This window comes from Canis lupus, chromosome 34, assembly GCF_003254725.2.
Source record: "Canis lupus dingo isolate Sandy chromosome 34, ASM325472v2, whole genome shotgun sequence".
Taxonomy (NCBI): domain Eukaryota; kingdom Metazoa; phylum Chordata; class Mammalia; order Carnivora; family Canidae; genus Canis; species Canis lupus.
This window is the reverse complement of record NC_064276.1, coordinates 34,634,937-34,701,480: the sequence shown is the minus strand read 5'-3', so window position 1 is coordinate 34,701,480 and position 66,544 is coordinate 34,634,937. Positions and strand designations below refer to the sequence as shown.

At 39.8% G+C, this 66,544-nt stretch overlaps 1 protein-coding gene and 1 pseudogene across 1 annotated transcript; both read right to left on the bottom strand.

The window, feature by feature from the left end:
- Positions 1-11,813: 11,813 nt before the first annotated feature.
- LOC112645874 (60S ribosomal protein L6-like) lies at positions 11,814-12,995 on the bottom strand (annotated as a pseudogene).
- A 10,030-nt stretch (positions 12,996-23,025) lies between these two features.
- On the bottom strand, positions 23,026-49,031 carry SEC62 (SEC62 homolog, preprotein translocation factor). Its single transcript, XM_025425547.3, has 8 exons — positions 48,875-49,031; positions 41,488-41,596; positions 40,192-40,297; positions 35,159-35,363; positions 34,788-34,880; positions 32,327-32,387; positions 30,174-30,293; positions 23,026-25,961 (listed from the first exon to the last, which is right to left on the bottom strand). Exons 1-8 carry the CDS (start codon positions 48,908-48,910, stop codon positions 25,492-25,494), a joined length of 1,200 nt encoding a protein of 399 aa, XP_025281332.1. The 5' UTR covers positions 48,911-49,031; the 3' UTR covers positions 23,026-25,491.
- Between the last annotated feature and the right edge of the window lie 17,513 nt (positions 49,032-66,544).

Sequence of the window (66,544 nt, the reverse complement as noted above, 5' to 3'; positions counted from 1 at the left end):
ATCACCACACTTGTTGTAAATGAAGAACCTCTCAGGAACCACTGACCTGCTTTCTACACTTGCAATAGCCTTTCTCAACATCCAAAGAGCCACATTTCTTCATAGCCTGGGTTGTGGAGGTTGTAGTTATTTCCTTGCTTTTAGATGGACTTGTCTACATTTTTTTTTATTGTTGTATTTTTCTCTTGTTATCTCAGTAGATTTCCTGGAGAAGCCGAGCAGTGACATAATATACTTCAACTCTCACCAGAAACCTTTAGGAGCATTATTTTCAGGTAAGTGACAAAGTCGCTGTTGAGTCCATTGCCCTGGGATCGTTAGGGCTAGTCTGCCCAATAGAGTAGCCACTAGTACATATGGCTGTTGAGCCCTTAAAACATCAGTGGCTCAATCTGAGATATGCTGTAACTTCAAAGTATACACTGCATAATGAAAAGCAGGTGAAATATTTTAATAATGATTTTTGTATATTGATACCATATCAGAATGATATTTTATATACATTAGGTTAGATGAAATAGGAAATTATAATTAATTTCACATGTTTCTTCTCCTTACTTTTTACAATGTGGCCACGAGAATATGTAAAGTGTTACCTGTGGCTCATGTTACGATAGTGCTGCTCTAGGGGATACCTTTCATGAAGCAATGGTTTAGGGAAGACAGGGAGGCAAGATGGACCCATAAACAAATGACTTAATTACATTGGTGGTGAACATGCCGGAGGGGAAGAACCAGAGGCAGAGGTTATGTGTTCAAGACCCTTGACAGACCCACCATATTCCCTTGTCCACAATCAAAACTTTGCCCACATGGTGCATTATTGTCTGCTTGTGCAAATGCCCCCAACCATCCATGCCAGTCCTCCCGTCTTTCCTGTGCTCAAAACCACACAGCTTATTCCTCTTTCTTGTTCCTGTTTCCCCAAGCATCTTGCTGACCAAGTCATGTTTATATACGTTGCTTCCAAACATTCTACATTTTACCAATAGAATGTAGCACTCAAAATATTCCCAAACGTGTTTGCTGCAAGACAAAACAAGAGAGGTAGAAGTCCATGGCAATATAAGTGAAACAGATTGGCTGTGAGTTGATGATCATCGTTGAAGTAGGGTGATGGGTACAAGGGGGTTTATTATACTATTTGGACTACTTTTGTATATGATGGAGATTTTTCCTTAATAAAAAAATTGAAAACAGATTCCCAAATATTCATAATTAATAGAAAACCGTTTTTCATGGTTCAGAGTGCACACATGTAATTTACCCTAACAATTTCTCCCTTTTAAAACATAATAAATTTCCTTTTGATCAGAACCCATCTGTAGGAACTAAGCAGACAAGATCCACTGCACAATGAAGGAAACAAGCAGAGCTTTCAATTTGGCTGAGGAGACAGGCTAAGTTCACAGCAGGCAGTTTTCTTTACAATTTGATAATTTCTAATTTATATTTCTTTATAGGAAAGATTTGGTTCAAAGTCCACATTCAGTGATTAGAGCGTTGGACCCACAGAAACCCTACCTTATCAGTAACAGGTTTTTCAACAGCTGCTGTTTTCCTATGAAAGTGTGTACACATAGCTCAGAAACTGGGACACCAAGTAGCAAGCACTGATGAAAGTGTCCTTTATTTTATTTTTTTCTTGTAGCAGTACTCCAAGATTACTTGTCAGCCCTAGCACCCCAGCAAAGAGTGTCAGGGTCAGTTGGACGCCCCGGTTTCAAATCCTGGGAGACTTAAAGTTATCTAAGCTTTTAATGTCTCTTTAGTAAAAAAAAAAAAAAAAAAAAAAAAAGAAAAAGGCAAAATGAGATTAAAGAATATCTCAAAGGGTGTTATAAGGATTAAATGACATCATGTGTGAAATACGCTTTTTGCCATACCTGGACCAAACGAAGGACCCAGTAAATGTCAGCTATTATTTGTATAACAATTTATGTTTATTCTTGGTTGTTTGACACTTTTTACAGATGTTCTAGCTAATTAAATATGCTGATTCATATACATAAAACATGAGAAATTACCAATTTTCAAATAGTTAAATGACTGTCTTTTCTACTAGACTCACTCCTTGAGGGCAGGATCCGTGTATCATTCATCTTTGAATCCTTAGTGTTTAGCATAACACAGCTCATAATCTTTTTTAAAAGTCATATTGGATGTAACATATAACACACATACACTGGAAATTAAAAGCCTAAGCATTGCTCTTGTGGTTATTCAAGGTTTAGGACCTTGGTCTCTAAGCAATTTATAACATGAAATGCATTGGCTTTTGTGTTTACCCATCTCGGGCACCTCATTCAACAAATGCTTATTAAGTGCCCCTTATAATGAAGGTATTGAATTGCATGCTGGGTCCCTCATTGGGGAATAGGACAGACACAGTTGTTAGACCCACGGAGTTGACTTCTAAGAAGAGAGACAACTTTGCATGACTGCTTACAAAATTCTGTATGTACAATTGGAGGAGAAAGCAGCACAGGGTAGTGATAGCACAGACATGGGGCGCCGAGCCCCAGCATCGGGGCCTCTGAGAGTGATGTGCAGGGTGAGAGCAGAAGCAGCAACAGCTGAAGCTATGCCACCAGGGCAAGAGAAGGGAAAGGACAGGCTTTCTGGGTTCTTGAAACTAGCTCAACCCCAAAGCCTCCGGATCACGAGGAGACAAGAGAAAATGTTGGAGGAACGGAGAGAGGGCTGGTTTGGCTGGGTCTGGGAAGGGCGAATAGCAATTGTGATCCGTAGTTGGAGGAGTCAACAGGGATCATCAGATCATGAAGGAATTGGAATTTTATTCTGAATGCCTTTTTTGGATCCCTCCAAAAAGCTATGATGTCTGGATTTGCTTTAAATAAGTGGGGGGTGGGGAGCATTGAACACACCAGTGGGTGGTGTGTACGTGAAACAAAATTGGCCATTCATTGGTCATTGTTAAAGCTGCTTGCCAGGTCCGTGATACTCTTTGTTTTGGGGAATATTTGAATTTTTCCATGATTAAAAAGAGAAAAAAGAAATCCCTCCAGCTACAATGAACAGAAAGGATTGTAGAGGAGTAAGAACAGACATGAGGAGAATTGACTTTGCTATAGACCAGGTGAAGAAGGTAGATAACTGAGGGGATAGTGGTAGGAGTTGAAGGAAGTGGAATCTTTATTCTAGGGGTAATTGAGAACTTGAACAGATAGAATTTAGGGATTATTAGATCTGAGGAAGAGGAAGAGGGAGACATCACCAGTGAGTCCTCGTTGTCTGGCTTGAACTGGCAGGTGGAGAAGCTCTCTTGAGGATGAGTGACCTGCAAAGGGGCGACTCTGGCAGAGTCTTACTACTTCCTCCCGGTAGCTCTATCTACCACGTCCAGGTTTATTGTAATTCAGCAAACATTTGTTGCATTCTTATCATGTGCTAGGTAACTATTTTGGGAGATACGGATCCACAGTTTTATGATCCAAAGGGATTCTAATGCTAATCTGCTGTCTGGAAATTAATGTATGAAAATTCTGAGACCGGTCAAGCCAGTTCCTCACTTCCATCATAAAGAGCCACATTTATCCCTTAATTGAGTTAAACTGTCTTTTCCCAAATGATATCTTTAGCTCTTTGAATCAAATTATTGGAATAATGTTCTAGAGTTTTATGTGTTTCTTCTCTGGAGGACAGAACCATTATTGTTCCAAGATGAGCATCAGTCAAGATATACAGCACTTTCTCTTCTCTGCTGTGACCCCAGTGATTATAGAAAATGACTATTTTGTCAAATATTTGTATGCTTGCATTTATTTATATTTGAAATCTAGACAATTATTTAGACAGTAAAATTTACCCAAATGTTAAATTCCTTTCAGTGACATAAAATGAAATGTGAGGGCTTTTTTCCCTTTAACTTTTTTTTTTTAATTTTGGACCATTTTAAACATGTAAAAAATAGGATGGTGTAACGAACCCCCATGTTCCCACCACCCAACTTCAGCAATTCTTAGCTCAGGCTTGTTTCATCTCTACCCACCCACTTCCACCCACGTTTTGTTCGGAAGCAAATCCCAGACTTTGTATCATTTCATCCGTAAATATCCATAAGTATGTATTTCTAAAGAGATAAGGGCTTTGGGGGGGCTGAATATTTTGTCAAGTGTTTCCTGAGACTGGTTGGTGGAACATTTGCCAATAGCTCGCATGCGTCTGGAAAGCTGGCCCTGGCAGTGTGTTCACCTCTCCCTTCCAGTCCAACCAACCAGGTGCCTGGCCTCACATTCCTGTAAAGAGAGGGAAAAACCTCATGAAACAGAGTCTGTTGGTGACAGTTGACAGAACCAGAGAGTGGAAGGCTCCAAGGGCAGGGCTGGGCCTGCTGGAGCCCCGCAGAAGGGTGGCTGGGATGAGACAACAGGACAGGGGGGTGATGACGGGGCAGCCACTATGGCAGAAGGGTTTTGGCAGCATAGTAAGAAGGGATGGATATAGAGCATGGGTGGCCCCTGAGCATCGGGAGTGGGGTACAGAGCACCTAGGGTCACAAAAGGACCATTGTGACCACTGGGGAGCATCTATGAGCTACCTGGGGACTCCTTGAACAAGAAGGAGGGACTCGGGGGGTTGGGCTCCAGGTAATTTTGGTGACTGGGCTGCAGCAGATTGCTTTGTTCGTCCCTATTGGCACCATTGTTAGGATTCTAGTCCTAGACTGAGGAAGAGGGCGAGGGGGCTTCAAAAGCCAAGCATGAAGCGTTTTGTAGTGTGGCTAAATTGTCATGTCAGAAGTCTGTGTGGCTCTGAGCTTTTGGTTACTGAGGTGGTTGGTGTAGTTTTGAATGCTAGTTGTTGTTTTCTAAATCAGAGGCCTGTCTGTGCTCTCCCATCACATGGGGGAGAAGGTGACTTCAAAACACCAAATCCTTCAACATGGGGCATGTCATAGGCCACCTTGTTTTCCACCCAGATTCTTGAAGGTGATTATTCTGTGTTTTTCCTCCTAAAAGATGGGAAAGTTACTATTTCAGAGCAAGAGACCTGGCTCTTTCAATCCCCGGGCTCTGCAAAGTGGCAATACACAGTGTGGCTTGAGGCAGCACGATTGCAATCCCAGCCACCTCTGGGATGTTTGCATTTGCTGGCAGCAGCCCCCCCCCCCCCCCCTCTGACTTGCAAGAAACCACTTTCCTTGCAATCTGAGCTGCTCTCCAAACAGCAGCACTAAAGGAGCAAACGCAGGCCAACTACGTCAGGAATCCTGCAGCCAGGAGGCGATTGGAGTGTGGATCCTGTCCTGGAGAAGGTCTCAGAGTAATGCTCTCAGGCCTCCACCTGAGTTGGGCAGCACGCCCTGGGCATCTTCAATCATTTCTTTGTGAATCGGGCGCTTGCTCTGTGCTCAGGACTGTGTTAGATGCTTTGGGTAGACGTTTAATGCAAAAGTATTGGCATAGGAGTTGGGATACCTGGGTTCCTTCCCTCTGGCTCCCCCTCACCTCCCATGGGCTAGCAGCAGGACCTTTGTAAAGCCATTTAACCTGCTTGTGCAAATGTCCCCTCATCTGTAAAACGAGAGGAGCAGACTCTGTACCTTTGAATTTCTCTAGTTCTAAAATCCAGATTCTAAGGAATGGAGAAATCGTAACTAGATATGTTACTTGGATATCTACTAACTGCAAGATACAGTGAAAATATTAAGATTTCCTCAATTCTTTGTTCAAAACGTTAGGGGATATTGTTTTTGAGGTTGTAACATAAAAGGAACTTCCAGATTATGTGACTTGATTAACAAAATGTTCTCCCAGAAGAGACTTGACTAGGAGTTAGGTGCTGTGTCATTCTAGTACCGCCGCTATGGTGAAGTCTAGGGCTGCAGGTCTCCGCAGCCATCCTGCCCATGTCTTGGAAGTTGTATCTCATGGATGATTCAGTCTTGGATCTCTGATTCATTTTTAAAAGGCAATAACCAACTCAAATTGAGTTAAGCAAGAAGGTGAAATACTTTGGCACATGACATGGAAATGTCAAGAGATTGGCAGGGTTTGGCATTGTTTGATCCAGGAATTCAATGATGTCCTGGTTCTTGGCTTCGCTCCATTTCCCTTGTCTGCTCGTCTCTGTGTTGGCTTCATTCTCAGGCTCCATATGGTGGCAAGACAGATGCCAGGAGTTCCAGGCCATCAGCCTATCTGGACTGATAGCTGCCACACAGGTCCTGGAATTCACTCTGATTAGACTGACTTGGGGATGACTTAAAATAAGGAGTGACATTTGAGTTGGAACTTAGTGTCAGAACTTGTGAATTGTTGGTGGGATGGAGAAAATAGCCTAGGCAAAGGCAGAAAGATATATGAGAGCTTGGTGTGTTTGGGGAAAGCTAAAATTCCAGTTTCTCAGGAGCATGTGTGGTGGTCACTGAGAGAAGTGAGCAGTGGCATACCTAGTCTTTTATCTAAAGTTTTAGACAGCTCTTTACTCAATCTTCATGGTTTTGGCAAAAATCTTTCCTTCTAATCTACCTACTTCATTTGAATTCTTTTTATAAGTTGAAAATGTCACCAAATAAACCACAAAAGCTTGATTGACATAGGTTCCCACCCCAAGAGTTACCAAGTTATATTAAGTTCTTAAGAAAAGACTTTATCAAGATGAAAAGCTTCTGCACAGCAAAAGAAACAGTCAACAAAACTAAGAGACAACCTACAGAATGGGAGAAGATATTGGCAAATGACCTATCAGATAAAGGGCTAGTATCCAAGATCTATAAAGAACTTATTAAACTCAACAGCAAAGAAACAAATAATCCAATCCTGAAATGGGCAAAAGACAGGAACAGAAATCTCACAGAGGAAGACATAGACATGGCCAGCAAGCACATGAGAAAATGCTCCACATCACTGGCCATCAGGGAAATACAAATCAAAACCACAATGAGATACCACCTCACACCAGTGAGAATGGGGAAAATTGGCAAGACAGGAAACCACAAATGTTGGAGAGGATGTGGAGAAAGGGGAACCCTCCTGCACTGTTGGTGGGAATGTGAACTGGTGCAGCCGCTCTGGAAAACTGTGTGGAGGCTCCTCAAAGAGTTAAAAGTAGACCTGCCCTACGACCCAGCAATTGCCCTGCTGGGGATTTACCCCAAAGATACAGATGCAGCAAAACAGCAGGACACCTGCACCCTGATGTTTCTAGCAGCAATGTCCACAATAGCCCGACTGTGGGAGGAGCCTCGGTGTCCATCGAAAGATGATGGATAAAGAAGATGTGGTCTATGTATACAATGGAATATCACTCAGCCATCAGAAACGACGAATACCCACCATTTGCTTCAACGTGGATGGAATTGGAAGGTATGATGCTGAGTAAAGTAAGTCAATTGGAGATGGACAATCATCATATGGTTTCACTCATACGGGGAATATAAAAAATAGTGAAAAGGATCATAGGGGAAAGGAGAGAAAATGAGTGGGAAATAACAGTGAGGGTGACAGAACATGAGAGACTCCTAACTTTGGGAAACAAACAAGGGGTAGTGGAAGGGGAGGTGGGCAGGGGCTGGGGGTGACTGGGTGATGGTCACTGAGGGGGGCACTTGACGGGATGAGCACTGGGTGTTATGCTATACATTGGCAAATCGAACTCCAAGAAAAAAAATACAAAGAAAGAAAGAAAAGTAGCCAATGAGATCATTGGTTTCCAGGCCAAAGCCTTGGTTCTTTCAGAAAGGATGAATGTCACTGGAAGTTTTGAGCTGGTTGGAAGAGGGTGAACATAGGACCTGGGAGTGATGTTTGCGTTTTATTTTACTTATTATTTATTTATTTATTTTTTAAATTTTTATTTATTCATGAAAGAGAGAGAGAGAGAGAGAGAGAGAGAGAGGCAGAGACCCAGGCAGAGGGAGAAGCAGGCTCCATGCAGGGAGCCCAATGTGGGACTTGATCCCAAGTCTCCAGGACCACGCCCTGAGCCTAAGGCAGTGCTAAACCACTGAGCCACCTGGGCTGCCCGATGTTTTTGCATTTTAAACCTAGCAAGGGACTGATTGTTTGTCTTGACTGGCCCTCCTGGAAGCAGGCTCTGAGACTAGGATTTGAGTGCATGTAGTTTATTGGGCAGTGATAGCAAACATCAGCTGGGGAGTAGGAAAGTACAGGTGGGAAGGAGTAGGAAAGGAGGAGTTATGCATTGAATTGAATTTCTAACTCCCAGTACCTCAAAATGTGACCTTATTTAGGAACAGGATATTACACATAAGATTATGTAACATTAAGCTAGGATGAGGTCATCTGAAGTAGGATGGCCCCTAATCTGTCATGATTGATGTTTTTGTTAAAAGGGGAAATTTGAACACAAACACACGCGGTGGTAGAAACCCACATGAACATGAAGGCAGAGATCAGAGGGATGCTTCTGTAAGCCAAGGAATGTCAAAGATTGCAAACAAATCGCCAGAAGGCAGCTTACAGGAATGGAATAGATTTTTTTTTCTCTGTTTCGATGAAACCAAGATGGCCCACATCTTGACCTGCACTTTTAGCCTCCGGAGCTGTGAGACAATAAAGTTCTGTTGTTGACAACCCTCGGGTCTATGCGACTTTGTTCTGACAATCCCAGCAAACTAATATGGAACAGAAGGTACTGGTAAAGGATATGCTCTCAAGCAAGTTACCAACATGCCCTAATGGGTCTTAATCTCAAATAGACAACTCTGCAGACAATGTGGAATGTGCACCCCAAAACTGTCCTGCCAGACTCAACAATGAAAAGGCAACTCAATTTAAAAATGGGCAAGGATAGAAATTTTCCAAAGCATATATGTAAATGGCCAAGAAGTACAAGAAAAGATGTTTAGCATCCATCTTAGTTTGTTTGAGCTGCCACAACAGCATACCATAGACTGGGGGGCTGAAGAAACAAACATTTATTTTTCTCAGTTCTAGAGGTTGGTGGTCCAACATCAGGATGCTGGCATGGTCAGGTTCTTGCAGAAGGCCCCCTTCCTGGCTTCAGATGCCTGTCTTCTCATTATATCCTCATACAGAGGAGAGAGACAGGGCTGGCTCTCTTCTCTTCTAAGGAGGACACTAATCCCATCATGAAGCTCCACCCCATGAGCTAATTACCTCCCAACATCCCTACCTCCAAATACCATCATATTAGGGCTTTGACATCTGAATTTTGGGGAACACAAACATTCAGTCTATAGCAACATCATGAGTAGTCAGAGAATAGTGGCTAGTAATAAAAAAGATGGACAATCACAGAGGTTAATGAGGATGTAGAGAAGCAGGAACCCTCAATCATTGCTGGTGAGATTGTGGTGCAGCCATTTTGGAACACAGTTTTCCAATTTAAAAAAATCACTAAACATAGAGTTATCATATAACCCAGCAATTCCACTCCAAGGTATATACTCAAGAGAACTGAATATATATATATCCCACACAAAAACTTGTACATGGATGCTCATAGCAGCAAAATGAAACAGAAACAATGCAAATACCCAACAGTTGATGAATGCAGAGAGAAAATGTGACCTAACCACAAAATGGAAAATTATTCAGCAATAAAAAAAGAATGAAGTCCTGATACATGCTACAACATGAGTGGATCTTGAACACATGTTAGGTGAAAGGAGACAGCCATGGAAGGGCCCATATTATATGATTCCATTTATTTGAAATTCCTAGAAAGACAAATCCATAGAGAGAAAAAGTGGATTAGTGACTGTGAGGGGCTGGAGGGAGGGTGGATGCAGAGTGGCTTCTAATAGGTAGAAGGTAGGGTTTCTTTTCGGTGGGATGAGAGTGTTCTGGAATTAGATGGTAGCGATGGTTGCACAGCTGCGTGAACATATAGAAACCACTAAGCTGCACACTTGTAAGTGTGAGTTTTATGGCATATGAATTTTTTCTTGATTAAAAAGAGAGAGTGCGGGGGGGTGTGGCGTCTGGGTGGCTCAGTGGTTGGGCGTCTGCCTTGGGCTCAGGTCATGATTCCAGGGTCCTGGGATCGAGTCCCGCATCGGGCTTCCTGCATGGAGCCTGCTTCTCCTTCTGCCTATGTCTCTTCCTCTCTCTGTGTGTCTGTCCTGAGCAAATAAATACAATCTTTAAAGAGAGAGAGAAAGTGAATCTTTAACAAAACTATCCTGCCTGAAGGATGAGGGAACTGGAATAGTTATTCATCAGCCCCCAACAGTCATTGGTTGAAAGCTGCTCCTGAGTTGTAGGAATTCTCTAGAACTTGTGACCAGCTTAATACGTGGAGTCCAGGACTCAGAGAGAGCCTTTGCAAATGCTGGGACTTGGAAGTTAGGGATAGATATTTTCAGGAACCCTCCATTTCCAAAGTGTGAAAAATTCAGCATGGCCCCATGGGCAAAGGCTGCTTGCCTTCCAGGGTTATACAGTATCGACTTCTTACCGCTCTGGGCTCCTACGAGTCAGAGGACTCCCTCAACTTGCAAGATGAAGTTTTCCATGAAGTGCTTATGACTTGCTTTGTTTGGGGACCATCCACAGTCCTTTTAGCTGCAGACAACGGAAATGAACCTGGCTAGGCTGGCTGTCATGAGAAAGATGGACAGTGGCACGTGTGAGGGCAGATGTGGCAAAGCCCAGGCCTCACTTCCTGCCAAGTGAAGAAAAGGAACTTGGAGGCAAAGTCCGTGTGGCCCTACGACTCACTGGAAAAGCTGGAGCTCAAACAGCTGGCTGGTTGCCAGGCAAGCACCTTCGGCAGTGCGAGCTTGAAGTGGGGGAGGTCTCACACAGTGATTTCTAGGCGAAGGAAGGCCGGGTTAGGGGGACCCTTGAGCCCGGGGATACCTGAATCCAAAGTCTCGCACCCTCCCCTCTGCAAGTGTGCAATTTCCTGAAAGTATAATGGGCACAGGATGGTGGAAAGGTAACTGTGAATGCCAATGCCACCCTACATGCCAGGTGCAACTTATTTATTAACTTATTTTTTTTCAGTTATTATTATTATTTTTTTTTAAGTAGGCTCCGTGCCCAACCTGGGGCTTGAACTTAGAACCCTGAGCTCGAGAGTCACATGCTCCACCGACTGAGCCAGGCCTGGTGCCCCTGGATACAATTATTTATTTATTTATTTAGTTAGTTAGTTAGTTATTTGAGAGAGGCAGAGATTGGCAGAGGGAGAGGCAGGCTCCCTGAAGGGAGCCCGATGCAGGACTCGATCCTGGGACCCCAGGATCACGACCTGTGCCAAAGGCAGACGCTCAACCACTGAGCCACCGGGTGCCCCCCTGGATGCAATTTAAATCATAGTATTAGTAAATGCTGCCACAATCTGCAATCATATCTGTGTCTCAAACAACTAATTGCTGAAGTTGCCAGGCAATTATATTTGCCAGATGCAAATTGCCCACGGTGAGTGGATAAATGATTTACCCCCCAGGGACAATCTCCTCAAAGCTTTCACCTTTCCTTGGTTTTGTGCAAACCTCCAGCTTGGGTTTTCTGGGTCTTATTCCATCTGCCTTGTTTCTAAAGCCTTTCCTTCATCCTTTTTCTCACCACACGGCTTCTATGTGTCACCAAACCCTCATTTTCATCATCTTTGTCAAGGGCCTTTAAATGCTAAACTGCTCTGGAACAGCAGCTCTCACGTTTTTTTTTTTTTTTGGTCTCAGGATTCCTTAAATAACCTTAAAACTGATTGAAGTTGCTAAAAAAGCTTCTGTTTCTGTGGATCATTCACCGCAGTGAAAATTTTAAAAGCGGAAACTTAAAAAGTATTTATTCATTAATTTTAAAACAGCCATGAAAGAGATTACAGGTTAATTTAAATCACATAAATTTTTTTTAAAATATTGGTACTATTTTAAACAGATCTCTTGAATGTCTGTCTGGCTTAAGAGAAGAAAGGTGGATTCTCGTATCCACCTGTGCATTTATTCTCCGCCGTGTCACACTGGAAAAGCCCACTGTGCACTTTGAGAAAGTGGGCGAGGAGAGGCAGGAACGTATTAGCATTAGGATGAAAATAATAAGAAAAAAAAAGAAAATAATTAGAACCTGCAGACCCCCTGGAAGGGGACAGCCATCGGTCCCCAGACTGAGGGTTGAGGACTGCTGCCAGTTTTGGTGTTCTTCATTCTTTGCCTGGATCCATTTTTCCATCTGGCACCATTTCCCTCCAACGTGAATGACTTCCTTTGGCTTTTCGTGCAATGTGGGTCTGTAAGGAATTCTTTCAGCTTCTGTGTGTTTGAAGGAGAATGTTGTTTTGACTCTTGAAAGCTCTGTAATTTCATATTTCTCTTCCTCCGTGTGGAAGATCTCCCCTTCCTGGTGTCTGGGTTTATGCGGCTTCTCCTTCTGGGAGTAAGCATCAGTGAGATGTTTTGGGATTTTCACACTGCTGACATCAATTTTGGTGGAAGTGGCAATGACAAAATCTGGTGTGTTCTATGCAGAGGAACTTGACTGAGGGTCAGAGCTCTGGTCACAGGTAACAAGCCATTGCTCCCTTGCTTCAGGAAAACCACCCTCTTGCCTCTGTGGTCCCCAGTGAAGATGATCAAAATGGTCCCAGGGGTGAGGCTAGCTCGTAGTTTTCTCACGTACTGACTGACTGAAAGGGGTTTTTGTTGTTGTTTTGCCATTTCTTGACAGCTTTTGAGGCACATCTTCACTAGGATGATGCCCTAGGCATTTTGTGAAGTTTAACCACTTGGGTACCACCATTCTCATCACCGCCAAGTGGTATTGTACCAGTAGCAAGAGCCTTCTCCTTCTTTTTCTTTTCAACCCTGGATTTAGCGGCTGAATACTTCCTCTTGTCAATGGCCTTTCTGGAATGCACAGCCAACTGGGAATAGCTGCCAATTCCTCCCACTGGGACAGGGGTCGGCTGCAGTGGGGCTTCCCCTTCCTTGGCATTTTAGGCTTGAGGTTACACTTCTTGACCTTGCCAGCAGCAGCAGTCTTGGCTTCAGATTTCTTCTCCCTGGTGTCTGGCTTCTCAGCTTTTTCACCTGCCATCTTGCAAAATGGGAAAAGAGTGAAACCTTTTTCTTTTTCTAATGTAAACATTTAGTGCTATAAACTTCTTTATAAGCACTGCTTTGGCTATACACCCCCAAATTATTCTGGTATGTCTTATCTATATCAATCTATTATCTTTATTTTCTTTTGGTTTGTTTGTTTATTTATTTATTTATTGGCTCCACACCCAGCATGGAGCTAAAGGTAGGGCTTGAACTCATGATCCTGAGATCAAGATCTGAACCGAGATCAAGAGCGGATGCTTAACCAGCTGAGCTACCCATGACCCAAGCTCAACTAGAAAGATGCCCCCACCCAGGACCTTGACTCTTGAAAGAATGATGCAAACAAGGCAGTCAGATCACTCAAGCGGAGGTGTGGTGGGAGGAGTCCATGGCACTGAAGACCTGAGCAGCCCGTTCAGGTGGCTGGGTTCTAGGCTGCCAGATATTTCTTGGTTCCTTCTTCTTTTCGGAGCATATTTTTCCAGTCTTCCCTTCAATCTTGGGAGCCATTTGCATCCTCCCCCATAAATCCTATTTCTGTGTCTTCTAGCCAAAGTTGGCTTTAATTCTTTGCCACCAGGAACTCTGAGAGATACAGAGATCTCAGCAGCAGTAATTTCATAAGAATGTTGGGTATAGAAACCAGCTTTGCAGTGGGTTAAACTGGAGTGAAGAATAAGAACTGTTAAAAAGGACAAGGAGTGAAAGGAGGGATAAAGATACTCGAGAGAAAAGTAAATTGTACAGAAGGTAGTTGTTGGAAAAGGGAGGGTCTGAGCACATTTGGAGGCTAAAGGGCAGAAACTGGTGGGAGAAGCCACTGGAATAAATGCTTCCTCTACCTTGACATTTAAGGTTTCCTGGCTGGCTCAGTTGGTAGAGCATGTGACTCCTGATCTCAGGGTTGTAAGTTCAAGCGCCATGTTGGGTATAGAGTCGGCTTAAAAATAAAGTCTTGTTTGCTTAAAAATAAAATCTTAAAGAGTTTTTTGCTTTTAAATAGTTTACTTAAAAATAAAGTCTTTTATTATTATTATTTTTAATTAATTAATTAATTTTAAAAAAAATAAAGTCTTAAAAACAAGTTTCCTACAATATGATTCCCACTTGGTTTTCTGGACTTAATCCCCAATATTCCCTATGATTGAGACAATCAGAACAGTTAATATTTTCCATAAAATACCCATTGTCTGTCCTCGTTTTATACTTACTTGGTTTGTTTGTTTTTACTCAGGATATAGCCTGGGCCTGGAATACTTCACAGATCATCCTACTGATCCCACTAATCCTCCAAGGCTCAGACGCCTTCCCCAAACCTTTTTCCGATCCCTTGAATAAGTGCAACTTCCTCTAATATTAAAATTCTCAAAGCATCTTGTATGTGTCTTATCATTTCTAATCTGATTATGCCCCTGAATGACAGTCATTGCATCATGGTCTTATTGCTCCTTCTTTTTAAAAGCGTGAGCTTCATGGCCGGGACTGTTTTCCCTGCGCCACTCACACAGCACAGGATTTGTCCGTAGGAGGCACTCAGCAAATGCTAGTTGAATTCACAGTGACAGGAACAGAAAGGTTTTTTGTTTTTTTAAATATTTATTTGAGAGAGAGAGAAAGAGCACGAGCGAGGGGAAGGGCAGAGGGAGAGGGAGAGAATCCTCAAGCAGACTCCTTGCTGAGCGTGGAGCCTGACAGGCTCGATCCCACCACCCTGCGATCCCCACCTGAGCCGAAACCAAGAGTAGGCCGCTTAACCAACTGAGCCACCCAGGTGCTTCCAGAAAACTTCTTTTTTTTTTTTTTTTATATTTTTTAATTTTTATTTATTTATGATAGTCACAGAGAGAGAAGGAGAGGCAGAGACACAGGCAGAGGGAGAAGCAGGCTCCATGCACCGGGAGCCCGATGTGGGAATCGATCCTGGGTCTCCAGGATCGCGCCCTAGGCCAAAGGCAGGCGCCAAACCGCTGCGCCACCCAGGGATCCCCAGAAAACTTCTTTTTTTTTTTTTTCCCAGAAAACTTCTTAATAGGGATTGAGCTACAACAGTTAGCAAGTTCTCAGGAAATTATTATTCTAGCCAGGAATCCACCCTCAGTGGATAATGGCCGCTACGCTTTTCCAAAGTTAGGCTGGGCGATGAGGAAATGAAGTTGCACTTGGAGTCCCAGTCTGAGGAAAAGCTCACACCATCCGTGTCATTCTCTCTCCCATCCAGGATGTGGTTTTTTATGGGTGTGGACAAAATGAAGGTATTGCCCCTACACACAATATAGATCTCTACTCTTAAGTACTCCGTTGAAAGGTCCAACGCAGAAGACTACATATGATGAAGCCATTTGCATGAAGTTAAAAAGAGGCAAAACTAATTCATGGCATCAAAAGGGAGCACAGTGGGGAGAGGCAGGTGCTTGGGATGCTCACAGGGGGCTTCTAGGTGCCTGGTGTTCTACTTCTTGGTCTGACTGATGTCACGTGGGCACATTCCCTTTGTGATAACTGACTGAGCCATGCATTTACAAGTTGAACATTTTTCTCTGGGTGTATTATTCTGTATTCTAAAATTTTATTTTAAAATGTGTGTATACATTTCTGGATTACTTTTCCATTTGAACTGCTCTAGCAGGACGTTAAAAGGCAACAGGAAGTTGGTCACATACAACATTAAAGCAAACCACCTTCTCTAAATGTACAGTTCCTGGCTGCCTTCATCTGCAGGGGATCTTAAGTTGCTATAAGAGGGATTAAGTTTTAGAAAAAAAAATCTCATAATTGCATGTCTTATTAAGAAAAAAAAAAAAGCATCTCACAGGAAGGAAATGGAATTGTTCTCAGCAGCCTAGAACAATGTCTTGGGTTGCTTCCTCTTTGTAATGTGGCGGGTGGGGGCAGGGTAAACAAAATGAGCATCCTGGTGGATTTTATTTTAGGCACTTTAGCTCTGATAAGTGCAAGATACTTGAGAGAGAAATGGAATGATTATTTGATATTGTCCCAGATGCTATGGCTCAGTGCTGGAAGCCTCTATTACAGAGGCCCAAAGATTTATCCTTTTGTTCCTTTTTTTCTTTTTCTTTTTTTTTTTTAAGATTTTATTTATTTATTCATGAGAGACACAGAGAGAGAGGCAGAGACATAGGCCCAGGGAGAAGCAGGCTCCCTGCAGGGAGCTGGATGTGGGACTCGATCCCAAGACCCTGGGATCACGTGCTGAGCCAAGGGCAGATGGTCAACCACTGAGCCCCCCAGGTGTCCCTGTTCCTTTCCTTTCTATCCCAACATTTAATGGTTATTTTTCACTTGGATTTGTAAACTCTTGGAGGGCAATATTCTCAGTTTTGGAAAGCATCTGTTGATGGTAAAAAAGAAACAGGGAATGAGTGATGGCCCTATAAAATCCTTGCTGGTTGGATAAACGCTATCTCTTTGGCCTCTCCAACCTCACTTTCCGGTTCTCTCTCCCAAAGTCCCGCAGCATCAGTGCTTTGTCTTTATGGCACATAGGGTTTGGCTTTGTAGTACCCCACTCCAGGCCAGAACTTTCCAGTGGCAGAGACTGGTAGCTCTTTGGGGACAATGGGATCTCCTGCACCTTCTCTGTTCCTGCGTGGCGGAGGCTGGCTGCTTGCCTCTTCCCTGGACTCTGAGCTGCCTGTGGGGGCAGAGACTGCCTGTTCCTGATGTTGTAGTTCCATTGTTTGGGTCTCAGGAGGGCGTCAGGAGTGTTGGCTGAATGAAGAGAAGAAGGGATGGTGGATCAGGTCTTCCAGTTCCAAGGCTCTTCAGATGACCTCCCTCCCGAGTGCTGCAGGAAACGGGAATGGCCCCCTGAAAAGGGAGTCTACGTGGCAGTCCTCCTGACCCCACTGACCGCCACACTCCTCTCAATCTGGATTAGGGCAGAATGAAGAACAGGAGGGGGCAATGGGGCTGAAAATCGGAGTTTATTTCCCAGGGGTTAGTTCGGCCGCTATAGGGAAACTCTTCATAACTGTGGGTTGGCATTGATGGAAACTTTAAAACAAACATTCCATATTCCCCTCTAGTACTGATATTTAATAAGTCCCTTTGGTTGGAAACTGAGGGGAGTCCTAGACATCTTCAGACTCCCTGCATATGCTGTTTTAAATGTATTTAAATGTGTTTTAAATTCTTGACCAGACCTTTGCAAAGAGACCAAGTGGTGGGCAGGATGGAAGGTAAGGTTGGAGACGGTGAGGAATTTGAGAAGTGGAAAACTCTGGGCGTCCTTTTATTAAAGTTCGGTGAGAAAAAAGAAAAAGTTACTAAGAATAAGACTTCAATTTTGTAAATTGTGCAGACTATATGCAGCTGAAGAGTAGGGACAGAGAGGTGACCTGTCTTACTTTGTGTGGTGCCAAGAGCTCTTTACAGTTGCGAAGGCTGACGGGTATTGAATAGACTCTAAAAATGCAGACCACTGTGTCCACACACATTGCTTTTCCTCAGTTTTAGATTAATTTACTAAATCATAAGCATAAGAGGGAAGGGTATATATTTAAAGATATGGGAAACTTCATAATGAGAATTTTTTTTTTTTTGATATTTTTATGTATTTGAGAGAGAGCAAGAGCGAGCACAAGCAGGGGCAGGGAGAGGGAGAAGCAGGTTCCCCACTGAGCAGGGAGTCAGTCCAACACGGAGCTCCGACCCAGGACCCTGACATCATGACCCGAGCCCAAGGCAGACGCCTAACCCGCTGAGCCGGCCAGGGGCCTCAATAATGGCATCTTCTGATCCCCTTACACTGGTCACCAAACACGCTGCAACGTGGAAATCCTCGTCTGTGGCGTGCATTTGGCATACACTTAGTCTAAGGGTGATGGAAGTTTGCATTTCGATGTTTGAAGTTGCCCAACAGGAATACAATTCAAAATCATAAGCTGATCAGTGGTTTGTTCTTCTGGGAAAGCGTTAAGTCTGTGGTTTCACACATGTTCGTTCTTCTTTTCGATCATTGACTTTTGCGTATCTGAAGTGCACGGTACCTAGGGTACGATCTCATTTGCTTAATGCCTTTTCCGACTTTGGTGAACGTGCAGACACACGTCACACACGTGAGGGTGTAGAAAGATGTCCATGAGTTTTAGCAGTGATTGTGCCTGGAGGGTGGGTGTGGTGTTCTGTTTCCTTATTTCTACTCTTAAGTACTTTCTGAGTTTTCTACAATAAGAAAAAATTTTAAGTTATTTTGAAACAAGAGGGGAGTTGTGGTTAGAACATGCAAATCTGAGGATTATTAGAAATATTAAGAGAAGGTGATGGTCACTCCAAAAGCCACATCATTCTCCTCTCTGCACGCGGCCCTCATCGGCCCATTTCCAGTGGTCAGTGTTGTCCACGATGCAAATTTGATTGTGTCACTTCCCTGCTTTGAGTCAATCCCCCCCAAAGGGAGTCGGTGTCATTGTTCATACTTACTGTCCTATGGAAGTCATCATCTTTCAGTTCCAAGTGACAGAAGCCTCACTCAAAGTAGCTTAAGCCAAAATGAGGAATTTGTTCACATAACTGAAGAGTCTGAGGTTGGCTTTAGACAGGGCTAGATCTAGGAGTTCAAAGGGCATTGACGCCCATCTTTCCTAGTCCTGCTTTTTTTCATGTGTTTTGTTTCTTCTAGACAGGCTCAGTCCATGTGAAAGCCACATAGCCATTGGCAACCCACGGTCCTTCAAACTAAGGATCCTGAGGAATGGAGAGGACCGGGGTTGGCCTGGGTTGGGTCTTCCTTGGCCAGTCACTCCAGAACAGGATGAGGAGTACAACAGAAGAGAATGCGTATTTCCACAAGGAAAGGATTCTAAGCAAACCATGACCTGTGGCCTGTATCTCTTCCTTCTCCAGACTCCTCTCTCTTTTGGGTCTGCAAGGATCTTTACTGGATGGTTCTTTCTAGAGTGGGAGTACACATGCCCACGTGGCTGTGGTCAGGCATCGTTCCCAGGCCTTCTACCTCAGCGGAATGCACTCTGGGCATGCCCCTGACTACCTGTGGTCAGCAGGGCAGTGGGAGGCTCCAGCACGGTCACTCCTCCAGGGGTGAAGACTTGAGCAGCTTCTTCATCAGGTCAGTGTGGGCCAGCAGCACGCAGCCCCCGTGGAAGCACGTCAGGCCCGGTGCATCTAGGAAGCCTCCTAGCTCCTACTGGCCACAAATAGCCTTCTTCTATCCTTTACCTACTGCCAAGGCACACTTCAAGCTTCTCCTGATCCTCTCTGGGCTGGGTATACATTTATGTGATCCCGGAAGGGTGTCACTGATACTCTGGACATCACACTACGCTCTGCTGCAAGTACTTGTTTGCGTAAGTACTTGTCTCTCCCTCACTAAACTATCTCCTTGAGTTCAGTGATTGCACAACGAATGGCCCACAAATGTTTATTGAACAACTGAAATATAACCTCAGTATGGATAAGATTGTACCTTGCTTCCTCCATTTATAAAATTCCTACAAAAAATCTTGAATTTTTTTTAATATTTTACTTTTTTTAAAGTTTTTTTTTTTTTTTTTTTTTTTTTTTTTTAAGTAATCTCTACACCCAATGTAGGCATAGAACCCAGAAGCGCAAAATCAAGAGTCACATACCCTGCCGACTGACCCAGCTGGGCACCCCGATGTATAATCTATTTTAAATAAAACCTCACACAGCACATATAATTTGCTATGTGTGTGTTAATGAAGTAGACATGAGATGTGAAGAATATTAAATACCAAATTATGCTAAATTAAGTATCATTGGCCTTTGAATATGATCTAATAGTTGTAGTCCTATTTGAAATACTGCCGCCAATACTGGTTAGCTAGGTCTGGGGTTCTTAACCTGGAGTCCACAGGCCTCTAAGAGATTTAAGGGTAGAATTCGGAGGATATGGGAACTTGTGTGGGAATAAGAATTCTTTTTTCTAAACTGTAAGTGGAATTTAGTCTTTCTTTTGATTATAAATGCAACAATCCGGAGCTGTATCAGGCTGCAACTTTGACTTTGTCAATAATAGAAATCAGGTATCTTCATAACATAGTTGTTGCAGAGATCTCAGTATCTTGTTTATGCTACTTTGATGTCAGAGCAGTTATTAAACTTTCTGCTGGATGTCGTTAAATGAACACATTTATTACTGTATCACACATTTATATATTTTGATGACTTATGCTTCAATATGTTTGGTTTTCTCTGTAACCCCATACATTTCATTTTCTGCACTTAAAAGCATTATTCTGAAAAAGGGTCCTTGGTGCAAAAAAGTTAAACAGACCTTGGCATTCACTTAAAATGAAATGAGACCAAAGGGTAGTGATCTGGTTCCAGAGAAACTTAGCCCTCATGGCCTCTCTATTGCCAGGCTGAGAATAGAGATTACAAGCATTTGGACAATCCTAAAACTATAGATCTAAGAAAAGATGTCCTTTCTCAGGTTGAAAGTCTATTTGGATGGAAAAACCATGTGACTTATTTAAGTTTCAAAGGGTCCCTGGGGTAGGCCGGAAAAGTAGACTAAATGCATTTAGACCTACTCATAAACTCACAACTAAATGCTACAGACATTGGTTTAAGAGCTTGGCCAAGACAAATTCATTTCTTTGTGTATTTGCACAGATATTTTTTTTAATAAATTAATTTTTTATTGGTGTTCAATTTACCAACATACAGAATAACACCCAGTGCTCATCCCGTCAAGTTTGCACAGATATTTGTGTAGCTATCTATTAGAATAGGATTTGGGTTATCAAAACTATTAGGACGTACTCTGTAAGGTTGTGAGATCCTTCCTGATAATAGGTAACAAGGACCTGTCAGAGGTAAACTCATTGGAGTATTTTCTAGGAATTCCTCTCTGGTTTAGTGGTCTTGGCTCCAACAGGAGGCAGATGGTCGTTAAATTAAGATACTCTGAGCAGATATTGTACAAAACCATGGGTGCAGGGAGCCACAACAGGAAGCACAGTAGTTTCAGCAGCTCCAGGTTAGTGGCAACAGAGCCGATACTACCCCTTGGCCAGAAGGAAAAGCACAGGGGATGGCAAATCAAAGGAAATTAGTGAAGGGAAGTTTGGAAGAAGTGATGACAGAGCCACCAAAAGAATAGACACCCTAACCATCTATCTCTGACCAGGACACTCTTTGGCCAAACCCACTTAAAAGCCAGGAGACAACGAGCTCCCTGTTGTGGTCCATCCATCAGCTTCATGGGGAAGAAAGTGGAAGAAAGATGAAGAGGGAGAGAGATCTGGCACACCTGACAAGTCTCTACCAGAGCACGTATCACATCATTTGATGGTCCAAGGGGGCAGAACTGTAACTTTTAAATTCAGGGCTATTCCTAATAAAATTCTGAGACACAGCAAGTGCTCAGTTATCACTGAATGATTAAAGAGAACAGAAATGCTGCTGAAACAAAGAGTAAAAGCAAACTGTCTACTACAACTAGGAACTAAGTATTTACTTTAGACAGTGGACATTTAAGATGTTTTGGAGGGGGGCACATGGGTGGCTCAGTCAGTTAGGCTTCGAATTCTTGATTTTGGCTCAGGTCATGATCTCAGGGTTGTGAGATCGAGACTCGAGTCAGGCTCCATGCTCAGCAGGAGACTGCTTGAGATTCTCTCCCTCTGCACCTCCTATTCCCCTCATACCATCTCTAAAATAAATAAATCTTAAAAAAAAAAAAAGGCTTTAGTAATATTTTAAAAAGTCACAGAGGGGCACCCGGCTGGCTCAGTCAGTAGTATGTGACTCTTAATCTTGGGGTTATGGGTTTGAACATGTTGGGTAGAGAGATTACTTAGAATCTTAGAAAAAAAAAGAAAAAAATAAAATAAAATAAAATAAAATGGAAACACAGGAACATGATTCTATCATGTAGACTAGGCAGGTAGATGTCATAGCTTTGTAATATAGTTAAGTACACCAGAGCCTCATTATTCATGGATTCTGTATTTGGACTTTAACACTTGCCTATAGTACTTTAAAACTTTCCTGGTGCTTTCACGGTTGCCTGTGGAGTGAAAATTTTGACTTGCTCAGTATATTCCCACTTGAGGTTGAACAAGTTTCTTCAGCTCTCATATTGTTTTTTTTTTTTTTTTTTTTTTTTTTTTTTATGATAGTCACAGAGAGAGAGAGAGAGAGGCAGAGACACAGGCAGAGGGAGAAGCAGGCTCCATGCACCGGGAGCCTGACGTGGGATTCGATCCCGGGTCTCCAGGATCGCGCCCTGGGCCGAAGGCAGGCGCCAAACCGCTGCGCCACCCAGGGATCCCTTCAGCTCTCATATTGTAAATGAGTATCCTTTGCTCTAGTTAGTGCCAAGTTTTTTTTTTTGCATTTTTGTTCTTTCTTTGGTGATTTCCCTGTTTATTTTTTAAAGATTCTATTTATTTATTCATGAGAAACAGACACACACACACACAGAGGCAGAGACACAGGCAGAGGGAGAAGCAGGGAGCCCGATGTGGGACTCGATCCCAGGTTTCCAGGATCAGGCCCTGGGCTGAAGGCGGCGCTAAACCGCTGAGTCCCCCACACTGCCCGATTTCCGTTTAAAATGGTCCTCAGATGTAGTGCTGACGGGCTAACGTTCCTAATAGGTTCAAGAAGGCTGTGACATGCTTCATGGGGAAAATAACGTGTTAGGGACGCTTTAGTCAGGTGTGAAGTTAAGGGCTGTTGACCACGAGTTCAATGTTAGTAAATCAACAAAACACAAAGACACCTGAAACAAACTTATGCACTGATTAGTTGATAAAAATGTGACCAGAGGCTTGCAGAACAATAGCCCTATATTTCCCCTACAAGCAATGGTTCAGTATTAATTCTGTTGGTGGTGACTCTCATGAAGAACAACGACCAACTGTACTTGCTGTTTTCCAGTTCCTAATACAGATTCAAAAAAGAAAATTCAATTTACAAAAGGCATGATTTTCCTATAGTTGGTAGCTAATTGGTACTCGAACGTAAAACCAAAAAGGGGAGAAGCATTAAAACCCATCACCACTGCATAGTTTTGATGTGTTACATTAAAATTTATTAGTTTCTGAATAGTATTTGACTAAATCCAAATTATTTCAATTAAAGTTGTCTAGAAGGTCATATAGTTGGGAAAGTAAGGAAATTAGTGGGAGGGAAAAGTGAAAAAATTATTTAATACATTGACTTTAATAACAATTACATATGCTTTATTCTTATTATCTGGACTCAGCTGGTTAATCCAATCCTTAGTTAGGCCAATTTACACCTACTCCACAATGAATCCTACATTATCCAAAAGCTTCATGCTTCTACTTACAGTAGCATAGCAAATTTGAAGTTCCTTTTAAAAAAAAACCACCATTCCATTGACTAATGTAAACAATTCCTCCATGCTCTGGCATAAGAATATTTAATGTTAGCCAACAAAGACAGCCAGCTATTCTTCTCAGGCGTATAACAGTGGCAGCCTTTTGATTTTTATAGTTGTTTAAAGTATACAACCTCGAAGAGTAGAAGACACTGAGCTGAAATTTCTAACTCACTTTCTAACCATAGTAAGAATGATATTTTCCCCCAGGGACCACCAAATATTCATAAAAATTGGTACTAACATTCTGTAAGAATCCACAACATCAATGAGAAGCTGACTTTTTTGCCATGCTCCAAATAAATGTCTTTAAGACTAGACGTACTACATATATTATAAAGAGCTTTAGGATAAATATTGAGTGCCTGGGTATTATCATAGTAGTAAAAGTTTAGTCATTTTTTATTTTTGAAAAAACACTTTTGGTACCATTACCATACTCCAAAATAAGGTATTAGTGCTATTGGTGATTAGGAAGCTCGGAAGCTATAATTATGCAGACTCTTACTGTGGAAGGAAGCAGTAGAGCTCTGAAAATGAGAGGGGAAAACACCCAGGCACTTAAATCAACGAACATTTGCTAGGAGGAAACTTTTAAAATGACTGTTTGCAGCCTTAACAGAGTTGCATTAACATCAAATAGCCATATTTCTGTCCACTTACAAGGAATACTATAAAGAAGCAGTCAAGCCACGTTTAATAAAAGGTGTCAGTATACAGAAAATCTTTTTTTTTTTTTCAGTTAGAAAAATTTAACATCTGTAGTCAAACACTAGATGGGAAACAGCCTAAAGAAAATTAAAGACCTACCCACAACACCTTTTTCAACTACAAAGCAAAATGCTCCATGACTGAAGGAAAATAATTTAAAATTCATTACCATTTGATAAGAGTGTAAGTCCAAGGAATGAGATTATGCTCATAGGTAAACACAAGATTTTTCTGAAAGATTTGTAACTAAGGTATGCAAGACATAAAATCAAACTGCAAAACTAGTTTAAAGCAATTAGAGTCCAATGGTTCTCTTATGTTTTCTTTTATGTTCTTTATTTTAAATTGATATTTTAGAACAGTAAATTATCTTTCATAGCAGTGCCTCCTGGTCTGATAATATAGTACCTCCTTTCTGAATGGAGAGATTTAAGATTAATCAGAATGAACATTAAGGCGTACAAACAGCTACTTTAAGTCTGCTCTTATTTAATAAGGATCTTTTAAACTCATATTCAAATACATGGAATGTTGGCACAAAACTGAAGCTGCTGTAGAAAGATCACAGATGTTCTGTGGGTTATTGAAACTTCCATTTCTCTAAAAACATTACCCTTACATGGTCTTAATATTACAAATTTAAGTGTCGAGAAAATGTCTAAATAATAAGTAACAATTAAAATAAAATGTTTATTTGTAAATTATGTACAGAATACATTTTTCACGACAAGGAAATGGGAAGAAGAGCCATCGCCTTCCAACCAATGCTGTTTTGCTTTCTCTGTTGGAGGTGACTATCTTTCTCTGAGTCAGATGTACAAATCAGTTTGGATTTCCTAAGTTGGAAAAGGAGAATTTGTAGCTAAACTAAAAGTGTTGCTGCATTACTAGTTGGCTTGTTTCCATAAAATGCTTTTGAACCCTGCTAACTCAGAATCTTAGAAATTTCCTGGTATACTTTTATAATCAACCAAAGCTGAACTATTGAGAACAAGGAGTTTAAGCATTTCATTTTAAAGAAACTGTGAAATGGCTACATAACTATGCATAATCTGAAATGTTGGTGTTTCTCTCTTATCCCTTTCAGTTATTTTGATTAATCTAACAGTAAAAAGCCATACAACTATCAAAAATGCCATTAATCTAAATATCATTGTGGAAAATGCATCTTTGATAACTATCAAAATGAATAAGACCTACTTATTGTAAAATTATCAAATAGATACAACTTATAAATGGCTTTAGACTGTACCAATAATAGTATTCTATGAAATGAAGGACTGAATATAACTGCTTAGATGTCAAATACATTTCAGCAAATGGATTTAAAGAATGCTACAAATGTCACGTGTACATTAGGATGATCAGCCAACATAGAAAATCCAACCTCTTGCACTCATTTAGTCCCAAATTAGTCAGATTATGATTTTTCATGTGAAGATTTAGTTGTTTCTCCATCATTGTCTTCTTCTTCCTCCTCTTCACAATCCCCATCTGTTTGCTGTTCCAGTTCCTCTTTTGTGATCATTTCAAAATCATTCCCATTTCCACTACTGTGTTGGGATCGGTCATCTTCCCTCCTGTCACTGTCTGTGTCTGAATGCCGTTCTCCACCTGAGCCTTCTGTTCCATGATTCCCTGGTCCTACTTTTCCCTCCTCCTCTTCCTTTTTCTCACTGTCTGACTTTTCCTCACTGTCGGACTTCTGCTGCTTTTTGGTTTCAGATTTCTCGTCTTTCTTTAAGTCTGCTTTTGGTCCTTTATATTCATGTGTGTACAGAGGCCTGAAGGAGTCAATGAAGCCCACGTCGGCAGTCAGATTTGGCAAGAACCAAAAGTGGTGCCTTCCTCCAGTTATGAGCCAAATGATGAGAAACAGAATGCAACGAGCTGTAGGAGAAAAATGTCTCTAGTTGAATAATTCAAGCACTGACTCAGATAGCAGGGAATATTTGTTAATAAAAAACTAAAAAGACATTCAGAGTTTATTATTTCACATTCCATGTACCTTAAATATAAACAATTAAATCCTGGCTAGTTTAGAAGCAACCACAGTATTCCTGGTGCAGAGCAATCTGCTCTGATCCTGATGGCACACTTTGCTATGTATGTTGTAGATCAATAAGCATACCCATCAGTTGGGCGTTTGTTTAACTGTGCACAAGACCATGGTATAAGAAAAAGGAAATAAATGTAGTAAGAGATGAAGGATATCTTAAGAAGCCCTTAAAAGGAAAAAAGCAAAGCTGCATCATGACTTTCCTGGACTCTAGGCTCTTTTGCCTATATGAGGCAATTCCTCCATAAAATATTAAAAATCATACTCTTTATGGCCCTACTGATACTATAAATACCAATATAATCCTGCATAGGTTATTATATACATGTGTGTATATATTACACTTCTGATTTTAAAAGAAATGGAAATGCATTTCTATAGGGCCCTAAATATGTCATGGGTCCAAGGCATGTGCCTTCTCTGCCTGAACAATAAGTCTTCTAAGTAAAATTACATACTTCTGTACATTAAAAGAATATTTTCCTAGCTACAATTTTATTAATTACATAATTTCTGCTTATTTAAAGACTATTCCTCTCCTCCTAATACTAGGGAGTAATTCTGTGCTAATGAAAGACAAATTGCTTAAACAGATAGGGCTTGAGTTACTCTCAAAATTCAAACTCAAAACGGTGGTTAAAGAATTTGAGAATTTTAAAGTTTATAGTAATAAGTTATCACAAGCACAAACCCCAGTATTTCATATAGTTTTCTCTTAATTTAGCAGTTACATAGGGCTGTGTGATTTTCCTTTTTTTTTTTTGAAGGTCATAATGGTTATGTGAATGTTATGGACAAACAATTATGACAGGTTTTGGGTTGTTTTGCTTTCCATTTTCTTTACAATTATATCACCACTTTCATATTAGGTCTGAAAAAAGCTCAGCCATCTGTGCCTCCTCCATTACTCTGCTTTGGATAAATAAAAGGAAATGGTTATAGCTGCCTTGACTTTTATGAAGTAGTAACTGCTATGTTCACAAAGAACATAAATATTCTGAAAGTCTGTACACATTAATATCTTTTGAGGTACAAACAGAAAAGGCAAATATGTTTGAAATTATGATTTAAGAATAAATTCCACTAATAAGAAATAATGAATGTCTTTTAGGGAGGCTGCACATTTTCTTCTCCAAGTAAAATTATGATACTATGATAGACATTGTAGGGTCGTAAGACAGATAGTCCATAACTGGAAAACTTGACTCTAATCCAAGAAAAAGCAATACAGAAATGTCACAAATAAAACTTAAATTCTCCACATATAAAAACTGGGCAGAGCAGAATTCTAACAGATTTTACAGTTTTTCTTGTATGTAGCATTAGATTATCAGGGGCAAACAAGAAGAATTATGGGAAAAACACTGTGTATTTATTGTCATCCTGTTCTTATACTAAAAAGCACACATTTAGAAAACTGCCAAAAGTCTTAATACATATTTGAAGGAGCACCAAATATAATTTTGACCAACATATAATACTTCACAAGATAATATAAAATAAATATCCAGTTTATAAGTGGGCTATGGATGAAAACCATTTGAAAGTATACTTGGAATTGTTTTATCTAACAGAAAATGGGTTTGTTTTCTGGTTTAATTCACAAGATTATCTAATCCACAATGCATACTTAAATTCATAGTATATTTAAAATGGAAAATGATAGAAAACACTACTGGAAAAATGGTAGTGTAAAGAACAAAATGATATAATAATCATAAATTATTGTGAATGCTGGTTTAAATAAAAGTGGGTTAATTCTACTCAGTGGAGTTAAATCTTCATTGAAATTTTTTTTTCATTGAAATTTTTCAAAGAAGAAAAAAAAAAAAAAGGAAATTTTTCAAAGAGCTTTTAAACTTTCAGGGATTTGAGAGCCAGAAGATACCAATTTGATTCTATCTAATGTCAGATCAAAGTTTAGAGCTTCACATTCTTGATGCAGGTCGTATACTACCACTACTTAGCTGTTTCACAATCTTAGATATAATTTCTTGGCCTACACATGTGCTGTGTTACATGCAGAAGCATCAGGGGATTTTCTCAAGATGACTAAGCTAGAGGAAAAATATGAAAGGTGGGTGAAGAGAGTTTTACACAGAAATCACAGAGAAAAAGGGGAGGCCCATAAACATGAGACTGAATGAGAATACTATATGAGCCAATGGGTCCAGGGATGGTGGCACTAACTCAGGACATCTGATGTCCAAGGTAAATGGACACGTAGAGGAAAACTCCTTAAGAACAGCAAAGTAATGCTTTAAAATATAAGAATCTATTAGCACAGAACCTCACAATAACATGTACTCAGATTGGATAATCTTAAAGTACATCCTCTAACAACAGATGTTAGGTCAATAATGTGATGTTGTTTTTTCTTTTTGTACAGGAAGTACTCTTATGTCTTGGTAGAAAGGTGGATTTGTCATTTGGGGAAAGTACTTGGAACTTAGTACTATATATCAATATAAACTCTAGATGGATCAAAGGATTATACACATAAGTTTAAAAATTAATATACAGCTTTAGATAAGCTGAGAAAAATTCCCATTTCTTTCTCAAAGTAAAAGTGACATCAGACCTGCCTACTCTATATGGGAAAATCTTCAAATACTAGGATTTTAAGTAAAATAATATTTGTTGGTTTTTTTCACAGTAAGTAACATACTCATTGTAAAAAATACAAACAAGTAAAAAGAATCACATTAAAATTATTCACAACTATCCTTACTATTTATATTTAGGTGCATTCCTTCCAGTCAAATGCCCCTGGCATTGGGTATTTCCATTTAAAAAAAAAATCTTCCTAGGGCACCTTGGTGGCTCAGTGGTTGAGCATCTGCCTTTGGCTCAGGGTGTGATCCTGGGTCCTGGGATGGAGACCTGCATCAGGCTCCCTGCAGGGAGCCTGCTTCTCCCTCTGCCTATGTCTCTGCCTCTCTCTCTCTCTATGTCTCTTGTGAATAAATAAAATCTTAAAAAAAAAAGTCTTAATTAAATAGGCAAAAAAGATACATTATCTTAATTTTATTATCTTATTAGTGAGAATTTTTCATGTATTTATTAATCATTTGTTTTTAATTTCTTCACCTGGAGTTATTTTTATATTGTTTTGTCATTAAGCTATAAAAATAAAATCATCTAGAAGTGTAAAAAAAAATTACTTATTTTTCTTGTTTAATCTTTGAAAACCATTTTATTTTTATTTTTTTAAAAGATTTATTTATCCATAAGACACACAGGGAGAGAGGCAGAAACATAGGCAGAGGGAGAAGTAGGCTCCATTCAGGAAGGTGGATGTGGGACTTGATCCCAGGACCCCAGGATCCGCCCTGGGCCGAATGCAGGTGCTAAACTGCTGAGCCACCCAGAGATCCCCTGAAAACCATTTTAATATTTTATTTATTTATTCATGAGAGACACACACACACATAGAGAGGCAGAGACACAGGCAGAGGGAGAAACAGGCTCCATGCAGGGAGCCTGATGTGGGACTTGATCCTGGGTCTCCAGGATCACACCCTGGGCTGACGGTGGCGCTAAACCGCTGAACCACCTGGGCTGCCCTGAAAACCATTTAAAACCCCTTAATGCATCTAGAATTTATTTTGGTACATGGGTGCAAAATTTTTCCCAAAATGGCAAATCAATTGTTTAGAATCATTTATTGAGTATACCCATAGATTTAAATATGTAATATGTTTCATTTGCCTTAAGTCAATATATAAAAATGTTTTACTAAAAGTATTACATCTCATAAATGATTAACCACTGTAAAAATATTAACGTCTTTATCTACATGCAGATTAAGACACTTTAAATATTTTTTCTTCACAACAGACCGAATCGAATCAGGTACATATTCTACTTCAAGCCTGAGTCAGTTTTGGGATATGATCCCAAAAGGAAGCCCATATATTTCTTGATGTGCCTACATTTATTAGTTTTGCTATTAAGTTTTACTTAAAGCTCCATCCAGATTATAGTTCAAACTGCTTGGTATCTACCCTACTAAGGTCAAATTTACTAATAACAATACTTACCAACAGCAAGGAGAAGAATGCTGGCTACAAAACAGCCTGCACCCACGCTGAGGTAATAAACACCTACTCTCATTTCTGCTGGCCAAAGAGGGAAGAGAGTGGCTGCTATCACTGCAATCACTAGAATGAAAAATGACAAAGTTACATACTTAACTTTTAGATGAAAATTTTAAGTAGCTTGGTTGCAACACCAGTGAATATTTTCCTAGGCGACAACACTGAAACATAAACACACTGAAACATACAAATTGCCATTTTTATAGGTAAAAAATGATAAATTGTCAGTCATTTCACATAGTTTAACATTTTAACTATTGCTCTTTGGCTAGGATTTCTCTAGTACAAATTACATACAATTAGAAAAAAGTGTCTAAAAATGTAGAATTGTTAGCTCCTTAAATGATCAACTGCTGCTGTTTTCAAGCAATGTCCATCTTATTTTTTAAATATATCTGCCTACTGAATAGGGGAGCCTAAAAAAAAACAATCACCAAATAACAACACTAAGTTACCTTATATTTAATATGTGCTTCTTCCTTTGTTTTGAGGATGAAATGAAATATGCTTGTAAAATATTTAGCCAAGTGACTAGTACATAGTAAATGATCAACAGCTACTAGCAATTTGGGGGAGGATTTAACTGAGTTATTTAACTGCTATTTTTTTCTTCTTGTTAAAATACCCCACCTCCCCACATTCCCACCCTGAACTTACAGGAGTAATACATGTGGTAAGAGAACCAACCCAAAAGTATAAAGAGAAGTCTTCATCCAATTATTGATCTACTCCCCAGAGGTTACTACTATTATGCCTCTTTTTTTTTTTTTTTTAAGATTTATTCATTCTTGAGAGACACAGAATGAGAGAGAGAGAGGCAGAGACACAGGCAGAGAGAGCAGCAGGCTTCTTGCAGGGAGCCTGACGTAGGACTCCATCCTGGGTCTCCAGGATCACACCCTGCGCTGAAGGCGGCGCTAAACCACTGAGCCACCCGGGCTGCCCTACTATGTTTCTAATTTGTACTGCCAAAGGCTGCCTATATATAATTAAAACTAGCTACACAGAATTTGTTTTCTACAAAAATGAGCTTATATTCTTCTTACATTTATAATTCTTTCATTTAATTTATTTTAGATATTTTTCCATCAGTACATCCTAATTCTTAAAAACTGCATGATATTCTCATGTGCTGTGTGCAATTGTGCTGATTTATTTCACTATTCTCCTATCCAGGAACTTGAATTGTTTGTACAATACCAAAGTACTGTACATTTGTGCAACTTGATTAGGGTAGTATAAATAGCTAAGTTCACAGGATAAATTACCTTGATGCATAATCGTTCGTCAAAGGTATAGACATTTAAAATTTAAAAGATACTTGGTAATTACCCTATAGTCTGAGGGGCTTTGATTAGAATAATGGGTCAATGAACATTTTTGAATAGATACTTTATGTAACTGTGTTAAGAACAGTCATGGGATAAATTCCTAGATGTAGAACAGCCACATTAGTGTGTATGCATTTAAAATTTGAAAGAGGGGCAGCCCAGGTGGCTCAGCGGTTTAGCGCCACCTTCAGCCCAGGATGTGATCCTGGAGACCCAGGATTGAGTCCCACGTCGGGCTTCCTGCATGGAGCCTGCTTCTCCCTCTGCCTGTGTCTCTGCCTCTCTCTCTCTCCGTTTCTTTCATGAATAAATAAATAAAATCTTTAAAAAAATTTTTTTGAAAGACATCGCGGAACTGCTCTCCATAAAAACTAAAACAATGGACATACCATCACTTGTTGGAGAGTATTGGTTTTTCCTAAGTGTTGGACCTTTACTAAGACTTGGTACTATCAAACTTTGTAATCCTCTTGATCATGGTTGCTTTAATATATATTTATTATGTATGATTAAGTTTTGTTCACGATTATTGATCACTGTATTTATCTGTGGGCTACCTTCACCATTTTTCTAATGGTAATTAGAAAACCTCTAATTGTTAATCTCTTAATTTTTACCTTAATGTCTTGTAAATATTTTTCTCAGCTTATCATTTATCTTTTGACTTTAAAGTACACCTCTTTTAAAATAACTATTTTACGTTAAATATTTTTTATGGCCTTTGTATTTTTATTTTCCTTTCTAAATTTTAGAGATTGTACTTACCAAGAATTAATCCCATGACAAATGTTTTAAAGTGAACTGGGTCATAGATCCACACAAATACCTAGAAAAATCAAGAAACCTCAGTGCTTAACGTTACATTAGAAAGTTAAGCTTAATTCTAAATCCTCTACAACAGTTGCTTTCAATCTCTTGACATATAAGAATGACTTTCTAAGGTAAACAAATTCCAAAGATTTTTCCTTCAGTAGTAGGGTTTCTTTGGGTATTCCTTTAGCTAGAAAATTATTTTCAAAACTATACATTCTGTAATACATTGAATAAATTCCCCATACTTAAATGAATTTAATAATTTGTTCATGTGTTCAAACCATTACTTATTTTCAAAACCAAAGACCAGCACTGTACAACTTTTTGTCCCTAATGTAATGGTGCCCACTGGTATAAGCAGAAGCAGTCTGTGCTAAAAGCAGAGTTAAGACTGATCTTAGCCAGGTCCTATTACAGATTCAGCAGCAATCAACTCTGCCTTGTTCCTTCCCAGCAATGGAATGCAAAGAAGCATTAATGAAGATCATGCTTAGTGAACATAAAGGTTCTACGACTACCTGCAAGGATTACATGCCTACTCCGTGGTGGAGGATCTGTAGCCCCTAAATCAGGAACCACTACTTTAAAGCTTGAATTCTCTTTACACGAGAGAAGTTTACTTCATTCAGAACAATCAGAACTCTGCTCAATCACTATCTAAAACTCCTATTTTTTGTTTTATCTTAGTTTCTATAAATATCAGTACTCTTCCATTTCCTGATTTTATTTTGACCAAAACTCTTTGTTATTGTCTTTTTGATTTGGTTCTATTTCTAACACTGGGGGTTCCATTCCTTTTTTAACTGCACATTTCCCCTGGAAATCAGATCCACAGACCTCATTTCTGCCAGTTAGCATTCTAAAAACCAAGTTTTTAAAGGCATTTCCCACCTTTAAAAGTTTGAAAGTATGTTGCTTTCTACAGAATAAAATGTAGTCTTTTCAAGAATGCAAGCACCCTTGCATTTTGCTCAGGCTGTTTCTTTCACCTAACAGATCTTTAACTCCTTCCCAGTGCATCTGGTAATCTGCCTGTCATCCTTCAAAGCTCAGCTCAAGTGTTCAAGGTCTCCAGACCCTCCTTATCCTGTCTTGTTTGAATTTACTATTCTTAATTGATGTTCTCATATCATAACACTCACCACATTGTGATACACTGTTTAAAAGCTTGTATCTTTGCTAGACGATAAAGCACTACCAAGAAAAGAATTTATCTTATTTATCATGCCATTCCCAGCACCTATAAAAATGTCTTTGCATATAGCTAATGCTTGATGTTTAACTGAAGATATTTGAGCTTTCACAGTAGGGAAGATCTGTGGTCTTCATTATAATGGTTCTTAAATAGGGGTTCACATCAGAATCACCCTGGGGCATGTTATACCACACACACACACACACACACACACACACACACACACAGATTCAATACTACAGATTCTTATCAAGTATGTCTGGAATGAGTCAAGAGCACATATTTTCTGAAAAGCCTTCCCAGAATTTCAAACTCACAGCTCTAGGAACCACTATTTTATATATGCTACTTCTGTATTAGGTATAGCGAAGAAATAGGTCTTGAAATTCACAAGAATTCAATGGCTAGTATATACCTAATGTTTTTGTATTGGTGAAATGACTAAGCAGTCTTCATGAAAGGCTATCATTACACAAATCTCCCATTACAAAACAAACAAACAAACAAACAAAAAAACCCAAACCATTTCCTTGAGTAAAGCACTAAGTAACACTGAAAATTTTAGGCTCCTAAAGTAGTATGCCTGACTATAAGAGGCAGAAAACTGTAGGTATCTTCCATTAACCATCCTACTCTTTTTTCTTTGATAGTAAAGGAAATACTACATCTCAGCTGGGCAAATGACTACCAGTATAAAAAGCAAATTTCTAAGTCCTTACTGCAGGTAGACACGGTCATGTGACTAGGTTTTGGCCCCTAAAATCCACACAGAAATACAATTGCTAGCTTCCTGGAAGATGTCCCTAAAAAGAAGGCATGTCCTTTATTCTCCTTTCTTCCTTTGGATGCAGATATAAGGCTGGCAGTCATTTTGGATCATAAGATAACCTTTACTAATTGCTTCAAACAGCTTCACCATGGATCTGCCATATCTGTAGCACTTAACTTCAGATTTTATTGAGAGATAAAAAAGGATCGATTTTAAGCCACTGTCATTTCAGATTTCCTATCACTATCACAGATAGCTAAACCTAATTCTAATTTTCTTATACATTTATTGTAACTCTAAATTCAGAGAAATTATTGATTTTTTAAAATAGTAGTATCTATATTGTCAGATTTACCCAAAGTACTTCTTTTCTTAGTAAAGTTATCAAAGATAATTTGAAAAACTCCTATAGAAAACTGGATTTCTATTTATAAGCTACATATTCTCACCTCATTTCCATCCAGAAAAACTTGATCATCATGTGGCTCAAGTTTGAATTTTTTCTTAGTTTCCTTCTTTTTGGGAGTTCCTGGAGTTTCCTCCTATTAAAACACAAGTTAGAAGAAAAAAACACTTAGGAAAAACAAAAAAACAAAAACAAAAACAAACAAACAAAAAAACCCAGTGACATACTCCTAGTCAAAAGAAGTTTTACTATTTGAGACACAGAAATAAAAATCCTCAACCATGGTATTTATAAGAACCCTAATATCATTATCTTAAGTGTTTGTTGCATAGCATTTCAGAAGTGTTCATATGCTAGTGATCATGTGTACATAATATTTATTTTTATTTTTACTTAAATTTAGTTAAAAATCACCTTTTTAGGCTCTTCCTTTTCCCCATCTTTTTTTTTTTCTTTCTCCTTTTTCGTCTTTTCATCCTTTAGATTTTCTTTCCTGCTCTTTTTATCTTCTTCTTTTCCACTTTCGGCCTTTCCTTTCTCTTTTTCTTTTTTTATGTCTTTATCATACTTCATTTTCATTACTTTTAGTGCCCGGTGAAAAAACTGCTTCTTTAAAAGCCTATGTAAAAAATGGTATGACATTACATGCCTTATCAATTATACAGATACAGACTAAAAAGAGAAAAAAAAACACCAAACTCAAATAAAATGAGCGAAAACTACACTGACAACTCACAAAAGAAATTACAACTGGTTAATAGATGGAAAAATAGTCAACTCTACCTCTAACAAAAAAAAAAAACTGTACTGCCAATTTGATTATATAGAAGTTTGTCAACCTAATTTTCATTTTTCAACTACATAACTTAGATATAAGATTATCCTTATGAAACTTTTCTCCAAATTCATGAGTAAATCAAGATACTGCCTTAAAGTCTCAAATTCAAGAGCAAACATAAAAAAGAGGAGATTAATACAATAGTTTAAAAATGTGCCCATAATTTGATCTAAAATCATGTCTTCAACTGTCTTAATGTTCTCTTACTTCCTTCAAGTCTTTCCTCAAATGTTACCTTCACAACTAGACCTATCCTGTTTAAAATTATGAACCCATCCCCCACTCTCCCTATTTCCTGTTATCCTATCCATAGCATTTATCTTCTAACTTAAAATACAATTTATGTCTGCCTGCTTCCTTCACTAGACTATAAACTCACCTATGAGATCTTTGCTTTATTCATTTCTTCATCCTATGAGCTTAGAAGACCCATTTTTTTTTTTGAAACAAAAATTGAATTTATTTCCCGTTAAACAAAGGAGAATTGGGCTTCTACGACAAAGCCTCTGAACAAAGCCAATGGCTGATATACAAGGGGACCTGGGAGGTGTTGAGTTGTTGGGAGGTGGCATTTCAGAGGCAGGTATGCTTGGGAATGGCCAAGCAGAGGCCAACAGCTGCGAAAGGATAGCTACTATTGTGTGCTTCTTACTTTCAGAAGAATGAGAAGACCCAAAATTAAGTAAATTTAGGTGGTAGTTCCTTTCTTACCTCATAATCCTACTCAAGAAACTGGGTTGCCCTTACCGTTGTTACCTAATCTTATGTTACAAATCTTATGTTCCAATTTCAGAGTTCTTGATTTATTCCTTCACTCCTTCCTTGAGAATGTAAAACCATGGAAACACAACATACAAGCTAGGTCTTACTGCCACCATCTGTGCCTACTGACTACTCTACCTTCCTACTTCCACTAATACCTGCTCCAGCACGTCCTACCACTTGTTACCTAGACGCTTCCTTCCTGCCCAATAACCACTTATTTCTGGTCATTATACTGTGCCCTCTGAGGTATCTATGTTTTCAACTGTCTGGCCGGGCTTCATTCTGCTGCCCCAAAAGGTCTATCCTGTGAACCTCTCCACAAAACTAACTTCTAGGTCTTCTCATTTGGCCTTCTACTTGTTCAGAAGATCTATATGGCATAAAATTGCAAAACTGTTTGAAATGCTCTGAGGATTCTACTGTTAACAGCCAGCACCTATGTGCAGTTGACCCTTAAACAGCACAGGCTTGACCACACAGGTCCATTTACACGTGGTTTCTTTTCTGACAGATACAGTATGCACTGTAACTGCATTTCCCTTTCCCATGATTTCCTTAATAACACTCTTTCCTCTAACTTCCTTTATTGTAAGAATATAGCATATAACACATATAACATACAGAATAATGTATTAATCAACTGTTTGTGTTATCAGTAAGGCTTCTGGTCAAAGGTAGGCTATTAGTAGTTAAGTCTTGGGGGAGTTAAAAATATGAATTTTTGACTGTGTGGAGGCTGATACCCCTTAACCCACATGTTGTTCAAGGGTTAACTGCAGACTCTTAAAAAATCAAACTGATGTTGAAAAGTCCACATTCAGTTACATGAGTTCAAATACCACATCTACCACTTTTACTGTGTGGGTTTGGGTAAATTACTTAATTTTACTAAAATTTCTAAAATGGAGTTATCTCACAGGAGTTTCTAGGACTAAATGAGAAGCATGTAGACTGTTTATAGCATGGTGCATGGAATATATGTACTCCAAGGTAGCCATTGTTACTGCTATAGCCAAACCTTCAATTTCATATAATAGTTATGGAATATACATACACATTTTGGTTTCATATTATCCCATTATAGCATTAATCTATTCAGTAATAAGTAAAATTATTGATTTACCCCTTGACAGGTCTTTAGAAAATGCCTACTACAACTCACTTTACGGTGAGAAAAGTGAGATGACATTTACATTGTAATAAAATCAGTGCCTCCATTTACTTAACACATCATATAGTACAAATCACTCACACAAAAGCTTTCTTACATTTTCACAGAACTACTTCCTTCTCCCAGTATGTTCTGTCTCCTTTGCCAGGATTGACTGTCCTTTCTCCCATTGTATCCTGGGCAATCACCTATTTATGTCTCAAAATTTGATTAAACATTTTCCCTGTAAAGCCATTCTTGAAGTTTCCTCATCCCTGTCCTCCTTACAGAATGCAATGCACTGTAATTAGTCACGAATCTTCTCTAAGAGGCTAGAATGTGTACTTTGGAGATGGGGACCATCTTGGGGCCTGGAATACAACAGATATTTGATAAATGTTTGTTGAATATACAAATGGATTGTTAAAAGCAGCTTGTACAAAGTTATTAAATTACTTCTATTTTTCCTCACCTCTTACTTTTTTTTTTTCAGGTTTAACAAACACTTATTGAAGCCAGACATGTGTTTAAGACTTTAAACATTGCCTATGTGGCAATGGTGAAGCTTTATTAAATGCCCACAGTGTGCTAACTGCTCTGGAGTTACAAGAAAGTAGAAAAAAGTCCTATAACTGCCTTCAGATATAGCTGGCAAGAAATTTAAGAAACTGACTCATCTGCAACAATTCTAAAATAGTTAAGGGCTAAACTGTATGACACTAACTTTATAAGTGCTGTAGAACCTTAGATACAAAGATTAATGGACCAGAGGGCCTGTGGAATACTACATGGTAGAGGTGGAACTTGAGGGATACTTATAATGAGAGAGATAGGATACAGAAAAAACCATCTGGGGAAAATGGCAGGTTAAGATCAAGACCAGAAGAGAGAATGAGTGTGGTATATGAATGAGAGTAAGAAAGACATTGTTGGACTAGTGGGTTGGGGATGCAAAGTCACATGGAGTTAGAACGGTGCTAGAACAAAGGTTCATACACAAATCAGGCCATTAAGAGGCACAGAGCATATTAGAAAAGGTTGTTTGTGCATCATCCAGCACTTGCCTGTTTTCTTTTTCCTTCAGACTCCCTCAAGTCACTTATCAGCTTTATAAAATGAGACTAGACAAATGTCCCTTCATGGTTTTGTCTGTAGTCAGGCTAGAATCCTTAAGGGCTGGTCATGCTTGTTATCAGATATGGCTCTGAAGAATTTAGGTAGTCATGCTTCTCTATTTTAGTGCAGAAAGGACACAAATAAATAGGCATAAATAGGAATTAACATGAACAGTGAAGAGTGAGTTTAGGTCTTAAGGACTTTTCATAGAACATGGCATCAAAGCTCCTAAAAGGACAAAAGATGTGGATTAATATTGGCTGCTCTATCTGGGTTCACAGATTTAATACTCAATTGTATTGACAGATGAATCCTTCACCTTAATTTCTGCTTTATTAAATGCATCCTCATTTCATTGGAGGAGGTAGTACACTACAATGGTTAAAAACATGGACCATGGAATTTGAGTGTTAGATTTAGAATTCTGGCTCTATCACTTACTAACTGTGTGATCTTGGGTAAATTACCTAACCTCTGTTTTTGCATGTATAGCATCTCTTAATTTTCACATCACATGTACAAAATAAGTCTATTTTGAGACAGTCAGGGAAATCTGCACTTTGGAGTTCTACATAAATGGCTGCAGAAAAAAACCAGCTACACCACTCATTCCTACCCCAAAAGAGAAATTTTCACTGTTTTTGAAAGGTCCAGTAGTGACTCTAGTTTTTGGCAACTAGAATTTTAAGAAATATCTGATAATTCTTAAACTTCACAGTTTTAAAACCAGTTTGTGAAACAGTGGTTTTTAGATGGGTCTCATCTGGCTGATACTTTAAATACCATTAAAGAATACATTAGTAAATACTATGTGTATCTCCCTACCAAGGATATAAAATATTCTGAAATGTTAAATTTCTACTGATTATAAGCTTCAGTCACAAAAACAAAATTTGGTTTATTAACATCTTAATACATATGCTTAAGTAGTAAACCAAGAGAAAAATATTAAAAGAGAAACCAGTATACTTATTTCCAAGAGGAAAGTGGTTTTATATACCATTCGCCATCAAAAGTACCCATTATGAAAAACATGGACATGTTACTGAACTCTATTTCACCATGGAATCAAGAAAAGGCAGATGTTGTAGTTGCCATGATTTTACAAGGAATATATATGCAATTACTAAACAAAATAATAAAGAGTACCTGACCAATAACCTCATGTGGGCCGCAAACCAACCAACCCACCCAGGGATAACAGGTCTACCAGGAACCCCTGCCAAAGTTCTGGAAAAGACTTCCTAGTCATTTGCCCCACAAAGGAAAGAATTTTTTGGTTACTTTTGGCACTGGCATATGATTTTTCCTGCTGGACTTTCAGTTTAGTCAGTCTGGCATATGTACAAATATAACAGAACACAAATTAAAATTGTAAAAATATCATGTCTAACACCAAATAAATGCATTTACAGAGGTACTGAAAAAAATCCAGGTTGCATATAAAAGCTCTGTTTGAGCTATGCTGTAATATTACTATATTTAATAATAAAAATGGGTAAGGAGTTCCGGACTTTGGCCAGTATTCTGAAATTACTATTTATATTATATTATCCGTCACTAAAAAATAAACACTACCTGTTGCAGTAGTCAACCACAGACTCCCTTGTTGTAAATAAAGCTTCCTCTCCTTTCTTGGCCTTTGCCCACTTTGAATCCAAAAGGCAATCCACTGCTTTTGAAGCTAAAGAAGAAATTTGTCATTTTAAATTTAGTATACATGGGAATTTATGTCTATCTAATAATTTATAAGACAAAATCAACATTCTGGCATCATAAAATCAAATCAAATCCAGAAGAAATTGAGTTGGACATGATCGTGATAAATAAACAGTTCCTCAAAACCTCAATTTGTGAAACATAGCATTAAGGGTCTTTTTAAAGTAATGCTGGGAAGTAACTGACATTAAAAAATATTAACTAAAGCAATATATGTTATGGGAAAATGTTCTAAACAAAAACATTTAAAATAAATATAAGTATCACTCTTATCAAATAATCACAATTAAATGTAGGATAAATGAACCAAAAATCTTCCTCTCCCACAATAATAGAAATTCTGTCATCAAACTTTACTTTTACTGAGAAATAAGCTCTGTCAACAATCTACTACTACCACTAGAAGAAGCTAAATACACTAGAACTGAAGAGAATAGCATTTTTTACTTTTAATGAACATCAAAATCATTCATTGTTACACTAAAGAAAGGGAAGATAAAGAAATTTCTTCTTTATAATGGCAATTCAATCTTAATCAATGAGACAGGCAAACTCAACCACTTAATAGTTATGGGGCTATATTATAGACAACATTAACTTATAATGAGGTTCTTTGGATTACGTGAAGAACCAAAGCTTCTACGTTGGACCCAACAGACTTGTTTCACACTGAATTCTACTCCAGAGTTGTACAAAAAGATTATTTTCAAGTACATATACTAACTGAACAAAAGGTAGTATTAATACTGAAAACAAATCTTATTCTTAAAAATTGCAACGAATGTTATTACAAAGCACTTTATTATTTTTTTTAAAGAGGGAGAGAGCAGGAGAGGGGCAGAGGGAGAGAATGTTAAGCAGGCTCCATGCCCAGCCCAGAGCCAACGCCAGGCTTGATCTCACAACCCTGAGATCATGACCTGAGCCAAAATCAAGAGTCCGATGCTTAACTGACTGAGCCACCCAGGCATCCCCTTTGATCTTTTCCTATTGACATTTCAAATCATAAAAGAACAGGATAATTAGTCGCCATATGCCCATCATCTAGCTTCATCAAGCATACTTGGAAAGCACTTTTAAGACATCTACATATCTGAAATTTAGTTATCTTCATAGAATATGTACACTAATATAATTTTACTGATATAATCCTACCAATGAAATAATCAACTCGGTGCCCCATCATATTGGTAGACTTTGTTGGACAGTTAAATCGAAGATACTTGGCTACAGCCTTCTCTTCTTTAGATGGTTCACCAACTTCCTGCAAAGTAAGAACATTAATTTAATGTAATCATTTTACTTCACAAATTCATGCACTGAATTTACAGATGTGTTCTGCCAATTTTTTTTTTTTTAAGATTTTATTTATTTATTCATGAGAGACACAGAGAGAGAGAGGCAGACACACAGGCAGAGGGAGAAGCAGGCTCCATGCAGGGAGCCCGATGTGGGCCTTGACCCCGGGGTCTCCAGCTTCACGCCCTGGACTGCAGGTGGCGCTAAACCGCTGGGCCACCCGGGCTGCCCCAATCTTTTTTTTAAAACTACGTGTTTTTCAAATACAAGTCAATAGGGCCAAACCCAGCCTCTTTGCCTCAGCTACAAGGCATTTATTTTGAGATGTTTTTCCAGTATGGTAACTACTTTGTACTAGCTCACCTTCACTCTTGCCTGATCTCTTTTTATAAGCCACAAAGTAATAATTTAAAAGATTAAGAGGCTGCCAATAGTGAGTGCCAAATGTCAAAGTAAGTAGAAACAGGTGCTATAAATAAATGTTAAATAAAAGCCAAAGCTATGATCCCTGAACAATGGACAAAAGACCGTAGGAGGAATTCTCAAATTAACCAAAGAGAGCTCTCCCAGTGTGGAAGCCGCAAGAACTACTATTTGACTCTTTTCTCACCTTGTTTTTCTTCTTTTCTTCCCTAGTGGGGATGAAGCAAAAATAAAAATGCAATAAGGAGATGTTATAATCTAACTTAACTCATTAATGGAAGTACACAAAAAGTTTGGAAAGGCTGCTTTAATTCTTCCCTGTTCTCTTTCTTCCATTCCTTTCTCCAAATTTTCTATTATTCTCTTGTTTATCATTCCCTATTGTCTTTTTATTTCCTTACATTCTGAACCACTCCTTTGACAATTCCTCCTGTGTACTTATTCTCTCCACCCATTTACTGAAGAAAATGAAGGCAGTCTACATTTGTACACATCATACACACACACTTTTATAAGTTGTCATCGCTATAAGCTGGAATAAAAGTACTGTCTTTAACTTCACGTTTAAGCATGATATCTAGAGACCTCAAACATTATTTCCAGCAATGTATAATCTAAATGTGAATGATTTCAGGAAGGTGTCTTTCTTAATTGAATGAAGTACCAAATATTAGTAAAGAATTATTTGCCAAGAATCTAGGATGCTGAAAACAATTAATGCTATTAAAGACAGTTATGTTTTAGACGACACATTCTAGTAACACAAAATAGAAAAAATAATCTACCCGAAATCATGCCTTTGTCAGATTTCCCACAAATTTTAGATAAGTCTGAATTCAGTTATGTTTGATGAAAATGAGGAACAATTAACAAACCAACCCTCCAACTTCAATTTTATCCTGTCAGGAGTAATCTGTTGGATGAAGTGAAAGCCTGTGCTTTAGTTGTTAAATCACCTGGTAGCTACTTCTCACATTTCTTCCTCTGCATTTTTCTTTTTTTCTTTTCTTTTTTTCCTCTGCATTTTTCAACTCCTCTACTTCCAACTGCCCAATCAACATTGTATGATTCTTACACTCTGCTAGTACCCTGTCTGTGGCTTATGTGTGGCAGTAGAAGTTAAAAGCCCAAACCATTCAATCCCAATGAATACTACAGTAAAACCCAAATATTTGTGTGCATTAAAAAGCCTTTAATTTTATATAAAAATATGTATCATAGAGAAATAAAGTCTTTAAGAGATTACAAATTCAAAATTAATACTATTAACAAAATTAAGAAAACACTCCAAATTCACTAACATCTACAAGGTTCATAATGATTTGGGGCTTAGCCACAAAATATATTTTCTGACAAACTAAAAGGTGAAAATCTAGATTTCAATTTTTGAAATCACACTAAAATATGTTAATATGTTAGCATCATACATTACATGATAGTATTTAATTATGCTTATATAATACAATGCATTTCTAGGAGGCTCATCTATTAGTAAATAATATCCTATATATTCGTGGTACAACACAAAAGTAATGTTATAAATAGCTGAAAATAATGCAATACTATTGTCTTATAGAAACCAATTCTATTTTATAATCACACCCACATACACTCTTTTTTTTTTTTTTCATTTGATACATCTGTTGTCAATTTAAGGTTTTTATGTGATTAACTGATAAATTGTTACTGGGATATGCCTGACTGAAAATGACCTGGGAGATAAATCTAAATAAACATAAATCATTCAAATACATACTTCCTGAGTGTATACCCTAGAATACCTTTGAGTGTTTCAGTTAATAACAAAATTTGTAAGCCATAATACCTATACTCTATCCAAAATAGCAGTTGTTATTTTTCAGAATCATATCATACGTATTTTCCAAGCATATCAACTTTAGGTGTGCAAGTCTCTATCAGCAATCAATTAAACTATATATTAAACAGAGGTATAAATGTACTAATCCAATGATTGACAGAGGTATCACATGTAAAATCTGATATAAGGACACACAAGAAATACAAAAAATCCATTCCATTATGTAGGGTATTCCATTAGTAGGGTATCTGATACTACATGAATCAACAACATTTTAAAATTTCATTTTAACAATCAACTTCAAGTTCAAATTCTTCCAACAACCTCAAGATAGACTGAATCTATTTTTATTCCTTTTCCCTCCTTGGTAAGGTACTACTAAGTAACAACTGAACAAAAGAGATCCAGAAAACATGGACTTGGATAATCTGTCTCAAGTAGATACAGTTACTTATCCATTGATACTCTCTTAAAGTATCAACAACTTCCTTTGAAATTGACTAGAAAAGTAGTGAATTCTATCAAGATATCAGTATAACAGAACTGATAACCTTCCTTGCTTCTTCAAGTTCAGATCCTTCATAAGTTTCTATTTTCTTTTGTGAATTATGAAATGTACAATAAACCACATATGAATTATACATACTGTAGAATGTCTTTAAGTGAAAAGTACAGAATTTGTGCTATCTGCTAGGGCTTTGAAGACAAAAAGAAAGATTGCTATAGAAGACTACCAAGAGAACATGACCATGGGAAGCTGGTTAGATAGAAGATCTTGCCATCGAGTCTTTACTCTCACTGGTCCCCTAGTGAGTCTAGTGAGTCTTACCCTCATCCTGTTTATACATTAGACTATAGTACTTCCTTCCTTTGTTCCCTTTTGATGTGAACAAATCTTCAGAATATTTTCATAACGTTTCTAGAAACCTAACAAAAAGTGGAGGCCCTTTGGGAATAGCATCAACCACTAATAAAGAGAAGTGAGCTCAAATGAAGAGAACTTCATAGCTCAATGAGTGAGCTCAAACATCTTGAGAAAGCAAAGAGCCAACAGGTGGACTGCCATCTTTGCACCCAAATACCAAAATGCTGGCTGTCACAATTCACAATCCAAAATATGTAAGTTGAAAGTTTGGTTATAATATTCTTTCTAAATTACTTAAATACTATTTTTACTTCAGAATAGATCAGACATAAATATAATGAAATAGGAGTTACCATTTTTAACTATAATATTATTTCAGTCAGTACTTACAATAACCTTTTTGGAATAAATAATAGATCAAGAGTCAATAAGCCAGTCTTCAACCTTATAAAATTTCAAAAATTGCTATATTCAGTAGAAATAAGCTTGGTTGACTTGTCGAGTTAAATAAGCAAAAGAGAAGAAGATTAGTTCACAAATTATCCATTTGTATCTTCACACAAGCAGTATAAAATACTTGTGAAATGCAAATACATTAACAGAGTAAAACCTGAAAGTTGGAAGGGACCTTAGAGAAATCATTTGCTTAAAGTCACAGCATATTACTAATAAAGTTTTTCAAGAATCTCTGATTCTTGACTATGACAGTGCCCTTCTGTAAATACCCCACTGTTTCATTTCTATTGCAGGTCTTCCATAAAGCTTCTAGAGGAGTTTTCAGACTAAGGACTAGCTTTCTGGGTTCCTTTTATTCAGAAGGTCTCAGTCAGACTGTACAGTCACAAACTTTCTCTTTCTTTCCCTTTTCTGAAATTAAGCATGTAGGCCCATGATATGTCAGGGTTTTATTGCCAAGGAGACAGATGGGTGCAATAAAATTAACTGAGATGAAGATTATAAAAGTTTTAAGAATCAGTAAGCCATTTAAATGTCCCAAAACTCAACTAAATACACATAAGCAGAATGCTAAATGGGATGTTTCTCTCTTTAGCAGTCATGCTAAATTTTTATGTTATACAATTTAATATAAAAATTTCAGAATTAAAATATTTCAGAACAATTTATTTTTATTTTATCCGTGGGGAGGTGGAAAGAACACTCAACTGGGAATTAGAAGACTTGGTCTAAATCTGGTTTTACTACCCTGATGAGTGACCCTGGGTCAAGTCATATAACCTCACTGAACCTCAGTTTATCTATAAAATGACAGTGATATATCAATAAGTTTTATGCCTAGTAAACTTTTAGATGTAGGTCCTAAAAATAGCCTAAAGGACCATGAGGTATGGCAAGATGGTAGTGGGGTACTGAGGTGATAGGGCTTTGTTTGGGCCCATCGTTCTGCTTTTTTACATAAGAACTCCCTTTGTGCAAAGGGATTCCACACAAATTTTACAATCTGAAAATCCTTCTCAACTCTAAAATTTCATGATACCAAGATTCCAAACCAGTAAGCACTTTGTTAACCAAGCACATATTGCATATTCTTAAAAACCTACAAAATTAATTTCTTAAATCTTAAAGTTATTTATTTTCAAATGGTCCATTAATTTGGATTGACATTACTCTTTGAGAATCTCCATCATTATGGTTTCCTATTATAATGTTAATAAACATGTGGCTCACTTCCAGTTTTCAGTGATCAGTAAAATGAATCTAAGAAAATGTGGTAAAATAGTCCCCTTCCTTCTAACTTTGACGGGATATCAGAATCTGAAATTTCATAACCCTAGAAAAAGCAAATAATTAGCTAATTTTCCAGACCCTGAAATTGTATCAATCATTTCTTCCAATGTACAAATTACAATTCAAGGTCACTTGAATCTATTAGACATAAAAATCTTTTTTAAAACATGAAGCATCAAGTAACAACAGGAAACTGAGTTGATATTACAGACCTTTTTGCCCCGAAGTCTTACAATAGAATCTTTTCTGTAACTTCAACTATGAACTTTCATTACATTTGATCTTTTTGTCTAAAGCGATGCCAATATTATAGTTTCTCATTGGCGGGGGGGGGGGGGGGACCCAAGGATGTTATATTTTACATTTTTACTGGTTTGTTAACACTGTGTAGTGGTACTCTAAGTAGCATTCCCAAGAGGTCCACAACATTTTAGCACAGCTATGTATAAACTTCCAGAATGGGAAAAATAAATGTAATATGTTTTCTTTTAGCAATATGTCAATCAGATTCTCACATATTTATCTGATCCTCAATATCAGGTAAACAGGTATACTTTATGGAGCTTACAACTTAATGGTTTATTCACTAAACAGATAGCTGTTAATCTTTTTTCAGCATATCAGAATGGTTAACAAAAAAAAAAAAAAATTATCCTAAATCCTTCCTCCTTTTGGGTACAGGAAAAGGAAGGAGTGATATGCTGAATACTCTTAATAACTTCTACAACCTTTAATAACAAATCCCTGACTCATCTATTTTTCACAACAACCTTACAAACCTTTGGTGAGGTACATATCCTTTCTTCTAATTTGTAAATTGAGGTAAAAAGTTAAGTAACGTGCCCAAAGTTACACAACTAATAATTAGTGAAACCAGGGTACAAACAGGCAAGCCTGGCTCAAGTTTTAGCTCCCTGCCACTACTACATGGCTTCTTAATGTACCTTACCATTTAACAGAAGATCAAAATTGAAGGAAAAAAAAGGGGGGGGGGGCAGCTAGTCAAAAGTGAATAAGGATCACCTTTATAACCAATGGCAAAGAAAAGCTGAAATTGTACAAATAATGTGTATTCAAAGGCATAACATGTACTATCTGTGTTACTTTAAGTACAAATTTGACCAACGACTTCAATACAAACTCTGACCATACCCAACCAATAACAAACACCGAATTCTGAAACTTAGGAATAGTTTGAGAAAGAAATGAAAAAAAGGAAAAGGAAAGAAAGAAGAAGAAGGAAATTAAGAAGGAAAGAAAGAAGGAAAGAAGGAAGGAAAGAAAGAAAAGAAAGAAAGATGTTCCACAATAACCTTAAACCCTAGTCCGATGACCTGCTGGAACTTGGGGCAATTTGTCTCTTTCTGTATCTCTTCTGTACTCTGTTGGGAACTACTTCCCTATTTCTGCCCGATTCCAAAAATCCCGGGTTTGCTGGTCACTGGCATCCTTTCCCCGCTAGCACTTCATAGTTTTCTGGAGGATGTTAACGTGCATGGCTCAAATCACCTGTGATAAGGCCCAAGTCAGTGACCACAAAATAGATCCAGATCTAGATCTATCTATACATATAATTTTAAACGGAGGAATAGGACATTACAGAGAAAAAAACTAGTCATTCTAAGCATCGGGACCCGAGGAGACAGACGGGATGGGCAGCATCAACCGAGTACGCCGTGTGGATCTGCGACGACGCGGGAGGTTTCCGGCAGGTTAGGCTGAGGCGGCGGCTGGGAAACACCACGCCAGGTCTACGGCGTTCGGCGCGGCTTCGCCCGCTTGGCCCAAAGGCAGGACGACGGAGGAGCCGCCGGGGAGCAACGCACAGGTGACGAGCGCGGGCGGCGGGGCGGCGGGGCGGGCTGCAGGGCGCGACCCCGCCGCCGTGTGTCTCCGCCGCGTCGCGGGCGCCGCTGCACGTCTGGAGGCCGAGCGCCGCGCGGGCCCCGCCGGGCAGCAGCAGACGCGTCCCGCCCGCGCACAAAGCGCCGGCCGCCGCGGGTCCGTGGGCCCCACCTCCTCCCACCCTGCGTCCCGCGGCCGCGACTTCGGGGTAACGAGCGCGCGAGGCCGAGGCCGCGGGGGGCGCGGGAGGCCGGGGGCGCGGCGCAGGCCCGGCGGGGCGGCCTCGGGGACCCCGGGCGGCCCGCCCCGAGCGCGGCGCCTCTCGCCTCCCGCCGCGGCCGCCCCTCGCCCGCCTCGCTCCCCGCCGTCGCCGTCGCCGTCCCCGTCGCCGACACCGCCCCCCCTCAGGCCCCCTCACAACGGCGCCTCGCGCGGGGCCGCCCCACCGGCCTCGCCCTCCCGGGGCGCTCCCCTCGCCGCGTCTCCTGCCGAGCGCCCCGAAGCCCCCTTGCCCCGGGTGGGAGCGGGGGGCTCGCCTTTCCTACCTGGATCCGCTTCTTGTGTCTCCTGCGCTCCGCCATGTTGGCCGCTCCGCCCGGTTCCCTCTGACGTGGAGCGAGGAGGGGGCGGTGGAAGCCTCGCGAGAGCGCGCGTGGGCCCGTTATGTAATCGGGCGGCGGGCGGGCGGGCGGGAGGGGAGCCCGCGAGAGGCGGCGGCCGCGCCGGCCTGGTCGGCTCCTTGCTTCTCCTCCCCACTCGTCCCCCCGTGCTGCGGGAACTGGAACTCTCCCTGGGACCGGGAGGAGACTGAGACGCGGTCCGGAGAGCGGGAGGGCGCGGACGGAGGAGCACCTGCGCCTGCACCTGCAGCACCTGGGCGGGCGGTCGCCGGACATGCGGGCTCCCGCCCCGCCCCCACTCGGCGCACTCCCGGTCTGCACCGCGGGGGCCTGGCGGGGCCCGGGCCTCAACCCATCCTCCCGCCCCTGCGGAGCCCCGGGTGCTGCAGCGCCTCGAAAACAAAACGTTGGATTCTCCATCCCGTCTTCTATCTTGTTTCTCAAAATCCGAGAGGCAGAACTTAGGGAAGGACAAGCAACTAGTAAGAGGAGCGGGGGAGTCTGAGCCCGCAGGCGCCTTGAAGTCTGGTGAATGATTCTTCCAACTCCAACTATGATTATTTTATTTTATTTTTTGTTTTATGATATGTAACTCTTTTATTTATATTACTTTTACTTTTATTATTTTTTAAATTCGAGATCTAGATTCTTATTATTTATTTATTTATTTATTTATTGGAGTCCAAGTTGTCAACATATAGCGCATCACCCAGTGCCCATCCCGTCGAGTGCCCCCCCCCCACTATTCTTTTAGAGAGTCTCAGGCTTGCAGCTGAACCTCAAAAGATACGGCATGGATGATTATTTCTAGCTGTCTTCTGGACATTTCCACGGAATGTCCAACGGGGGAAAAAAAACAAAATCACCATTTCGCCCTCCAAACCTACCCCTATGGCTGTATCTTAGACCTCTGGTAACCTCGTCATTGTTCCCCCGGTTACTCCTATTAGAAACCTTGGAGGTATCCCAACCGTGCTTCGCTGATCAATCACCAGCCCAACTGATCCTGCAGCACAGATGTTTGGAATTCTTTCCTGCTTCATCATTCCTACTTGCCGGCTCCCAGTCAGCTCTTTAGCAGGGCTCACCTGGACTGTTGGCGAGTTCACCTGGAGTGTTGGCGAGAGCCTCCCTCTCATTGGAGCCCAACTCCAGGCCCAACTCCAAGGCGATCCTCCGCTCCCCCACCCCAGGGCCCCCCCAGTTGTGACCCACACAGGCGCCCCATTATTTTGTTATTTCAAATACAAATGGATTTCATGGACTTCCATAAGGAGGCATGTAATATCTGGTTGTTTCTTTTTTTGTGATGTTAGCAGCCATTCATGATCATCATCTAGATTCTCTATCTTTCAGGGGTGTAAGACAGTGATACTCAAATTCTTCTTTTGCTTTTTAATAGCTGTAATGCTTCCACAGGGGAAACAGTTGCATAGTTGTATGGATGCTTAGCTCATGAGGGCTAATGTTCACACGTGTAAGCCAAATTTCAAATTTCTCCTAGTTAATATTTGCATAAAAACATCTCAAACCTTCTTCCCAGCACTCCATTTATATACTGGATGGCGGGGGCAGAGAGTTTCTCCTATCCACTTCTTGTTCTGCTTTCCCTTTGAATTTACATCTCACTCCTGTCGTTTGGCTCCTCTTTCTTTTCTTTTCTTTCTTTCTTTCTTTCTTTCTTTCTTTCTTTCTTTCTTTCTTTCTTTCTTTCTTTTTCTTTCTTTCTTTTTTTTTTTTTTTTTTTTGGCTCTTCTTTCTTTCCCCAAGGAGGAGCATTGCCTCTTTCTCTGTCTTTTGCCAAAGCAAAAGTTTTCTTTGCCCCTGGGTTCTGTCATTTCTTCTCCCTGGTGCTCTGTCTGAAAGTTGGTTCTTCTCCCTGGTGCTCTGTCTGAAAGTTGGATTTCTCTTGCTTCACACAAGAGAGAAGCTGAGGTGATCTTCACTCTTGACTGGATTCCTTTGGGCATAGAGATAAAAATTATTAAAAAAAAAAAAAAAGACCAAAGAAAGGGTTCTCCGCTTTGAATCCCATTCTAGAGGACTGATGAATAGGTGGGCATTTGAAAAATTCAGTTTCTTGGGCTCTACCATCCCAGCAATTGGAAGAGAAAAGTCTCTAGAAATATTCCCATTGATCAGACTTAAGTAAACTGGAAACTGGTGTATTCAGATTTTTGTTTTAAACACTTTCTCTGGGTCCATTTTGTATGTTAAACATATGTGTGTGACTAAATCAAAAAGAAAAAAATTATAGGGAAGTGTAGCGAATAAAATGGCCAGGCCTTTTTGGGGCATGATTTTTATAAGAGCATTTAAAGATATGCAGTTAATAATGTCAGTGACTCAAGCTATTTAAGTTATTACAAAGAAAAAAATTAATATAAATATATAAAGTAAAATACAGTAAGCCCCATTTTATTTGAAAATTGATTTAATATTTTAAAATAAGTTGATTCTTTAGACTTCTAGCATAAACAAGAAATGGCATAAATAACACATTGAGTATGTATCATTGAAAAGCATAGATCTTTTGGAAAAGTGCTATATGTATATATATTTAACATGCTAATATTTTTAAATGCATATTTTTATGTTTAATATTTAAAAATCACGTTGTCAGGGCACCTGAGTGGCTCAGTTGGTTAAGGGTCCAACTCTGGGTTTCAGCTCAGGTCATGATCTCAAAGTCATGAGATGGAGCCCCACATTGGTCTCTGTGCTCAGCGCAGAGTCTGCTTGTCCCTCTGCTTCCCCCTCTGCTCCTTCTAACACCCCATGCTCTCTCTCAAATAAATAAATTCTTTAAAAATATATTAAAAAGTAAAAATCACCTTGTTTTTTAAACTGAAGTAATTTTTTGTCATTTCATTTTTTTTAAAAAGATTTTATTTATTTGACAGAGAGAGTACAAGTAGGGGGAGCAACAGAGGAAGAGGGAGAAGCAGGCTCTCTGCTGAGCAGGTAGCCCGACAATGGAAGCTCAATCCCAGGACTCCAGGATCAGGACCTGAGCTGAAGGCAGACGCCTAACTGAGCCACACAGGCGCCCCATTATTTTATTATTTCAAATACAAATGTCACCAGTACCATTCTCATTCAGATACCAGATAGTCACGATTTCCTTTGCCCTATTAAGGTTCAGTATGTAAAAGAGAAACTAATCTAAGTATTTTAATAAGAAAGGAACTTGATTAGGGGAATTGGATGTTTCCACAATCCTTAAAAGGTTGGAGGAGCAGATTCAAGCCTGAGGCTGCCTGAATGACTGCCAGAACCCTGCCACATAGACCAGTTAGGGAAATCTCTACCTTTGGGGTGTCAATTAGCAACACTGAGTTCAAGAAACTAGTAGGACAACTGTGACCCACCTGGTAGGAAGCCAGAATCAGAAGCTGTTCCCAGCACTGCTAGGACTGCCTCTTAACTCCCACACTCAAGACGGGACATTGGAGGGAATCCGAGGGAAGGCCAGCAGCAGCAGGAGGAAGGCCTCCTCATTACTTTGTGCTGATACCCTGCCAGTGCATCCAGTGAGAGCCAGAATTCTGTTAGAGTCGGTAAATGAACACTTTCACTTTCCATCTTCTGCTGTGTGCTGGTTGACCATATCCAACCATTACCTTCCTTCTTGGAATCACCTAATTCATGTCCACCTTTCCTCCTTCATCTTTGACACTGTGAGACTGGTGTAGGGTCATGGAGCGCAACAGTCTTGAGATGTTTTACGGTGCAGCTGAGTATATTTAAGCAACATGGGGACAGGACCCATGGGCAGAAGGGGCTATGCTTTTGCTGTATGAAGCTGATGGTTACATGCTTAGTGCTTAAGGGGGAGACGTGCAGGGAGTACTAGATCATAAATGTCTCCTTTAAATTTCTGTTCATAAAACTACTTTTATAAGATTTCTCTGGTGCTTATCATTCAGTTCGATTCTGACTACCAGTGAGATGTACAGGCAGTCATGAGACCCTTTAAGAATGGAACAAGCAGGGATCCCTGGGTGGCTCAGTGGTTTGGCGCCTGCCTTTGGCCCAGGGCGTGATCCTGGAGTCCCGGGATCGAGTCCCACATCGGGCTCCCTGCATGGAGTCTGCTTCTCCCTCTGCCTGTGTCTCTGCCTCTCTCTCTCTGTGTCTCTCATGAATAAATAAATAAAGTCTTAAAAAAAAAAAAAAGAATGGAGCAAGCAACACATATTTGACTCTTATCAAAACTATGCAGGACTATAGGTCAGCCTTTGGGTGGAAGGTAAACATTTTTTTCTTTTTCAATCCCTCATCAAGACCACATTTCTCCTCCTACTCCCTGCATCCTGCCATGTGCATTTTCACACTCACATGTTTCCCATTTTTTGCCTTTCCTACTTGCCATATCCTTCGAGGTTCAGTTAACATGTCACCTCCACAGTGAAACCTTCCCTGAATTCTTTCTTCCACAGACTCAGTTGTTTCTTTCTGTGGCTCATAACATTTTGTGCACTCATTGCTATGGCATAGAAATTTACAGTATGATTTGTTGTTTTTCTTTCTACCAGACTGTGAAACACTCAGATTGCTCTCGATGTCTAGTCCAGTGCCTGGTTCAAAGTGAATAGATGCCAATGGCGTAGATGATAAATGATGAGAAGGACAGGTCCTTATCCTCTGGAGTTTTAGTAAAGGAGAGAAATATTCTTATAAGGCAGACAAATCTGTGTTGGAAAGTCTTCATTATATCCCAAGGCTTCCATTATCTCTATAGTCCTCTTGAAATTTAAAAGGAAATCAATTTAATAAGAAGTTCCCTAGATTAGGTTGAGGAAGAACTTTCCCATGCAAGAAGAGACAATCTATCAGTCATTTTGCCTGGTTTCCTGTAAGTGTAGTCTTATCTGAGAAAAGAGACATGTGAGGATCTACCCTCTCAACCTACCTCCAACCCAACAATCTGAGAGGAAATACAGGGTTTGGCAAAGCTAAAAGCCTCAAATTAAAGCCTTTTGGATACAGAAAGGCAGCTAAACCTCAGAGGCTATTAGTATACCTACAACTTGTTTTTTGTGCAAACCCAACGTCTATGAAAATGGGAAGAGAGGAGAGGGATGGCAATAAAGAACAGAGGTTCAACGGGCACAGAATTCATAGAATGGAAGTGAGGAGGGCCAAGAAAACCAGAGCTTCTAGACCAGGAGAGCCTGAACATTGGGAGAAAAATCCTAACCTTTTTTCCTTCCTTATGTAGGTATCAGATAATTTTCTGACAGCTGTTGTGCTTGAGTACTAGTTCAATAATGCTGATTTCTCTGAAAAAAAAAAAAATAGGCCAGTAAATCTTATTGGTTGGATGCTTTTAGGTAGCCATCTAAATAACTTGGTGGAGGTAATTACGTGTCTACCCCAAATTAAAGCTACTAGCGATTCAGTTGTTTTTCCTTGTATATCTAAGGAGGTAACTACTAAGATATAACATTTTATAATCCTATGTGACTTGTAAAATATTTTGCTTCCCATGGCTCCAATTATTGTTATCTTTTTTTCTACAGGTTGCTTCTAAGTTATGCAATCCCACCTCTGCCCCCCAAAAGAACTCACTGCATTTGAAGTGGCATATTTCAAGGCAAACAGCAAAAAAGTACTGGGTTCCTTTCCTAAGCTATATTTTATAAAGAAAAGGATTGGGCGGTGGGGAGTGTCTTGATTTTTAATCTGCCAATTGGAAAACTTTCCTCTTCCATCTACCTTCCACCCAGGAATTGCTGATTTGAAGGTCAGTGTATTTAGAATTCTATTGTCATAACAAAACAATTCCTAGCAGAGGTCAATTCATATTGTTGGAAGGACAGGCCTGAATTACCTAAGAACTTTCCCATACAATTGCTATTCTGACATTCAAGTTTTGGTAATAAAATAAATGCTAAAAGCTTAGAGCTTGCTTTTAAGAAATGCCTGAATAGCTCTACACATGACTAATCAGAGAGGTTTGCTTGCCCAGTCTTAAATTCAAGAGTGAAGTTATTTATTTTAATTAACATATATATTTTTATTTTTTCCAAAATGCAATATTGTAACAAGCCAATTTTGCTCAGCTGTGGTTTTTAAAATTTATTTTAAATTTTTTCCACTATCCATTTTGAAATACTTTCAGACTTATGAAATAGTTACAAAAAATAATATGAAGAATTACCATATACTCTTCATCCAGCTTACAAATGTCCATATTTTATATAAACACAGTACCATTTTTGAAATGGGAAATTAATTAATAGAATACTACCTAGTAATCTACAGACCTTATTCAAATTTTGTCATGTCCTACTAATGTATCTTTTTTCTGCCCAGGATCCAATTCAAGCATCCTGCATTGCATTTAGCTTTCATGGTTCATTAGTCTTTAATCTTAAATAAAAAAATCCTTATTTTTTCTTTGTCTTTCATGACTTTGACTCTTTGAAGTGGACTGGCCAGTTAGAATGTTGCTCAATTTGGGTTTGTCTGATATTTCCTCATGATTACATTCAGGTTACACATTTTGAGCAAGAATGTCACAGAAGTGACATTGTGCCTCTCAATGCAGGAGGAACATAGTGGATGTGTCCCATCACTGGTGATGCTAATTTTGATGACTTCGTCAAGGTGGCATCTGCCAGCTGCCCTTTCACCACTGGAAAGATACCGTCCGTCTTCCCTTTGAAATTAGTAAGCATCTAATGAGGTGATACTTTGAAACTATGTAAATGATTTGCTTTTCATCATACTTTTGCCCACTTATTTTAGGGTCCATTATTTATCTCTGCCTGAAATAACTATTACTATTATGTTTGCCAAACAGCGATTTTCTATTTCCATCATTCCTTCTACATTTTTAAATTGGGATACTACCATAGCAAATAGTTTAGTTAGTTAGTTAGTCATCAATTTGGCTTGACTCTCTGGAGATCATCACTTAGGAAATGGTTTGTGAATGAGAGGCAACACAGTGATGTGTGTGTGATATACAATGTGTGTGATAGACTGGCAGGGTCCTCATCAGAGCCAGAATCTTAGAAGGAATAATGTGGGGCATGAGAGCAATAGGACCACCTTATAAGAGAAGAAGGCATCTGGTCAAGGAAGTCAGATGGAGTAACAGTTTCAGAGGAGATAGAGGTTTTAGATAGTTGTAGAATTTACCTCAGCATTGGCCTCTGGCAGCATGTATGACCCTTGGCAAAAGTTTAGTGTGTTAATTTTTTTGTAAAGATTTTATTTATTCATGAGAGACACAAAGAGTTAGAGACAGAGACACAGGCAGAGGGAGAAGCAGGCTCCCTGTGGAGAACCCAATGTGGGACTCGATCCCAGGACCCTGGGATCAGGCCCTGAGCCGAAAGCAGATGCTCAACCGCTGAGCCACCCAGGCGTCCCCTCATCCCCTAGTGTGTTAATTAAAGTAACTGTGAAATTAAATGCACTAACACTTTGGATCCACGCAACCTTACTGTGGGGCTCTAAGCATCACCCAAAGGGAATATTCTCATTCTCGCTTTATTAGATCAACATTTGGACCTCTAACCTCAAGGACAACATTTCAATTCCAACTCCACCAGACTAGCTGCATGGCTGTAGCTCAGTGACACTAGATGTAGCTTGAGGCATTGCTGAGTTTCTGCTCCACCAGTATCCAGGGGACAGCCATGGGTGCAGGGGCCATTTCAGTTATGTGTGTCACTTCTACAAAACCATCAGCCCCTGAGGTTCGAATCCTAGTCGAACTCACCAGAATGGCAAATAATGGGCATTACCGACTCATGGACACATGTAAGATCCCCGAGGATTCTAGCAAATTTCCAGAAATAAGGACACTGTTAAAAACTGGGCCTCTTACGGAGAGTTGAGCAAGTAGGTGTGAGTTATAATTCAGATTTAGATATTAATATCAGGAGGGCTTTATTTGTAGCTGTTGTCTTAAGATAATAAGACACCAGGATCTAGGGTTAGAATAATAATCTGCCCTAGTCAACTTGATCTTCAGAGCATACGTAGTAGCTATTTCCAACTCATGAAACAAGCAGATCTTCATGAAATGTTATCTTCCTGTTGCAAATGAATAATAGTTAATTGTGTCATCCTTATTCAGATCTTTTTCTTGTATTTGACTTTAATTATGCTAATCTGAGATCTGGATGATGAACTTTAAAAAATTTATAAGTAACCCAGAGGCGATAATGGCTGCTATGCAGCTAAGTGCCCACCTACCAGAAAAATCTAACATTGGGGGAAGGCATGGATAGTCATGACTGAAAACCTCTATCTTTCAGTAGTTTGGAAAATTCAAGAGCCAAAGTAAAGAATCTGAGGACAAGTTCCAAAGGAACATGAGATTTTCCCTTTTGTGAGCATGCTGGGTGTCTTGATCCCCTTTCCACCCTTCTCCATTACTTTGTGATCATGAGACTAACCAGTGATGTCCCTCCAACTCAGGCCTCTGGGTATATTCAGCCAATGAAGAGTGCTGGCAGGAGATTCAAGGGAGGATAGAAAGGTTGAGGTTGCTTAGCCTGCCAGTTCACTTCCCTGCTATGAGGGAGTGGTTTTGTTGTGTCCTTGGCTGAAGATCAGAGCTCTTGCTAGGTGGCCCTCTCCATTCAAATCTCTCAGTTGGGGTTCTAGAAGCAGTTCCCTCCTCTTGGCCCTTAGGCATAAGGAAGGCTCCAGATGCCACTAGACTGAGGACACTGTCAAAGAGCTCTCTAGGAAAAAGAGTATCAAGAGTGAGGCAGTGCTGGATGCCAAGGGAGGGACTGGCTTGATGAAGGAACACTGGGATCCATCTGTCCTCTTCTCTTCTTAGGAGGTAAAGAATGAACAGGTTCCTCCAGCTGGCATTTTTGCTACTTCCTGTAGGGCAAGTATTGCCAATTAGAGCTATACTGATATTTTCCACCTATCACATTAGCAAAGATCAAAAGTTTTGATAAAACTGTTGGCAAGAGTGTGGGGCAATAGGCACTCACTCATAGCTGGCAACAGTGTAATATTCTGTTACATTAAAAAAAAAAAGCGAAGTGCAATGTCCTAATGCTTTTGTAAAAAGGGGATAAAAAATATATGTAAATTTTTGCTTGTTTTGAGAGGGTGATTAGTAGCTGGAAGACAGGACTGGGAGCAGAGGTTTTTCACTGTATACCTTCTTCAGCCATGTGACCCTATGCACTGATTTTTTTTAACCATAAAATTCAAATTTAGGGGTGCCTGGGTGGCAAGTCAGTTAACCATCCAACTCTTGATTTTGGCTCTGGTCATGATCTCAGGGTTGTGAGATCAAGTTCACATTGGGCTCCATGCTCATCAGGGAGTTTGTTTGAGATTCTCTGTCTCCTTCTCTCTCTCTGTCGTCCCCCCCCCCCCCCCACACACACACACTCTTTCCCTTAATTAATGTTTTTTAAAAATTCAAATATATTTATGTTTTTAAAAAAGATTTTATCTATTTATTCATAAGAGACATAGAGAGAGAGGCAGAGACATAGGCAGAGGGAAAACCAGGTTCCCTGCAGGGAGCCCAATGGGGGATTCCATCCCAGGATCCTGGGATCACGACCTGAGCTAAAGGCAGATGCTCAACTACTGAGCCACCCAAGCTCAAAAACTGGAATTTAAAAACCAAGAGAAGTAGGAGGAGCAACGACAACTGTGGTTGAAGACACAAGACTGCTTTTCCAGCTGCGGTGGAAGCAGCATTGGTTCCCCACCACCAAGGGAATAGGAGGGCCCAGGTGTTAAGCCCACATCCTCTTTGGTGGCCACAGCAGTGGTAACTGGATCAGCAAGACCTGGCCTAGATCCCAGGAATCAAAGACAACACTTCTCACCAGGCCTGCACTCAGTACTACAAGCAGAGGAGCAAAAGGTCCCAAGCTAGAGGAAATGAGTAAGAATTGGGTGCATTTCAGTCAGATTGGGAATGGACAAATCTGTTCTGATTGGTCATTTGGAGAAAGCAGACACACTGGAGGTGGTGAGTTCCAAAGCTTTGGTGCACTTGAGTGGGCAAACTTCCAGGAGCAGGGTTTTCCCCTCATGGTTCTCCTCAGACCGCACCTGCCCCCCTGCTCTTCCCACCCCACTTCACCTACCCTCCACTTAGGCAGGTGAAGAGGCATGGACTTGAAGGAGACCCCAGTGTAGCCCAGATCATGTTGGAAACATCTCATTTCTTAAATGCTCTCCAGGAATGAGTGTGGGGTTTAAACATGGCTCCAAGCTTGATGGGCCAGAAAGAGTAGAAGTGATGGTTTCTACTCTCTTTACCCAGACGTTTGAGTTACTAATCATTTTCATGTCTCAACCTGTTTCGATATAAGGATTTCTTTGCTTCAGTTGTTAAGTTCCTTTACCAAACAGAACTCATCTCTCACAGGTCCATGAAAAGGTGTTCTTTGCTTGTAACCTTGGTAATGGGGTTGGGGGAGGCCTAAAGCCATGAAACAAGAGAGGGAATCTTAGACAAAATTACAACATTCATCTGAGAATCTGACTAAAAATTAATAAAAGCCACATATAGATGTTTTTATTGTCTTGTTTTTCTTTTTCTTTTTTTTTAATTTTTTAAAAAATTTATTTATGATAGTCACAGAGAGAGAGAGAGAGAGGCAGAGACATAGGCAGAGAGAGAAGCAGGCTCCATGCACCTGGGAGCCCGATGTGGGATTCGATCCCAGGTCTCCAGGATCCCGCCCTGGGCCAACGGCAGGCGCCAAACCTGCTGTGCCACCCAGGGATCCCATGTCTTGTTTTTCTTTGTTAGTTTTTGTGTATTCAGTTTTCCCAACTTAGTCATGGAAAGTACTGGCTTTTTTTTTTTTTTTTTTTTGTAAACCCCACCCTCAACATGGAACTTGAACTCACGACCCCGAGATCAAGAGTTGCATGTTTTACCGACTGAGCCAGCCAGGCATCCCAGCCATGGAAAGTGTTTGTAGGCCAATTTCCTATAAGATTTTCAGTTTTTAGAAAATTAGCAAACAAAACCAGAATCTGTCATCTTAGTACCTCAAAGGCTAGTTTCTGGCTACTTTCTTCACTAAAAAATAAAAAGCATATATACACATACGTATGTGTGTATGAGAGAGAGGCAGAGGGAGAAGCAGGCTCCCTTGGGCATTCTACCTCGGTCCTAGGATCACACCCTGAGCTGAAGGCAGATTGTCAACCTCTGAGCCATCCAGGCGTCCCTGAAGTACTCTTTTTAAGGAGGGTTTTTCTGAGGGAGTTAGTAAATACTGTGGGTTTTTTTATGGTTTTAGGTAAATGCCAATAATACCTGGTATTCTTTTGGCAGGCACATGGGGACATATATTGCTATATTATTTCTGGTAGCATATGGAAAAAAACCAAGGAGCTGGTTTGGACATTCAATTATTCTTTTACTGAGTACCTACTCAGGCAGGATCGTGTTAAGTACTGTGAAAAATGAAAGATGGATAAAATTAATAATGTGTAAAGAAACTCAAAAAATATTTACAATAAGATCCCAGAGAGATTGAGGGATGAGTGAGCAAACTCTGAATATACACTAAAATGCTAACCAAGAGGCTGGGAGTGGGGAGGGGTGGGGGTAGGAGTGAGGATTAAGGGCTACTCTCTCCCACCTCCTTATTGGGGGCCGGTGGTGGGGAGGTTAAGTTTCTGCATTCTGCATAACAAACATGCATTATTTTTGGCTTAAGGAAAAAAGTTATTTTCAATTTTAAAAATTGACCAAGATATGCTGAGTGAGTTCTTCAGAGAGCCAGGTAGGCTGTGCATAGGTGTCCTTAGTGGCTTGAATCTTCTCCAAAGCTGTGGCTTCCAGGAAGCCCTGGCTGGCTGAGAGCATGAACAGAGAGGGTATTGTACCTACATTCTTGGACATCAAGTGCTCTGTACTAATACTCATGGTCACATTACTCATTATACCTGTCCAGGCTAAATAGGGGCCAAACTGCTGTCATTGGCACATCATACAACAACAGGGACACACTCATTGGTTACCCAAGGAAGAGATAAATGAGATTCAAAACCATTTTTAAAATCTTTTTTTAGCTTGGAAAGTGTAAATGATGATTTTTTTTTGAGAGGTCAGCTGTGTTAAATCTCATAGAAGCATTTCAGTTTAATGAGGGCAACTCTGTCCATTATATACAGGGAAAAAACAAAGTTCTGCAACAACGGGAGAGTTTTAAGCATCCTCTAGGTTATCTTGCTCTTGAACTTTGACATTATAGTATTATTAGAGAAATTTTGAAAAATGAAACCCGGTCTATGTTTTGCTGTCCTTGGTTAAAATCATTTACTTGTAGTGCTCCTGGATTTCCTCAGTCTATCTGTTACCTGAATTCAGCAAGAGGAGCCAGCATTTGGGAAGTATTTGAGAACAGAGGTACAGCAGTTGCATCATAGAGCATCCTAATTGACATACCATCCCAAAATAAGATAATTGAAACAAATTGCCATTTTTAAATAAAAGATTTTCATGTTCATGAAAAGTGTTTAAATCCTCATAAGAATTCTTGCATTTTATTGTTATCCTTTATCTTTAATTTTTATTTATTTATTAGAGAGAGAGGGAGGGTGCACAAAAGGGGCAGGGACAGAGGGAGAGAGAGATTAAGAATCTCAAGTAGGCTCCATGACGACGCCAATCCCAATGTGTGGCTAGATCTCACAACCCTAAGAACATGACCTGAGCCAAAATCAAGAGTTGTACACCTAACGGACTGAGCCACCCAGGCCCCCGTCTTTATCCTAAATTTTAAAACAAAGCCTTGATTTTGAATTAGATATTTCAGAGATAGTAATCATAAAAAATAACCCAATTAGACTATTCACTTTGGGAAATTCTTCATAAGGAAAACAATGCTTAGAATCTATTCTGTGGGTGCCGTTTGCCTAAGGGCTGGTGAGTGTAGACAAAGGCTAATGAATAATGATTTTTTTATGCCTCTGGCATGGAAACAGTCATCAGGCCAGAAATAAGGACTTTTAAAAATATGTTCCCAGGATGAAAAGTCAACAGCCTTTTATGAATTTGTCCTTTGGGGTGGCTGATATCTCCCTTAGGTACAACCTATACAATCAGATGCTGGCTGATTCATGTATTGGGAATCTTTATTTGCTTGCTCAAATGAGTGGTTTTAGTGGCAAATGACTGATGATGATATAAAGTACTAAGAACCAACATGATTTAGGAAAAGCCAAGTGTTAAAAGGTTCTAAACCTGTTAGACCACCATAGTAATTCCAATCTCATGAGACCATGAACCAACCACTTGATCATCATCTAATTCATAAACAAAACAAAACAACCTAATGTGGACCAAATTGCTTTCTGATGTTTGAATGAAGTTACTTTTATTTATTCAGCGTGTGGGGAATTAAATGTGTATCTGAAGAGGAAATGTTGCTATAGTAGAAATCTGCCATTGGAGTCTTAAAAATGTCAGTGGAACTGTTTTCAACTATTTATCAAGTGTACTAATGCTTTTTGTAAACACTTGTAATTTCTGTTGTGTAGGTGAGCAAACACTGCAGCCGGTTCCGTTATCAAGGCAAAGCACAGCACTGCATTTGACTCAACTCCAGAAAATACTGTGCTTTCTTCATAGAACTGGTTGGATTAGTCATACAACATCAAGAAACAGGTTCACGGTCAATCATATTATCTGCCTGCCCCATACAGAAAGCACTGAAGTTTCAAGTTTCCACAGAACACTTTGTGGTGTTCAGAGAACAGTTGAATGGCATTTCTAGTTTGATTCAAGGCAGCTGGTAGTACAGCCTACTTTAGGGAAGAAACAGGCTTCTGATATACAACATACACAGAAACTTTGCCTTATAGATTCTGCACAATGTGTCCAGTTAAATTCATTAAATAGCTCTACAAAAGTATGGAATAAAGACTTAGAAATGCTTAAAAAGACATAATTTGAGGACCCAGATAAGTGAAGAGAAGAAGCAGAATGGATTGCAGGCACAGAAGGAAGGCTGTTTCAGTGCCACGTGATAAATACAGCTCATCAATTCTGCATCCTAGTATGCGTGTGTGAAGAGGCCTGTTTCCTAGAGGAAAGAGGAGATTCATATCCTGTCTCCCTGGAGTGTTTTCCTCAGGATGTCAGGACAGTGATTGGGAGACTACTTGAGGGGACCAATAGGGAGATGGAACAATTTAGAAGAAAGAATGGATATCCTACTATTGACAGGAAGTGCCCAGGAAGTGAGGTAGGCTGAATTTAGAATGAATGGGCTGATGGCCTAAGGAATTTAGAGTCAAGAGGCAGAACAAAGGATGCTGTCTGTCAGGCCAGTCCCTAGGACAGGGAGGGACATCCTTCCACAGCGTGGGATTGGTGAGTCTTCTGAGAATTGAACGATTCTCACGGTGGGCAAAACTCTTTGAGGGTGAGTTTTCCTATCTGAGAAAGGCAGAGCTAAAACTCAGAGCTCTAATTTAGGAGACTGTGGAATGATTTCAGTAGGAGGAAGTGGTGGGAAAAGGGGAGGGGCCATGAGCCAAAGACGGATGACCATCTGCCAGGTGCTGTCCCAGTGGCATTCATCTTCTCTGGCAGTGTGACAAGAAAGACTGAATCCAAAGCATGGATGTGATGTCCCTTCTCCTCCCACCTGGAACACAATGAAAAATTTTCCTCATTTTCTGTGAGCCAAGGTAGAGTCTGGTCAGGAATGGACTATACTGGGTGAGTCAGTGTTGTTTTTTCCTTCAGTGGTTGGAATTAGCTTAGAAGATGGGTGCCTCATATGGTGGGAAACATAATTATCCTGCCTCTGTTCTTCCAATGGGTAGTGAGTAGCTAGCCAGGAGACTTGGGTTGCATCTTCTCCATTGGTTCTCCTTTTTCCTGTTTCACAGCTCTCTCTCCTGGGTACTTTTGGTCACACTACAGATGCACCTTGGGGCATTTGCTCTGATGAGAGGTTTCCTAGGTAATTTTTACTTTAAACAGAATGCAGTATACATTTCTCTATGCTTGGGCCCTTGTTGCCCATATTCCCGCAGTGCCACACATCAGTGGCACAGGCCTGGTTTTGACAGTGATCTTCAAGTACCCAGTGAAGAACCATCTCTGCAAGAATGGTGGAATGGCAGGACCCATGATGAGTATGAAGGCTGAGGGCTCCAGAGCAGGAGCATCACGGTGGTTGCTGACAATGAGAAGGGAGACATACTCTTGGTCTTTTTGTGTTTCCCAAGTCACACTCTTAGGATGGTTAGGAAAATGTACAATTAAGAAGCAGAGTTTTTAAGTTCTTGAAACAGCTGGGTTATCATCTTTTCTGGAACTTTCTCATTCTTTTCAATGTAAAAGTTGCTGTTTTCTACATAGGAATGCAACTGTGGGAGGAAAAAGTGCAGAAATCTGGTACTTCCTGCCCCTTTCCCCCAAAGATACAGAAGGGCATCCGAAATTGCTGAATGTTTTTCTTAGACATCAAAGAACAGAGGAATGTTGAGAGGGGACTGGCAGCAAAGGGGCTGATGAAGGTATAATGGCCTGAATAATGTGTCCTCTCACCAAGTTGATATGTTGAAATTTTAACCCCCAATGTAATGATTTTAGGAGGTGAGACCTCTGGGAGGTGATTAGGTCACGAAGATGGTGCCCTCGTGGATAGGATTGATACCCATCTAAGAAAAGACAAAAGAGTTTGCCCTGGCTCTGGTTTTTGCCACTTGAGGACATGATGGGAAGTTGGCAGTCCTCCACCTGGAAGAAGGCTCTCACTAGAAGTCAACCATGCAGGCATCCAGAGCTTGGACTTCCAACCTCTAGAACCGTTGGAAATATATTTCTTTTGTCCATAAGCTACTCAATCTATGGTATTTTGTTATAGCAGCCCACACTGACTAAGACAAGAGGTGATAATTTTTTTTTAATAGTAACAAGGTATGGGTATAACTTCTTAGCAGAATGACAGAAGTAATCATTGAATTTGATTTAATAATCAGTGAGTAAACTTCTTGTCACTCTAGCTAGTAAAATAAAGTTACCTACTAGAGAATGAGCCAAAGAGGTAGTGGTGAAATATATTAGAATTTTTTTTTTAAAGCACACTGAAAACATTCAGATTTTTTCAAAATGGCATCCAGGAATGTTAGGTGAACTCTTACCATTTCTGGGGAGATTACTTCTCATGGCTGCACGACATCTTGTCACTATTAGTAGATCTATAGAAGACCTCAGACTTTGTGTTCTTTTGCCAGGGCCATTTTTCAGGGTTGATTATGTACTGGTAACTTTAAGAAACAGGATAACAGCTCTTCCAGTCCCCACATTCCATCCCCAGCCCAGTCAAAGAACAGACTTGCTTACTGCTTGCTACAAAATTAGTTGGTTCCCCAAGCTCAGTGCTCCTCAACTGTAAAGCAAGACATTGCATGTGCAGGGCTCCTCTAGGCCCATCTTTGTTATCCCCATTGGCACTTGAGAGCAAAGGAAACCAACGCAGATATGCAAATGTTTGGGCTGCTTGTTGTGTCATGAGTAATAAAGTCCCTTGTCTCTGACTAAAGAGCCTTAAGTGTTCTGCCGTAAAATAATAAGTGGGTAATTTATTAGGTTGTAGTTAAGGTAAAATCAAACCCCAGATCCAACATATATAATTTTATCCATACATATTTAAGTATACATTTCTAAAAGATAAGAACTCTCTAAAAAAGAGATAAGGTCTAGAGATCTGCTATATAACATTATACCCATTGTTTTGTTTTGTTTTAAGATTTTATCTATTTGAGAGAGAGAACAAGCAGGGGGAGACACAGAAGGAGAGGGAGAAGCAGACTCCCTGCTCAGCAGGGGGCAGGACATGGGCCTTAATTCCAGGATTCTGAGATGACAACCTGAGCCAAAGGCAGACACTTAACCAACTGAGCTGCCCAGGTGCCCCATTGTTAACAATATTATATTGTGCATTTAATTTTTTTACATTTTTTTATTTATTTATGATAGTCACACAGGGAGAGAGAGAGAGAGAGAGAAAGAGAGAGAGGCAGAGACACAGGCAGAGGGAGAAGCAGGCTCCATGCACTGGGAGCCCGATGTGGGATTTGATCCCAGGTCTCCAGGATCGCGCCCTGGGCCAAAGGCAGGCGCCAAACCGCTGCGCCACCCAGGGATCCCTATATTGTGCATTTAAAATTTTGTTAAGAGGAAAGATTTCACGTTTAATGTTCCCACCACAATAAAAAAAAAAAGCCTAATATTATTTTCACATCTAAAAAAGGTAATAATTCTTTAATAGCATTGAATATCTCGGATTGAATTCAAATTTCTCCAATTGTTTAAAAAAATTTTTTACAGTGCATTCAATAGGCATCCAAGTAATTGTATTGGGTATAATAAATACATAAATAATTGTAATTTAAAATCAGAATCTTAAAATAGTTTTTTGTGGATATATATATGTATAACAAATTTTCCAATTTAAGCCATTTTTAAGCGTACAATGAAGTGGCATTAATTACATTCACAATGTTGTGTGACCAGCATCACTACCTGTTGCCAAAATGTTTACATCTGGGTGATTTAAATCTTTAGCGTCTTTTGATCTGTTGATTTTTCCCTTTTCATCT

Coding starts and splice junctions, on each gene's coding strand:
- SEC62 (XM_025425547.3), bottom strand. CDS start 48,910: ATGGCGGAGCGCAGGAGACACAAGAAGCGGATCCAG. Junction 34,881..35,158: donor AAAAGGAAGAGCCTAAAAAG/GTGATTTTTAAC, acceptor GTGTTTTAATAG/GAGGAAACTCCAGGAACTCC. Junction 25,962..30,173: donor CATTCTTCTCCTTGCTGTTG/GTAAGTATTGTT, acceptor TTTCTCCTACAG/CTCGTTGCATTCTGTTTCTC.